The 72,089-nt window shown below is 38.1% G+C and overlaps 3 protein-coding genes and 1 long non-coding RNA gene across 6 annotated transcripts in view; 3 read left to right on the top strand and 1 right to left on the bottom strand.

Moving 5' to 3' along the window:
- LOC307163321 (uncharacterized protein) overlaps nt 1–12,557 on the top strand; it is a gene marked incomplete at its 3' end in the record, with an annotated part of 19,705 nt that extends 7,148 nt beyond the window's left edge. Inside the window, exons 3-8 of the mRNA XM_079879357.1 lie at nt 9,601–9,655; nt 9,753–9,877; nt 9,964–10,190; nt 11,814–11,973; nt 12,168–12,278; nt 12,445–12,557. Of these exons, the coding sequence (XP_079735483.1) occupies nt 9,601–9,655; nt 9,753–9,877; nt 9,964–10,190; nt 11,814–11,973; nt 12,168–12,278; nt 12,445–12,557 (791 nt within the window). The remainder of the gene's footprint in view (nt 1–9,600; nt 9,656–9,752; nt 9,878–9,963; nt 10,191–11,813; nt 11,974–12,167; nt 12,279–12,444) is intronic.
- Nucleotides 12,558–29,358: 16,801 nt separating this feature from the next.
- On the top strand, nt 29,359–36,392 carry LOC307163530 (uncharacterized protein). The gene is made up of 8 exons (XM_079879604.1): nt 29,359–29,462; nt 31,672–31,876; nt 31,970–32,024; nt 32,122–32,246; nt 32,343–32,569; nt 34,502–34,661; nt 35,568–35,678; nt 35,843–36,392. The coding sequence occupies exons 2-8, from the start codon at nt 31,675–31,677 to the stop codon at nt 35,923–35,925; spliced, it is 963 nt and encodes a 320-aa protein (XP_079735730.1). The 5' UTR covers nt 29,359–29,462; nt 31,672–31,674; the 3' UTR covers nt 35,926–36,392.
- Nucleotides 36,393–39,309: 2,917 nt separating this feature from the next.
- Nucleotides 39,310–54,938, top strand: LOC307163528 (uncharacterized protein). 3 transcript variants are annotated; one of them, XM_079879601.1, is made up of 11 exons: nt 39,310–40,320; nt 45,947–46,518; nt 47,765–47,817; nt 48,254–48,420; nt 51,641–51,849; nt 51,942–51,996; nt 52,094–52,218; nt 52,328–52,554; nt 52,886–53,045; nt 53,239–53,349; nt 53,516–54,938. In XM_079879601.1, exons 5-11 carry the CDS (start codon nt 51,648–51,650, stop codon nt 53,593–53,595), a joined length of 960 nt encoding a protein of 319 aa, XP_079735727.1. In that variant the 5' UTR covers nt 39,310–40,320; nt 45,947–46,518; nt 47,765–47,817; nt 48,254–48,420; nt 51,641–51,647; the 3' UTR covers nt 53,596–54,938. The 3 variants fall into 3 exon arrangements, with proteins under 3 accessions (XP_079735727.1, XP_079735726.1, XP_079735725.1); XM_079879600.1 differs by having other exon boundaries at nt 39,361–40,320; nt 47,765–48,420; XM_079879599.1 differs by lacking the exons at nt 39,310–40,320; nt 45,947–46,518; nt 47,765–47,817 and adding an exon at nt 49,768–51,378 and having other exon boundaries at nt 48,303–48,420.
- Nucleotides 54,939–70,250: 15,312 nt separating this feature from the next.
- LOC307163234 overlaps nt 70,251–72,089 on the bottom strand; it is a 2,424-nt gene continuing 585 nt past the window's right edge. The window contains exon 3 of the long non-coding RNA XR_013822042.1: nt 70,251–70,632. This is a non-coding gene — a long non-coding RNA (uncharacterized lncRNA). The remainder of the gene's footprint in view (nt 70,633–72,089) is intronic.

The following is a 72,089-nucleotide window of genomic DNA, read 5'->3' as shown; positions in this document are numbered from 1 at the left end:
TAGAGTTATAAAAAAGTCATGTTAGTGTTGTTGATCAACGCTTTTAACCACTGCCCTGCAAAATCCCTGTACCAAGTGGCAACATTCTTGAAGGTATAATGTCATATGCATTCGTAATGCCAATATGCAAACTTGAATTATTGCTCCCTCAAATCACTGGGCAGTGGGAACTTAGATTTATATGGGGGAAAATGTTTTCTATATATATATTGTACTTTCATGTGAAAAAGAAAGTACACCCTCTTTGAAATCTATGATTTTATCTGAACATGCTAAAAAAATCATGTGGTCCTCCTTAGCAGGTCTTAATATTAGGTAAATACAACCTCAGATGAACAACAACACATGCCATATTACACAAGTGTTATCATTTATTTAATAAAAAATTAAGCAAAATTGGAGAAGCCGTGTGTGACAAACTAAGTACACCCTATGATTCAATAGCTTGTAGAACCACCTTTAGCAGCAATAACTCGAAGTAATAATTTTCTATATGACTTTATCAGTATCTCACATTGTTCTGGAGGAATTTTGGCCCAGTATTATTTACAGCGTTGCTTCAATTCATTGAGGTTTGTGGGCATTTGTTTATGCACAGTACTCTTAAGGTCCTGTCGCAACATTTCAGTCAGGTTGAAGTCTGGACTTTGACTGGACCTTGATTCTTTTCTTTTTCAGCCATTCTTTTGTAGATTTAGTACATGGGATCATTGTTCTGTTGCATGACCCAATTTAAGCTAATATTAGCTGTCAGAAAGATGGCCTCACATTTGACTCCAGAGTTCATGGTCGATTCAAGTCGAAATAATCAACCTCCACCATCGTGCTTGACAGTTGGTATGAGGTGTTTGTGCTGAAATGCTGTTTGGTGTTCTCCATTGTGCATTTTGTCCAAACATCTCCACTTTGGTCTCGTCTGTCCAAAGGACATTGTTCCAGAAGTCTTGAGGTTTGTTGTTATTTTGTGTGTGTTTCTTTGCACTGCATTTACTTAAAACTTTTGTGCACATCCGTCCAAGTTACAGTTTTTGCCCGTTGCTTGAACACATTTTGCAAAACTTCGCTCATTGTGCCAAAACACTACACACAAGTAAACATGACACAACACTGGGAAATATACCATTCACATCTGTGTCAAATTGAAACTCTACTATCAAAACCTAACATTCATTTGTCAAAATGTAACTCTGATGACAAAATGACACATACTTGCATCATATGCATACACTTTCAGATCAGGGGGAACACACTAGTCTACTTTATATAAAACACTGCAGTCTTTGATTTTCACTGTTTATTCAGAAGGCATATTTTCAGGAGGCACATTTTCAAACAACCAAAAATTGTGCACATCCCGCGCTGCCCCGGGACGTGCACAATTGCCCTTTGGCCAATTACATTACGACCCCGTCGTCTTGTTTTGCTCAGGTCGAATCCAGCTTCATCAATGAAAATGAATTCATGAGGCTGTGCAGCTCCATCCATGGCCAAGATTCTCTGTAACAAAAAAAAACATATTACTGTACTACAGTACACATACAGAACCCTCACCCCATCACACAGGTACCCGTGTAGCTCTCCGAATGGATCCATGTGGTACTGATATGGTACATATTCAGCTGCTACTGGATTTCACCAATACTGTATTGTAAATGTAAAGGACAGTTACACTTGCCCGTACATATTCAGCTTGAAGTCCTTTGACCCTGACACTGTTCCTCTCAAATGGGACCCTGTAGAGCTGCTTCATGGTGATGTTGTGTTTTCCCAAGATGCGTCTGATGGTGGTGATGCTCACAGGGTTTATGTTGTTGAACACTTGCCTGTCTGCAAGTATTTTCTGTCGTATCTGGTGGAGATGGATGGCATTGTCTGCCCTCACTAGGTCCACAACGGCAAGTTCCTGCTGTTGTGTGAACAGGCGTTGGCTTCCTCCCCCAGAAGGTCTTCTAGTCATTCTAGAGAAATACAACCACAAATTGTCATCGGTTTGCTTCTTTTTCTTACAGTACTTTACTGTATATACTGTATCATCCACTGTACTGAAACATCTCAATATAAGTAATCATGGTATGTTTCACAAAAACTACCACTTTGGCTGCAAAAGGAGCATTAGCACCCTGCAATACCCTGTTTTTTTTACATGATGTGGTAATGTGATATACTGTAGTACAGTGCTGTAAATACCATCTGAGTAGAGTAGAAGGTAGAGAGGTAAAGACATACCTGTTTTCTAGTCTGAATGTTCTTATTACAGATGCCACTGTGAAGCGGCTTAGATGTGGATGGACTCTCTGCCCAGCTTCCCTCATAGTCAGGCCATGGTTGATGACATGGTCCACCAAAGTTGCTCTTATATCATCAGAAATAGGGGTCCGTGCATGGCCTCTTCGACCTTGACCTTGTCCTTCTCCTCCTCCTCCTCCTCCTCCCCCTCCTCATCTTCCTCTTCCTCTTCCTCTTCCTCTACCTCTGCCTCTTGCTCTCCCTCCATCCATGCTTGCAAAGTTTTTGAAATGGTTAAACTGAGGGCTTTTTGTAGCTGGCTGATTGGTGTTCAGTTTTGCAAGTAAGTGTCTTCTGGTGTGTATTTGAGTGGTTGCAATTACCCGATGTGTTTTGTATTTTGGATACATGTGTTTTCCAAATGGCACCCTGAGATTTCATTTTTGAACGAAGTGTCTTATGTATGAAATAGAGTGTAGTATGCAGGACCAAGTGTGTTGCATAAAGGAGTAAGTGTGTTGCAGAATTGCAACTAGAGTGCAAAGCAGCGCTTTTGTTTAAGGTATGGGTACATGTGTTTGAGGTATGGTAACAAAAGCTTCAAGTTGTGTTACTTTAGTCTAAGCATGGGTCTATAGTGTTCAAGCAGCAGGCAAAAACTGTAATTTGGGTCTGCTGCACATTCTTAGGAGCTGACACACTGCAAGGAAACGCCTTCCTTGCCCAGCCCCCCACCCCCCCTCCCCGTGTATTTGTGTGTTCTGAGTATAAAAACAATATTCTCAAATATTTTACAACACACGTAGTAAGTGTAACACTGAACAAAAAAAGGCCTAAGTCATTATGATGAATGGAGAAGAAGTGTTTTCCATTCATCATAGTGTTTTACATTGAGCACATCAGTGTTCAACTGGTTCTTATAAATGTCTATTCATATGATGGTTTGTGTGTGTGTCATTTGAAAACAAAATACCATTTTGAGAAGAAATAACATTGTTTTGAATGTAAAGTTTAATTTTGCAGGAGAATTGAGGGGTTTTGCCAATTGTGTGTGTTTTTTTGGATTTGTGTGTAGAGTTCTGAGAATATGAGGCATGCTTTCAGAAAATGTGTGTAAACAATCGAGAAAAACTGTAATATATGGAATTGTTCCAATTTATATGTTTCATATATGGCTGTTCGTGTATATATGTTTTGACTTTAAATGAGCATATAGTCCATATTGATATTTCATATATTACATTTGAGTATATGCGCTGTTCTGAGAGCTGTGTATGGAGGGAGGGGAGTGATGTGTTCGTCTCTGTATTTTTCTGAATGTCTGAATGTTTCTTCTTATATTTGCCCACATTGTTTTGAACCATGTTGTATAGCTGTGTGTTGCGATCAGGGCCGCTCCAAGCATGGTTCATTGTCAAACTCCAAAATTAGTTTATTTTTAATTCTTAAAAATTGGCATTATTTTATTTTAAAAAGTTAATTATATTGGCAAAATATTTTAGTTTGTCTTGTGTTAGGGGTTAACAGTTTAGGACCCATGGACCAGATGTTTGAAAGAAGACCCGGAGTCAGAATTATAAAAAATTGAAGAAAAGTTTTACTGAAGATAGTTTGCAGTTTCATCAGCAGAAGTCAGCTTCAAGACTCACACGGGAGTTCATAGGCCGCCCCGCTTACAGTTACAAAGATCACAGCAGTTATACCATTTCCAAGGTCTAAGCTACGTCATTACAGGTTGAATGATTCTGATTGGCTAAGAAATTGATAAACATAGTAATTTTCCACACATATACAGATAGACTGAAGCATATCTCCATAGATTATGCCGCTGACACTCTGACCCTGTAGTTAGGCACGTCCTGACCTTCCAGGTCGCAGATTTGGGTTGCTGGGTGCCAGCATGTCCCGAACAACAACTCAGTCAATCTCCAATAATGCCAGTGGTTCCTTAACCTGTAACCAAGAAGACTAACACACACACACACCGACACACAGCTTTTCCTAGGTTGCATTTGGCCAGGCTCTAACTATAAACAGGAGTCTTGTCTCAAAACATCAAGATAACAAGTTCTTTCTCTCAGGATAGGACACTTTAGTCTAAATGGAAAATATAGGCTTTAACAAAGAAATGGTCCCTTAAACTATTGGCTTCAATGACCCCTATATGTTTTAACACGTTGAAGACCTTTCTCAAACACAAAACATGTCCCTATTTCATTTCTGGAAGCCGGGATAAATAGGCAAGCACTGTTACTGCATTCAGATATCAAATACTGACATTAAAGAATACATGAAAATAACATTTCAGTAATCACACTGGTAACTTCTATAACAAAGTAAAATCTCCAGAGAAGTCATTCAACTCATTTGATATTTAGAAGCAAAAATATTGATTAATTCCTTGATTATAATCACTCATTATATATACATTGAAGCAGCAGTGGATTCCAATCCACCCCTTCACTTATATATATATATATTTTCATTAGATCAGATAACATTTTAAGCTGTCATATGGTCATGTTACAACATGCCCCTCAAATGTTAAAATGTGCCCAAGCTATGGGGCATGTTGTCACATTTTACTTCTATTTTTCAGGATAAAGAAAGAAAAAAGTAAACACTGTAATGATAATAATAATAAAAAAGCACATAATTCAATTAGACTTGTGAAATGAATTAATAAAATTAATACTCTAAACCCAATGTTGATTTACACAAACTGAGAAAGTCAAAAAGTGTTAGGTTGTGCTCGGCTGTTCCCTACATCATTTTGTTTGCTGTGGGACAATGACCATAAAATACACTAAAAATAAAACATACAATGATCATAAAAATGTATCATTTTATTTGTGTGCTGTAATCCACATCTTTCAAATTCATGCTCAAATGTTCATTGCGTCATCAACAATTGTAGAATAACACAGTAAGGAGCTCTGGAAACATGTAGACAATGTAAACTGACAACAACGTGATATGTCTTTTCTGCTGTTTTTTTTTTTTTTTTTTTTTTTTTTCAGAAATAGAAACTTATTTTCTCAGCACACTTATGTAGAAATGAAAGTAAAAGTGTGGCAGGTTCAGGAAATGTAGATATATGAGGAAACAGTTATCAAACAGTGCATAAGTCTTCTCAACTTGACAGCTGAATCGACGACAGTCTCCTGTTCCACACAGACTTTACCTATAAGGTAACTTCCTTCAAATTATTATGATGCTTAAAAAATGTAAAAAATAGTTTAACAATCCAAAGAAATACAACAACAATATTGTTGTTTAATTTATCCAACAAACATTTGACAAAGCAAGAAAGGCACTCATTAAAAATCCATTATTAAAAGGTCTATTAAAAAAAAAAAAAAAAAACTGAAGTGTTGTATTTTATTATTATTATTATTATTATTATTATTATTATTATTTAGAATCCCTATGTATTGTACATAAAGTGTGGTTCTACCACACATATTTACTTTATATTTGGACAGACACTTATTTAGTGACGTTTCGACAGACACTAAATGTATGATAATGACGTATTGACAACATATAGACAAAAATTTAACTTATGGATTATATATTGTTAAACAAAAATACACTTTCATGTTTAAAAATTAATAACATTTCTCTAATTGTTTAATGATTACATCATGTAATATTTATTGTGTTTGCTGTGGGAAAATGATAAATACACTAAAAACACAACATAAAATGATCATAAATATTGATGTTATTTGTGAGCTGTAATCTGAGGATGTGGTCTTGTAGCTGGCTTCTGCTTGCTTGTAGGATCTCTCTCTCTCTCTCCAAAAGATCTTCCACCCCTGAGAGCTCTAAAGACCCGCTTTTATAATCACTATTGAAACACATTATCTCTATTTACACACATGTTGCTTCTTCTTGGGTTAACATATTTCCTGCTTGCGTTAATTGTTACATTACTTGCGTCAATGCTCTATTTACTGGCATCAATACATTTCTTTGCGTTTCCGTCAATGGCATTAGCAATATACACAATCTTTACTGTACATTTTATCAGATTTCTCCTTTCTAGAGATTTCATTCCTAACTGTCTTCATATTTGGCAGTTACACACAACAATGCTCTTCTCCCCCAGAACCCATGTTCAACCACAATGCACCATCTTTACAGGGTGTGGTGTACACGTAAGTGCACAGTGTGTGCTTTTGTCACCTATGCAAACTTCATGGCCCCTAAAAAATCTCCAAGATCTTTGATTTTCAGTTTTTTTGTTATTTCTTTTCTTATAATTTATATATTATTCTAATTGTTGCATTTTATTTATTTATTTTTATTCTCTAAAAGTGGTTATGTGGTTATGATGCTTAGAATCATACGGCTTTCATATATTGGCCGTCATCAGGGGTGTGAAGTAACGAATTACAAATACTCACGTTACTGTAATTAAGTAGGTTTTTTCAGAAATTTTATTTTTTTGAGTACTTTAAAAATTGTGTAATTTTACTTTTATTTGAGTACATTTTAAGTGATGCATCGGTACTTTTACACCGCTATTTTCCTTCTGTTTGTGGTTGTTACTCGTTACATGCTTATTTTAATTTTATTTTTATCCATCAATGTGATTGGATCGAGTAATCGGTCTCGTGACTGTCATCAAATCAAATTAAGCATAAAAAACTTTAACCGCCTATCATGACTGCTGTGGAAGTGCATTCTTCAAGCATCAATTCAATCCAGGGCTGCGTTCAGCCCCGTCAAAATGTTGCGCACCGTTTTGAACTTGAACGTGCCCCTGATATCAGCATCTTGCTCTAATATGCTAAGGTACATTTCACATTTCTGCTTAATATGATATATAGGCTGGCCTGTCTACAGGGCCTAACATTTGGTGTGAGGTTGGGGGTATTGCGTGACGAGTTCATAATGCGGTGAATTCCCGTTCCCATTTACTTCACAATCACATTATAGAGAGACACCTTATAAACCATGGCGTTAACTTGAACTGCATTTCTGTCAGTGCGTGACTACAGCTCGTTAATAAACAACGTTTTTTGATTGATCCATTTCATAAAATCTGTCTTCATTTGGCAAGTGCACTTGCGCAAAAACATTTTTCATGTTCAACTTTTGTTTTTGTATGTGTGTGGAATGGATGCTGCTGATAAAACAGCTTCAGTGAGACTACAAAGAGACATGCATTTGTTTGTGTGCGTGTGTGTGTGTGTGTGTTTGTTTCTTATGTAAGTTTCCCGGATATAACTTCCCTATTTAATGCACAATTTTCCTTAAAAATTATATTATCAACATTACAATGTGAGTAAATGTAGTCGTGTAAAATGTAAGGAATGATGCCACCCTTCTAGATCAATGTGCATTTACGTTTAAATTGTAACATATTTAGGCCTAATGGCATTTTACAGTGTAATTAGTGTTAGCTCACTATCTTAGCCTTTTTCAGTGCAATAGGTGAGGTACCGGTTTGGAGAGAAATTGGGTATTTTTTTATCTCTCTATTTAACCCATTTCATGGTGTGTGATGCTGATCTATCATATGAGTTTCTAAAGATTTTTGAATTCTTTGCACATTTATGAACATTGATATTTTATGTTCAACAATAGCATGCTCAGGCTCAGTGGCCTTACGCCTATTTTAAATGCATTTTTTTTTTCAAACAATATGATTTAAATGGTGATGAGTGTACTGATTTGATGTATTTTAAAAAAGATGGATGATAGATATTCTTCAATCTTTCTCACAAAGAACAAAATATAATGTGAATTACAGTATGTACAATGTTTTTTTTTTTTTTTATGAATTGTAGTGCACAGTGTTTATTATAAGGGGGTAGAATCCGCACTTCTCACTACTCATGAGTACTTTTAAATTAGCTACTTTTTTACTCTTACTCAAGTAGTTTTTTGGACAGGTACTTTTTACTCTACTCACACTACATTTATTGGAATGTAATGGTACTTTTACTTGATATTTTCTCAGTACTCTTTCCACCACTGGCCGTCATTAGCAAGCACACGTGAACGGGTCAAAGATATCTTAACTGCTTAAAGATACGTTAACTGCTTCCTATTTAAAGTTTGGCACAGAGAGCTCGAAACTTTTGACTGTTCACGCTTGCCGGAGCCCTTTCAAAACAAAAACACATGCCTGCCCCCAAAACACTACAAACTACATCACATGATGTAATAAGCCCTTCTGTGTTACCCTGCATTGGAGACTTTTATACTGTTTTTTTTTTTGCAATTAAAGATAACTAATGCGTAAACTATTTATCTGTTCTATCATATCTATCATGCCTGTTGTCCTATTAAAAATAATAATTAATAATAAAATGACAATGGAAATGATTTGTTATTGTAGTTTTTAAATCAAGACATTATCAGATTTCACATTAAAAGGCCTACACTAACTGTCACAAATGGTAGAGCAAGAATGAGATAAGCAAGATCTTTATTCAGCAGTAACATTGTTAAATACAAAAAACTAAAAGAAACAATTTGCAGGAATAGCAAATTACAAACAGAACAACATATTGGTGACAGCAGACAACGAACAGAACAAACATAGGGTTTAAATACAAAAGTAAAGAAGTGAGACACAGGTGATACAACTTGGAAAAGCTGTGTTATCCTCATTATCTTTTGTATATAAGTTATGTGTGTTTCCATTTTAGTTTGTCTGGTCATGTTTACATATAATGAGTTTTGCTTCTGCCTTTTTGCCTGTTCTGTGGATTTTTATCATTAAAACTGTATCTTTATTCATGTCTTCCTGAAAACACCCCCTGACAAAAGGCCTGTTTGTCCTCCTGACAAAAGACTTCCATTTTCACCAAAAGGTGACAAGTATTATCGGTAATTTAGGAAAGCTGACCAATCAGATGATCTTAATTTCACAACAAATTTCAAGCAAAATAGAAATTAATTCTTTGATAACTTTAGATGATTTGATTGGTCAACTTTCAAATTTTGAGTATATATACCTGAGTATATCAGCTAAATATGCATGCTTGTTTTTTTTCTTTTCTTTTCTCTTCTTCTTCTTTTTTTTTTTTTTTTTTTTTTTTTTTTTTGGTAGGCAGATCATGTATGCAGTTGTCACCCTGCAAGACTCAGATGAGGTGATGGTGGCACCATCACACTGGTTGAGTTCAGACAAGAAACAAAGTTACTGGCCTCCATTCAGATCACCAGAGAAGTGCATGGAAGCTGTTCAGAAGAGACTTAAACCTGAAACAGGAGGGAAACCATGGGAGAAATTAAATATTAGCTTTCACACAGAATATGGTAATGGTCACTAATTTAAAATAATTGTTTAAATTTTGGATTTTTTTATTAAGTTCTCAAATAATATATAATAAAATAGTTCTCTTATTGCAGTCTCTTTTGATAAGGCTAAAGAGGGGCAAAAGGAAATTACAGAACAGAAAGAACGGTAAGTAATACAATTTGTTTAAAGTATTTTACCTATTAAAAGATCCATTAATTAATTTGTACTGATTTGTTAAAGTATTGTTTATTTTCGAATAAAGATCGTATCTATTAGCCACTGGATTTCCTCGAATACAAAAAAGACAAAGACCTGAAAGCACTCAAGACATGTCAAAAAACCCACTTCCTACACCATCTACATCTACATCCAGACTGTCAGCTGATGGTGAGTCAGTTTCTTTTGTCATAATCAGAAGTTTTGTCTTTTCTCTTTTTTTTTGTAATTACAGCAAAACTCATTTTACACAACAGACAAGGATGATCTCCTCCAAATGCTGAGAGACATCAAGAGCACAGTCCAGGAAAACTCTTCTATGTTAAAGAAACTACTGAAAGTCAATACGGTTTCTGAAGCCCCAAGCAGTAGCAGCTTGTCCACTGAAGATGTTAAAACAAGCCTAAATCTGCCTCTTAGAACCTTTGAAGATGTGGTCAGGACTGAAAATGAGCTCAGAAATGCAACGAAACGCCAAAAATATGTGAGTCAACACAGCATTTCAAGAAAGGGATAATGTACACTCTGACCTGTAACACCTGTAAGGGGTTTATTTTGCAATAATGACGGCACATTATCCTGCGTATTCCACGACTACTTAAATTATAATAATAAATGAATAAAATGGACATTAAATATAGGGCCCTATCTTACACCTGGCGCAATGCAGTGCTAAGCATGGCGCAAATGTTTTTTGCTAGTTTCAGTCTGACACAGTTATCATTTTCACGTCCTGCGCCACGTTGTTTAAATAGCAAATGCATTTGCGCCCATTTGTGCGCCCATGAGCGTGTTGGAAACGAAAACGAAATGTGTTCTGGCGCATTATTGGCACGTTGCTATTTTGAGGCAACAGAAATAGACTGTGCCATTGACCAAGTAAAACCTGGTCTAAAGTCAATGGCGCAATTTATTTATTTATTTAGGTTATTTAATGAGCGCATTAGTAATGTGCGCTAGGCGGGTCCACAACACGCATACACTCTGCTTATTACACACACAGGGACGCACAGCAGCACACAAACATGGCAAATATTTAAAATAAAAGGATTACAATGTAAAAGATTATTATTGTGTAGTCTACGGGACAAGTCGGATCCAATTTCCACCATATCTTTATGTAGGCTAGATGATCTGCTTGTGCACTTTTACCTCACGCACGAGCAGATACGTTTGCGCTCTGGAGACGCGTTCGGTTTTTCCACTATCAAATTCCTCATGTAAATAGCGAGCCTGCCATGGCGCAAACGCAAATGACATTTAAATGGAATGGGAGAGGAGACTCTGATTGGTTTAATGCACATAAATCACAAAACACACCCATTACTCATTAAGAGAATAGGGACAACCCTTTTAGACCATGCGCCGGGCTCACCGACCATATTTTTTCCGTCGTTAAACTAGCAAAAGTGGATTCGGACATGCCCTAAGTGAACTTGCGCCGTGCGCTTTAGACCATGTGCTTAGATCGTTAAAATAGGGCCCATAAATGCAGATTCATTATTTATCTGCATTATTGTTAATTTCTTTTGATCGATTAGCATAACACAGATAACTATTCCATGTTCTCTCTCACCCAGCTCTGGTTCTTTGTTCAACTTTAATTGGTGCAAGATGGTGCAAATGAGCTATATTCTACATACAGAGTTTTGTGGTCTTTACACAAAATATTTGACCACTAAATGCTGTGTTTGACCAATAAGAATGAAGTATTTCAAGACATGTAATTATAATAATAATAATAATAATAAACAACACTTAATAAAATATTTATAATAAATAAATTTCGGTAACACTTTATTTAGATTTTCCCTTTTGAACATTCTGTTAAGTATCTTTGCAACAACATGTCAACTAACTCTCATTAGAGTATTAGTAGACTCTGCTTAATGTCTGCTAACTCTTTAATTGTGATGGTCCAACAGACATGCTACTGACTATAAATAATTTTGCAAGAACATGTCAACTTATTTTAAACCTAACCCTACCAGCCTACTAATACTCTACTAACACTCTAATGATAGCTTGCTGACAGTGTAGGTGCAATGTTACTTATAGTCAATGGAAGGGACCATCAAAATAAATTGAAACCGCATTTTCTTTACAGGTAAAATATCTGTCAAAGATTGGAGGTTTTGGGCCCAAGGATGTGGTTAAGAATATTATGCAGCAAGTCCTAACAGATGATCTGGCGAAGGAGTTCAACTGGCAGGGCAGAGGAAATAAAAAGGCCTTCTCTAAGCTTATTTTAACAGATGTAATCCGAGGTAAACTCACTGCTGCATGAACACTTCCCACATACTAAGAAAGTTTATATTTACTTATGTTTTGTCTGTATTCAATCACTTGGTGAACTGTGATCTCTGCCAATTTGATCTTTAAAGTGTACAAGAGCGATTGTAAGTTTGAAGGACCACCATCCAACATATTTCCAATTCATTCTTCGGGTTTACTCTTTCAGATGCTGCATCAAAACACAGTGTAATGAGGGCAGACTGTGAAACTGAAATAAAAATGTATTTGTGGTGCACAACTGATCGAATTGGTCGGAAGAGACCAAGAGTTTGTGGAGGTGAGTGATAATGATATTATGAATAAGTGATATCATGTAATGCTTGTCATACGTTCTATAGGTCGATTCTATGATGGTTGAGTCAAGGCATCTATGTTAAGAAAATCACCTTCAGTTGTTTAAATGGTCATTGTATACTTTGTATAAATACCTCCTTCCCCTGCAGATGTGACTTCAGAAGTGACTTCTCCCACCAGTGATGGAGGACTCGACGAGTCCTGGACTCGGACTCGAGAACAACTGGAGTCCCTATTATCTGGACTCGAGTCCGACTCATGACTTGACTTAGACTCGCGGACTGATGACTCTTGGACTCAGACTCGAGGATAATAAAATCGAACTTGAGCATTCATCAAATGAATGATGTTGGATGAAGTTTATTACTAAAGAAAATAAAATTTAAAATTTGATATAAGATGTTACACTTTTCCTGTTTCGGGCACCAAGACCTCATCTTTTTTTTTCCTGAACGAGCAGAGAGAAAGCCCCAGCCCCGTGCGCACTCTCACATTCTTCAAACAACAGGAGTGCTGCCTTAATTGCTCCCTCTCCCTTGCGCATATTAATCAAAATCATTTGACATGATAGTAAAAGGTCGGAAGACCGAAGTTTCACGTGGAGCATTCAGATATTTTTTTCTCCTGAATTACAGCGGGGTGTGAATTGTGCTGAAAAAACAAACAAAAAACGTTTGCCTTCTCTGAAAAGCGTTCCGCACATTTAGCTGACATCAGACGCGGCGTCAGTTGATTTTGCCGGGGCTTCAGCCCCGTATGTTTTGAGTGTGGCCCCGAATGTATTTTGAAAAGTTGACTGACAAATATGAAACCAGACAATAGCCCATGCAAACCCCCAAAATCATAAGTTGCCTTATTTCATTGTGCTTTGGCTTTGTTGCTGTCTCTGACTGGTGATTGTTGAAATCTCTCACACAGAGACACACCACGTGAGTGATTTCAGCCTATCCTAGAATATCTCCAGGATTTGTGCGCAACAGCAAAGAATCTCACAGCAATATAAATAATAATAAATAACGCAGTCAGCACCGCTGCACAGTCCTCTGTCAGATGAGATGTTTTCAGGCTATATGCAGGGGCGTTTCTAGGTTTTAAAAACATCAGGGGCTGGGGTTATAAGATAACATGATTAATTCAGCCCTGGCACTGTAGCCACACCAGCCCACGAAGTTGGTTTCAGCAACTTTTTTCTTTCTTGAGTTAATCAATGGTTTTGGCACTAATCAAAGAAGAAAACCAACTTTTTCTAACTTCTAACTTTTAAAAAGAAAAAATTAGCTAAAACCAATCTTTTTTTGGCCTTCAAACACCTTAAAATGCACATATGTAGGTCAGAGAAATCCAAATTTTAGAACCCCCCCCCCCCCCCCCCCCAATACCTCACATTTCAATGCGCGTGTTTGTGTGGTAATGTGGGATGGTGTGGCTACAATGCTGCCAGGGCTGAATTTTCGAACCAGTCTGCCCCCTGCATACAGGCCTACAATATTATTCTCTGTATCAAATCATGTTATCTTATAACCCCAGCCCCTGACGTTTCGGGCTCAGCCCCTGATGTTTTTAAAACCTAGAAACACCCCTGGCTGACATTAACCATAATTTCAATGAACGAAAAAACCTATCTAGTGATGAAATGTTTTCTGTGTTGACACAAATCTTGTGCGATGTCCTGTCCTAAACTGCCGAGATAATCACACAACGCGTGCCGTAGGCTACACGTCCATTAATGACATGTCTGATTCGCGAACTAATGACTCCTTTGAACCGATTCACTTTAATGAATGGTTAAAACAACTGTCCATCGTCCAACAACGAACTCACGAGACGTCTGAAATCTAAATCGTTGTATAACAAATCGGTAACACTACAATAATGTTCCATTTATTAAACTAGCCTACATTAGTTAACATTTACTATTAATGCAGCAGATTAATGGCATATTTCAAGAGAATCGTTCAAATTGGTATAGAAGCATGAAATTTGGCACAGATACTCTCTAAGGGTCACTCTTTGGGAAAAAGGCGCTGGCCATCCAAAAATTCAACATGGCGGCCATTTTTTCAAGATGGCCGCTATTTCTGTCAAATGCTCATTATGTCAATCGTTCAAACAGTGATGTAGGCATAACATTTTGTGAAAATACTCTCTTCAGAATGTTTTTTTTGGAAAACGGTGCTTGTCCCTCAAAAATTCAAGATGGCAACCATTTTTCAAGATGGCCGCCATTTTTCAAGATGGCCGCCATTTTTCTTGAATCCTTAATTTTTTTTTTCAAATGGTGATGCTATCATGAAATTTGGTACAAATATTCTTAAAGGAACATTATCATGGAAAAAGATGTGTGCCACTCAAAAATTCAAGATGGCGACCATTTTCAAGATGGCCACCATTTCTGTCAGAGCTCAATTTAATGTTAAGGAAGGTTTTGTTTAATAGTGTGAACGTCATTACACAACCAGGGCACACTGGTGACTTCACTGCTGTGGAACTCAGCATGGGATTCAGTATCAGCTGATCTAGTTTTACTTTCACTGTAGTTCTTGACTAGTAGTAAAAGTATAGCTAAGTTTAGTGTCCCTAAACCGCACCCGAATTGACAGGTTGTGCCAGCGTGGGAGAGCCGAGCCAAGGGTAAGCGGGGCAATACATGACTTGTTCATGTATGCTTACCTGGAAGGTGTACAGATCACACGGGACTTAAATGGCACTGGATGAATGATCGGGCTAGGTGTAGGTGACCCGTACCTAGTTGTATCCCATACCTGAATGTGTACTATGTCTATGATTGAGGTGGTAAAAGGATAACCCCTCGGCCTTAATCAGACAACAAACCTCCAAAATGGCAAATGAAAATCCCATGTCAGCCAAGAGGCCAACTGATTGGATGAAATGTTGTCTTTGTCAGACAGACACAAAGGAACCCCTCCAATCACCACCTACCCATCATGTTTCTCAACATGATGGCTATAAAATGATTGCCACCAACATTCCACTCTTTCACAAGATGAACAAAATGCCAATGACCCTGGACCTGGAACGACTGGTGGTGGTATAGAAGCTACTTTGAGAAGGAACCAAGCAAAGTATCACTACAATTGTCGACTTCGGTTCAACAACACAAAGTTACTTCGTGCCCAGAAGCAACAATCCGATGCTCAATGTAGTGAGACAGATGAAGGCCAAACAAAGCATCGCAGAACCATGATGCAGAAAAGTCTAGATGATCAGGTTTGCTTTTTTTGTGATAACATATCTCCTGAATCTGACCTACGTCAGGTAATGACACTGCAACTGAATGACAGACTACATGAATGTGCACAAACACTGAATGATGCTAAATTATTGTCTCAACTAAGTGGTGCTGATGCCATTGCACAGGAGCTGAAATACCATCATTTGTGTCTCATTCATCTTTACAACAGAGAGAAACTCCACCTCAGAAGGCTTGAGAAAGAGTCACAGAGTGAAACGATTCAACCAGCCATCTTTCTTATGGCTCTTTCTGAACTGGTCACCTATATTGTTGAAACCAGTCTTAATTCTGATGGTCCTTCCGCCTTCCCTCTCGCAGATACAGTGGGGAGAACAAGTATTTGATACACTGCTGATTTTGCAGGTTTTCCCACTTACAAAGCATGTAGAAGTCTGTAATTTTTATCATAGGTACTCTTCAACTGTGAGTGACGGAATCTAAAACAAAAATCCAGAAAATCACATTGTATGATTTTTAAGTAATTAATTTGCATTTTATTGCAAGACATAAGTACTTGATACATCAGAAAAGCAGAACTTAATATTTGGTACAGAAACCTTTGTTTGCAATTACAGAGATCATACGTTTCCTGTAGTTCTTGACCAGGTTTGCACACACTGCAGGGATTCTGGCCCACTCCTCCATACAGACCTTCTCCAGATCCTTCAGGTGTCGGGGCTGTCGCTGGGCAATACGGACTTTCAGCTCCTCCAAAGATCTTCTATTGGGTTCAAGTCTGGAGACTGGCTAGGCCACTCCAGGACCTTGAGATGCTTCTTACGGAGCCACTCCTTAGTTGCCCTGGCTGTGTGTTTCGGGTCGTTGTCCTGCTGGAAGATCCAGCCACGACCCATCTTCAATGCTCTTACTAAGGGAAGGAGGTTGTTGGCCAAGATCTCGCAATACATGGCCCCATCCATCCTCCCCTCAATACGGTGCAGTCGGCCTGTCCCCTTTGCAGAAAAGCATCCCCAAAGAATGATGTTTCCACCTCCATGCTTCACGGTTGGGATGGTGTTCTTGGGGTTGTACTCATCCTTCTTCTTCCTCCAAACACGGCGAGTGGAGTTTAGACTAAAAAGCTCTATTTTTGTCTCATCAGACCACATGACCTTCTCCCATTCCTCCTCTGGATCATCCAGATGGTTATTGGCAAACTTCAGACGGGCCTGGACATGCTTCGGCTTGAGCAGGGGGACCTTGCGTGCACTGCAGGATTTGAATCCATGACGGCGTAGTGTGTTACTACTAATGGTTTTCTTTGAGACTGTCGTCCCTGCTCTCTTCAGGTCATTGACCAGGTTCTGCCGTGTAGTTCTGGGCTGATCCCTCACCTTCCTCATGATCATTGATGCCCCACGAGGTGAGATTTTGCATGGTGCCCCAGATGGAGGGAGATTGACCGTCATCTTGAACTTCTTCCATTTTCTAATAATTGCGCCAACAGTTGTTGCCTTCTCACCAAGCTGCTTGCCTATTGTCCTGTAGCCCATCCCAGCCTTGAGCAGGTCTACAATTTTATCCCTGATGTCCTTACAAAGCTCTCTGGTCTTGGCCATTGTGGAGAGGTTAGAGTCTGTTTGATTGAGTTTGTGTACAGGTATACAGGTAACGAGTTCAAACAGGTGCCGTTAATACAGGTAATGAGTGGAGAACCGGAGGGCTTCTTAAAGAAAAACTAACAGGTCTGAGAGAGTCGGAATTCTTACTGGTTGGTAGGTGATCAAATACTTATGTCATGCAATAAAATGCAAATTAATTATTTAAAAATCATACAATGTGATTTTCTGGATTTCCGTCTCTCACAGTTGAAGTGTACCTATAATAAAAATTACAGACCGCTACATGCTTTGTAAGTAGGAAAACCTTCAAAATCAGCAGTGTATCCAATACTTGTTCTCCCCACTGTATGTGCAACCTGTACCAGTAGCGTATCCTTTTTTCTAACAGTGGCCCTTCCTCTCTGTGGACTACACCTTGCCGTGGTGGAGAGGCTTGTGTATGAACTCCATTGAACCTGAGAGCTATGCCGGCGGGGATTTCATATCCCTGGCAAGTTTAACTAAGCTGGACAGGTCAAAGAAGAGGAGGCAGACAAAGCAGACATTATAACTATTTGACAGAAATGGTGGCCATCTTGAAAATGGTGGCCATCCTGAAATTTTGAGTGGCACATACCTTTTTCCAAAAGAGTGTTCCTTGAAGAGTATTTCTGCCTAATTGTATGCTTGCATCACCATTTTAACAATTTAAATAATTAAGGCGAGACACTACGGGTGAATAGGGTAAAAATTTTAAAACTAGCAGATATCACCATGAAACTTTCCCAGTTGATTACCTACATTAAGATGAGAAAAAAATGTATTAAAAGTTTTCTGTAATTTAATGTTTAAATGAGCAAATTAGGCAATATCTAATTAAATATGCGCTAATTTGTATATATTTTAAAAAACGAAATCTGAGTATTGGATAAAGCCAGATTAAAAATTATTTTTTCATTGTGTTCACATATTAGATGGGGAAAAAATACAGAGGCATTTATGGATATCTACTTTTGTTATCCTGTAAATCATAATATACTGTCAATAGCCTTAAAAAATGATTTTCGCCATGTTTTTTGGAATAAAATGTTATATAAATCAGGCTAGGAAAAATATATTTACAGATCCCTCTGTAAATGTCTTCATAATATGACTAGGTACAAGACTGGAAAGATTGGTGTATATAGGTGCTACTGAAGTGGAGATTTCAGACTTGGAGTATGAGAGAAAGGTCATTTTGAGAAAACAGGCTTTAAAGATTTATCATCAGCCAATGAGATTGCGCATTCAGCCCTTTTACTTTCGCGATTGGCTGCTGATAAAAAGGAAATGACCATATTTGGATCCGACAGCATTATGCAGTGAAGAGAGAGCTTTCCAGCGGTGCCTGTGAAGACAGAGAGCAGACAGAGATCGCGGATCGGCAGGAGGATTTACAACGACAACTTTTGTTGAATTTACGCAATATCTACAGGCGCAAACAGACAAAGTGTAGTAAAATAAAGATCTAAATGTGTTTTTTGGACTTTTTTTCACCACAGTCTGAAAGAAGACATGTTATTGAAGACAAATATCCAAAAATCTCAAAATTGACCAGTAAAAAAAAAAACAATGTTTTTGCCTGCCATGTCTCACCTTAATATTCGACAGGAACAGTGGCCATCTTTAAAAATGGCGACCATCTTGAATTTTTGAGGGACAAGCATCTTTTTCTATTAACATGTCCTTTAGAGAGTATATTTGTATCAAATGTTATGCTTGGATCACTGTTTGAATAATTGATATAATAAGCATTGAATAGCAATGGCGGCCATTTTGAAAAATGGCCGCCATATTGAATTTTTGAGTGGCCAACGCCTTTTTCCAAAATAGTGGCCCTTAGAGAGTATCTGTGCCAAATTTCATGCTTCTATACCAAAGTGAACGATTTTTTTACTAATCTGCTGCACTATATTAATAAACTGCACTTCTACAGCATTGTTAATGTTAATTGTAACATTTAGGCTACAAATAGCCTACATTATTGAAATCAAAAGTTGTATTTGTTAACACAGTGGTGTCATTTTTGTTTAATGTAGACCCTCTTTTATAATTATATCAGCTCTTTAAAGGTGCCATTGTAGAGAAATGTAGGCAGTCTTGAAATATAACACAGACTCATCCTTGATGACTCGATTCGGACTCGAACACTGGGGACTCGACAGTTGATGACTCGACTACAACACTGTCTCCCACACTCCTGGACAGTGCCTTCCAGTCAGAGACTGGAATGTCTTTTCTTGATGACTGAGTTTTAGAACATTTACTCATAGGTCATGTAAGTTTACCTGCTTACAGATTAAACATTCATTTTGTATAGAACTATAGGCTATGTGTACTAAACTAGCATGACATTTTGTGCTCCATATATTGGTTGGTGATAAAATGCTTAGAATGTTTCTTTTTTTTTTTCTTTTTTTTTTTTTTTTTTAAGCAAAATGTAATTTCTCTTTAGCTGGGAGAACTAATTGCATACTGGATAATGTGTTTGACTGTGGTATCACTGCATGCATGGACAGGTTTTCAGGTGTATGATAGTGGTTTTAGCATGTATGTTTATCAATAACAAATAAATCAAATGCATACAATTTGTTGTAAATAGTTTTTAATTTCTATCTTTCCAATGTTCCATCCAGTATAAACCATATGCATATGACATTTACCTTGCTTTTGCCTTTTTTAGACAGATGAAGTCTTACAATCATGAAATTAGACATCAAACAGGTGACTATTGGGTCACATTACAGAGAATTAACTTTTCTTAGAATTAGCAGGTTACAGTAGATTTAGGTATAGTACTGTAGCATGTTTTTGCAGGCTCTTGTTCATCTCAGTGATTATGGATGTTATACTGACAATCTCGAACATTACATCAGCTCTAAAAACAAAAATACAACACAATCTGTTTTACATGCTCCAATATTTCTAATTCATCTGAGAATATGTTGTGTGAGTGTAGTTTAGAAACTGTTTTGAGAAAATGGTTAATTGATTCAAGAGATGAGTGTCTTTGCAATTAAGGCAAACTTGCGATGATACTGTTGTAAACTTTTTCAGCAAAACTAGGAAACGTTTGGGATCACGTTCAAGAAGTTATTCTTTATTGAGGACGTTGCTGCAGTTCTTCCAAACAGTCTGACTAAGTGGACGTTCTCTTACAGTTTATATACATTTAGGGGCAGGAACCAAAACTTTGTGATGAGACAGGTTTAGGAACCTAGACTGAGAGTGCTGCCCATCCTAATCCACTCAGCATATCTATTCAAATGCTGAGACCCGAGTACAGGACTGGCAGGACTCTCTTGCTAAAACACAAGCTCCAAGAGCCATTAAGAGTTTCAGTAAAACAGGACTGACTGGAGTCTTTTGCTATAGAAAACTCTGATAATAATCATTTATACCTAACCTTAACATGCTAAATTCAATGTAAACCTAAATTAAACATTTTAATAAATTTGTAATCCAACAATACCAATGCTGAAAATATAATTTTAACATATTAACATTATACTGTAATATTTAAGTGTAAAAATCAAGTGTACTTCTTTGTCATTCATCCCTCAATATAGTTCAACACCTAATGAAGTCTTACAATCTCCAGATAGGAGATCTTGTAAGATCTCCTATCTGTTATAAAGAGTTTCAGTATACTTCAGCATTAATGAATTAGACAAGTATATATATATTTTTTTTCAGCATGCAACAGAAGTTGAATAGATGCTTACAAATGCCTGATCAGTTTTATATGCTGAATTAGTGAAATAATCTTTGAAAAAGAAAGTACACCCTCTTTGAATTATTTGGTTTTATCTGAACATGCTAAACAAAATCATGTGGTCCTTAGCAGGTCTTAATATTAGGTAAATACAACCTCAGATGAACAACAACACATGCCATATTACACAAGTGTTATCATTTATTTAATAAAATATTAAGCAAAATTGGAGAAGCCGTGTGTGACAAACAAAGTACACCCTATTATTCAATAGCTTGTAGAACCACCTTTAGCAGCAATAATTTGAAGTAATAATTTTCTATATGACTTTATCAGTATCTCACATTGTTCTGGAGGAATTTTGGCCCAGTATTATTTACAGTGTTGCTTCAGTTCATTGAGGTTTGTGGTCATTTGTTAATGCACAGTACTCTTAGGGTCCTGTCGCAACATTTCAGTCGGGTTGAAGTCAGGACTTTGACTGGGCCATTGCAACGGCTTGCTGCTTTTCTTTTTCAGCCATTCTTTTGTCGATTTTCTGGAGTACATGGGATCATTGTTCTGTTGCATGACCCAATTTAAGCTAATATTATGCCAGAAAGATGGCCTCACATTTGACTCTAGAATAGTTTGGTATGCAGAGGAGTTCATGGTCGATTCAAGCCGAAATCATCAACCTCCACCACCGTGCTTGACAGTTGGTTGTTTGTGCTGATATGCTGTTTGGTTTTCTCCATTGTGCATTTTGGCCAAACATCTCCACGTCTCATCTGTCTAAAGGACATTGTTCCAGAAGTCTTTATATATATATATATATATATATATATATATATATATATATTAGTGGTGGGCCGTTATTGGCGTTAACGTGCTGCGTTAACGTGAGACTCTTATCGGACGATAAAAAAAAAATATCGCCGTTAATCTATTCTCAAAGTTGGGTTGGGAGCTGGGTCTATACTACGCAAGCTATGATGACTTTGACCTTGATATTTTAGCGCGGATGTATACCTAGCCGAATTCGGTTCGGTGTTCGGTACGCATTTTCAAACCGAACGGTTCGTTGGACCATTTTTCCTCCCGACCAAAATTTCGTTATTTCAAATGTAGGCGGGTCGCGCGTGGCAAGCGCGCTCATAATGTAAGAGACGCTGGTGCGACCACAACATTGTCCGACATCAAATGGCAAATGTAATGTAAGCGGAACGAAACTGAGCTACTCGTTATTGTGTGGTTGACGGACCGTTGTTTATCAGTTCTTGATCAAGCGACACTGTTACTACACAGCGCTAAGAGATCCAGTAAATAAATCATTTGAATTCGCTACTTAAGTAATAACATTGCTGCGAGATCTAGTGAGAAACATTCACATTTCTCAGTTATTAACGGATCAAACAGTGCGTGGAAGCCAGGAAAAAACATTGTGCCATGAATGAACTATCCGGTGTCCACAGATCTGCAACTTTCACCATGGATTTACTAGTAACACTCACTGCAACCATGGAAGTTTGGCAGGAATAGGCTATAATGCTTTCAAGTAACATTACGTTGGTTTTATTTTGACATTATGAATAAAATCGCTGCCCTTAAATGATAATCTGAACTAAAAATAGACATTTGTTTATAACTACTACAATATTAGGCTACATTTCATTTTTTCCAAGGAGCTGTTTTGTTTTATATGCTCATAAGAAGAGTCTATTATAGCTCCATCATTGCTCAAAGTAAAAAATAAAAATAAAATCATACTTTATTATGTTAGTTTTAATAAATAAATAAAAAATCTCTGGCATTTCTTCACAAGTTACTTTGTATTTAAGAAACACGTGCCCTTTGGTCATTATTTGGGTTGCACGCATATTCTGAATGCCTTCGGCAGAATTCAAATGAGCCATTTTAATCTAGATTAATCTAGATTAATTCCAAGATTACAGTGAGATTAATCTAGATTAAAAAAAATGAATCTATGCCCACTGCTGATGGAAGAGCAACTTTGACTGAAATAACGACTCGTTACAACCGAGGTATGCAGCAAAGCATTTGTGAAGCCACAACATGCACAACCTTGAGGCGGATGGGCTACAAGAGCAGAAGACCCCACCGGGTACCACTCATCTCCACTACAAATAGGAAAAAGAGGCTACAATTTGCACGAGCTCACCAAAATTGGACAGTTGAAGACTGGAAAAATGTTGCCTGGTCTGATGAGTCTCGATTTCTGTTGAGACATTCAGATGGTAGAGTCAGAATTTGGCGTAAACAGAATGAGAACATGGATCCATCATGCCTTGTTACCACTGTGCAGGCTGGTGGTGGTGGTGTAATGGTGTGGGGGATGTTTTCTTGGCACACTTTAGGCCCCTTAGTGCCAATTGGGCATCGTTTAAATGCCACGGCCTACCTGAGCATTGTTTCTGACCATGTCCATCCCTTTATGACCACCATGTACCCATCCTCTGATGGCTACTTCCAGCAGGATAATGCACCATGTCACAAAGCTAGAATCATTTCAAATTGGTTTCTTGAACATGACAATGAGTTCACTGTACTAAAATGGCCCCCAAAGTCACCAGATCTCAACCCAATAGAGCATCTTTGGGATGTGGTGGAACGGGAGCTACGTGCCCTGGATGTGCATCCCACAAATCTCCATCAACTGCAAGATGCTATCAATATGGGCCAACATTTCTAAAGAATACCTTCAGGGTGAGCGTGATTTCACCAAGTACCACATGTTCCTGGATCAACATCTTTGTTGATCCTGGAACAACTTTCCAATCAACCAATCAGATTTGAGGGACAAGTTTACAGTTTATGTGAAGTTTAGGCTTAGAACCAGGGTGAGGTGCTTCAACATCAGTGTTATTCACCTATCATTTCCCTCTGATTTTAGGGAAAAGTTATGGGTAGGGTTAGGTTTAGGGGTAGGGATAGGGTAAGGACTAAATTTTGGGACAGGAATGTTATTCCAGGATCAACAAAATATGTTGATCCAGGAACACGTCTTACTTGGCAAAATCACGGTGACCGTATTAGTATGGTGTTCCTAATAATCCTTTAGGTGAGTGTATATATATATAAGTGTGCACTCCCATAGATTTATATGCCAAAGAAATAGCTTCCACATGCAAATGAGTGAAGCTTGCTTAGAAATGGGGTTCCCTGTGTATGAGAGGAAGAGCTGATTGCACTTGATCTTTGAACACAGAGAGTCCTGATCCTCCATGGAGGTGGGTGCAAAGCGTAAAGCTCAATCACCTTACATGTGAACACTGGGAAGCATTTAGGTTTAATGCCAGCTTGGGCCTGAGAAAAACCAGGCCAGGAAAACAAAAAATTATTTTTTAGCAAAGCTGTCTTGAAAGACAGGAGCTTAAGGAGAATATTTCCCGGCGGCTCAAATGGTTGAGACAATTCCTCCAGTACCATGGAGAAGTCCCATGGACTTCATGGTTCCCACTCTGGAAACGCTCTTCCAGTGACTGAAAGAGAACGGCATGCGCCCTTCATAAATCTAAGAATAAGTATAACCCACCATAGTGTCAAACCTAACATGACATGCAGCGATAGCCGCTAAATAAACTTTAATAATATAAAAAGATTTTCCAAAAATATAGAAAAAAAATCTGAAACTAAGCACTGATGTAATATCAACTGTTGCCCTTCACACCATTCCTTAAACACACACCACTTACAGTCATAAAGGCTGATGTAGAAGAGGCCATAGCATTCTGAATAGTGGCAACAACACATGAGAGCCCCAATTTGTTTAAGTTCACGCTCTTGCGGGCCAGGCTCAGAGGACAACACTGTCTGGATGACTATACAAATCACAACATGTATATTGGAAAATGTTGGCGTTATTTTGTCACTTATTGGGAGCAGTAGGCTAGATGGAGTCGTTTACCTCCAGTATTTGTGCTAAGCTAGGCTATGATGTGATAGACAACTCAAATACAGGACTAACAACCATATGCTGCGGCTGTATGAATGTGGCCTGTAATATAAACATTTATATGGGATAAATGTGTTAATATATGGAATTGTTCCAATTTATATGTTTCATATATGGCTGTTCGTGTACTATATGTTTTGACTTTATATGAGCATATAGTCCATATTGATATTTCATATATTACATGAGTATACTGTTCTGAGAGCTGTGTCTGGAGGGAGGGATGTGTTCATCTCTGTATTTTTCTGAATGTCTGAATGTTTCTTATATTTGTCCTGTGATGGATTTTAATTAATCAACTTAAATTAATCAACTAACATTTGTTTATCTTGCAGGAACAACATTCATATGCTTTTAATGTTTCCAAACTCTTTGGGGAAAAACTTGTGACTGACTGTATGTGTGTGTGGCAGCTTTGACTAGAGGTACACTAAAGATTTAAGAAAGTTACCGACTACGCCACCCGGGGGCCTCTTTCCGGGGAAATGCCCTTTAATTAAATAAGGCTCAGAGGTTCGTTGATCAGAGTCAGATATCAGACATGGAGTAGAAAAATATAGTACAAAACTTTATTTTCTCAATAAAAACATATCAAATTTTATTTAAGACAACACCAATAAATCAAAAATAATCTGAACACAAAATTACACGGACGCTCACTTCAGAATGGGGCGCTGGCTCTCTTTAGCAGAACGGATATAGCGATCATACGTGCACACTCACTGCGCACTCACTTCACACCTCACTGTGAACACAGCACTCAGGCAAAAGAACCCACCACCACAATCGGGAAGAGACGCTTATTTTCTGCTACTGGCTGCCCCAATTCTGAAGAGAGAAGAAAAAAAACGCGAAACACACACACAATATCAAAAACATTAACAGAGCAGCTGGCAATTTAAGACACAATGTTAAAAGAGTTCACCACATCAGTTTGGCTCATCAAATCGAGGTGCCGCGTCCGGTCACCCCTACAATGCTGGGTGGACAGAAATGGGCACAACAGCCAACAATGTAAAAATAGAGAAACACCTCTTTTGGGCTGCCCTCAAGGTATCCACACAAGAAACATACACATACATAAACTTGGTCACACACCAAATATGTCACACAGAATATATATATATATATATATATATATATATATATATATATATATATATATATATATATATATATATAATATATCCAGCAAACTCAAATCAATGGAAAAGAAAATATACATAAAGTTAATCCACAACACAATGAACTCAAGAAAATTATATAGGCTAATGTTTACAGAAAACAAAATGTAGAAGAGCTGGTGACAGTTAAGTGCTTGATCTGATACCTGGGCGCCACTGGAGGTTTATGACGGTTTATGACTCAATTTATTTACTCACAGCACAGTTGATGAGGTACCATGCCAACGGCCCACAGTCCTCGGACCAGCTGATGGAGCACGCGCTGGACGTAAACAATGGATGTGGCGAGGGGGTCGAGCAGCAGCGCGTTAACACGCGAACTAAAAGAGTCAATGAGGCTTGTTAGCCAGTTCCATAGAACAGACACTCGGGACAGCCCCGTCTCACTTTGAGCTAGAGTTGTAGTCACGGTAACGAGTCGGATAAAGTCGGAAAAGACAGCAAACACAATGCAGACAGCAAAAGGGAACATCCACGCAGCGGTTTAGCTGCTATAACGTTATGAACCCAGAGAAAGTCCACTGTAACGTCTTGCGCACGTTGGCCCACACCTGTAGTGCGATTCACACGGTACCCAAACAGCTTTGTATTAAGCACTCATTAAAATCACGACATCCCACAGAGTTCCTCTGTCCAACCGTACAAACATTCACGCGTCCCGCCGGAAACACGGTGTCTCGCTCAAATGACGCAGAGAGAGAACGCACTTCTTCTTCTTCTTCTTCTTCTTTCTTTTTTTATTGGCGGGTGGCAACCGACATTTAAGGTGCATAACCGCCACCTACTGTGCTGGAGTGTGGGCCAAAAATGCAAGCATCACAAGCGACAAAAAAAAAAAAAAAAAAAAAAAAAAAAAAAACTCACTTTACCTTCTACCTTTATAATAACTTCACCACTCAATTAAATCCTTTTCATTAAACCAGTTTCTTTCAAGAAGTTAAACAAAGCTCCCATTACCTGCTCTCCAATTTTAAAAAGATTTTTAAGGTTCAACACATTTTCCCCAAATTTCAGTAATTCCTCTTTTAATTTTATCCTTTGATTTCCATATTTAACACATTCACTAATCACATGTTCAGCTGATTCCTCTCCCCCTCCACAATCACACAAACCTGAAGGGTGCTTTTTCAATAAATACATAGTTTTATTTAATCCAGTATGTCCTAATTTCAACCTCGAAATAATGCTACTTTCTCTAGTACATCGATCTATAAATTTCCTTTTCCCTACTTCTTGCACAATATTGTACAAATGTCGCCCTTTCTTCCCTTCATCCCATTGTCTCTGCCATGTCTTCATAATATTTTCCTTTATTTTTACTTTAACTTCAGCTTTACTTAGTGCCACTTTTGTAATTCTGTCGAGTTTCAAAGCTTGCTTAGCCAACATATCTGCTGTCTCATTTCCCTCAATCCCCCTATGAGCTGGAATCCACAAAACTCTGACCGCTGCATTACTATGTTGCAGTCTATATACAGTCTCATAAATTTCGTACACAATATCAAGTCTACTATTAGATGAAAACGACTGAAGAGACATTAATGCTGATAAACTATCCGAGCAAATTAGCACCTTGGTAATTTTGTTTTCCTCTACCCACTGTAATACCCTTAAAATAGCTAACATTTCCACAGTAAATACTGTCAAATGATCAGAGGTTCTTTCCTTAACATTTATCTTTAATTCTGGAATAGTGAATGCAAAACCAGTAACACCACTCTTAGGATCTTTTGAACCATCCGTAAATGCAGCTATAAATGAATTATATATAGACCTTATTCTGTCCTCCACTTTTTCTACCCAGTTTCCTTTCCCATTAAGTCTTTTTATTTCTCCTTGAATATTGAAGTCTATAATTAGTGGCGAGAGAGAACGCACTCCCATAGCGACACCCCTTTATACGGAAGGAACGCAATTAAAGGGCACTCCCCCTTGATAAACCTGACAGAAATAAGCAGTACTGCTACATGTGCATAAATACAGAAAGGGGAAATGAAACAAGACAGTCTGTTAGAATCTTGTGATTAACAAATGAAGTCATCATCAAGATCAGAGTTTGCTTGTGCCAGTGACAGAGGAAAAGGGTTGGGGCTTTTGAACCAATTGAACCAATATTGAAGGTGACATGTTAGTCTTAGTGTATTTCGTTAGATATGTTAGATAACCTTAGTGTTTTCTCGAGTGTATGAAAAAAACTGTTACATATGTATTTTACGGTGGGATTCTCAATGAAATTTGTCTGAGATCCTCCGGCCTTGCTTCTTGGGAGAGATTCCCTGAGAACTGCTCGGGAAGATCTCCTGGCTGTGATTAAAGCATTTAAAGGACATCTGCAGGTCTGTTTGTCAATTTATTCCTGCGCAGGAAGCTAGTTTTAGGAAGTAAGTTAGTTTAGGGGAACAAGTTAGACTAGGTGAGATATCCAAGTGAGGACGTCGCCAGGAGACGAGACTCAGATATCAGGTGGGGACGTCGCCAGGAGACGAGACCCAGGTACAGAGTTGGGTGTCCATTTGAAGACACCCCAGATAGTTAGGTTTAGGAAAAATCTACCACAGTCCACATTGTTTTGAACCATGCTGTATGTGTGTTGCGATCAGGGCCGTCCCAAACATGGGGCTCTATTTGTAATGAGTTCATTGTCAAACTCCAAAATTAGTTCATTTTTAATTCTTAAAAAACGCTATTATTTTATTTTAAAAAGTTAATTATATTGGCAAAATATTTTAGTTTGTCTTGTATATATATATATATATATTTCCATTAGATCAGATAATATTTTAAGCTGTCATATGTTCATGTTACAACATGCCCCTCATATGTTAAAATGTGCCCCAGCTATGGGGCATGTTGTCACATTTTATATCTATTTTTCAGGGTAAATAAAGAAAAAAATAAACACTGTAATAAAAAAAGCACAAAAAAGCACATAATTCAATTAGACTAGTAAAAATGAATGAACAAAATTAATACTCTAAACTCAATGTGGATTTAAACAAACTAAGAAAGTCAAAAAGTGTTAGGTTGTGCTCTGCTGTTCCCTACATCATGTAATATTCATTTTGTTTGCTGTGGGACAATGACCATCAATACACTAAAAATAAAACATACAATGATCATAAAAATGTATCATTTTATTTGTGTGCTGTAATCCACATCTTTATAATTCATGCTCAAATGTTCATTGCTTCATCAACAATTGCTGAACAACATCATAAGGAACTCTGGAAACAGACAATGTAAACTGACAACAATGTGACATTTCCTTTCTGCTGTTTATTTTTTTTTTTTTTCTTTCAGAAATGTCTGATAGAAACTTATTTTCTCAGCACACTTATGTAGAAATGAAAGTAAAAGTGTGGCAGGTTCAGGAAATGTAGATATATGAGGAAACAGTTATCAAACAGTGCATAAGTCTTCTCAACTTGACAGCTGAATCGACGACAGTCTCCTGTTCCACACAGACTTTATACCTATAAGGTAACTTCCTTCAATTTATTATGATGCTTAAAAAATGTAAAAAATAGTTTAACAATCCAAAGAAATACAACAACAATATTGTTGTTTAATTTATCCAACAAACATTTGACAAAGCAAGAAAAGCACTCATTAAAAAGCCATTATTAAAAGGTCTATACCATTAAAAACACAACTGAAGTGTTGTATTTTATTATTATATTATCATTATTTAGAATCCCTATGTATTTTACATAAAGTGTGGTTCTACCACACATACATTTACTTTATATTTGGACAGACACTTATTTAGTGACGTTTCGACAGTAAATGTATGATAATGACGTATTGACAACATACACAATTTAACTATATAATGTTAAACAAAAACACACTTTCATGTCTAAAAATTAATAACATTTCTCTAATTGTTTAATGATTACATCATGTAATATTTATTTTGTTTGCTGTGGGACAATGACCATAAAATACACTAAAAACACAAAATAAAATGATCATAAATATTTGTTATTTGTGAGCTGTAATCTGAGGATGTGGTCTTGTAGCTGGCTTCTGCTTGCTTGTAGGATCTCTCTCTCTCTCTCTCTCTCTCTCTCTCTCTCTCTCTCTCTCTCTCTCTCTCTCTCTCTCTCTCTCTCTCTCCAAAAGATCTTTCACCCCTGAGAGCTCTAAAGACCCGCTTTTATAATCACTATTGAAACACATTATCTCTACATTTACACACGTTTCTTCTTCTTGGGTTAACATATTTCTTGCTTGCGTTAATTGCTACATTACTTGCGTCAATGCTCTATTTACTGGCATCAATACATTTCTTTGGGTTTCCGTCCATGGCATTAGCAATACACACATTCTTTACTGTACATGTTATCAGATTTCTCCTTGTCTTCATATTTGGCAGTTACACACAACAATGCTCTTCTCCCCCCAGAACCCATGTTCAACCACAATGCACCATCTTTACAGGGTGTGGTGTACACGTAAGTGCACAGTGTGTGCTTTTGTCACCCTATGCAAACTTCATGGCCCCTAAAAAATCTCCAAGATCTTTGATTTTCTGCTTTTTGTTATTTCTTTTCTTATCATTTAGATATTTTTCTAATTGTTGCATTTTATTTATTTCTTTTTATTCTCTATAAAAGTGGTTATGCTTATGCCAGATGCTTCTCTAGAATTATACGGCTTTTGTAGTCATGGCCATCATAAGCACACGTTAACGGGTCAAACATATCTTAGATTGCAAAAAAAAAAAAAAAAAAAAATTCTGACAGCTACGTTAACTCCTTCCTATTTAAAGAGAGCTCGAAACTTTTGACTGTTCACGCTGTCATCTTGCCGGAGCCCTTTCTAAACAAAAACACATGACTGCTATCAAAACAGTACAAACTACAGGATGTAATAAGCCCTTCTGTGTTACCCTGCATTGGAGACTTTTATACTGTTTTTTGCAATTAAAGATAATTAATGCGTAAACTATTTATTTGTTCTATCATATCTATCATGTCTGTTGTCCTATTAAAAATAATAATTAATAATAAAATGACAATGGAAATGATTTATTGTAGTTTTTAAATCAAGACATTATCAGATATCACATTAAAAGGCCTACACTAACTGTCACAAATGGTAGAGCAAGAATGAGATAAGCAAGATCTTTATTCAGCAGTAACATTGTTAAATACAAAAAACAAAACAAAAGAAACAATTTGCAGGAATAGCAAATTACAAACAGAACAACCAGTGTACATTGGTGACAGCAGACAACGAACAGAACAAACATAGGGTTTAAATACAAAAGTAAAGAAGTGAGACACAGGTGATACAACTTGGAAAAGCTGTGTTATCCTCATTATCTTTTGTGTATAAGTTATGTGTGTTTCCATTTTAGTTTGTCTGGTCACGTTTACTGTGTCTTTATTCATGTCTTCCTGAAAACACCCCCTGACAAAAGGCCTGTTTGTCAGAACCTCCATTTTCACCAAAAGGTGACAAGTATTATCGGTAATTTAGGAAAGCTGACCAATGATCATAAATATCGCTGGTAATGATCTTAATTTCACGACAAATTTCAAACAAAATAGAAATTAATTCTTTGATGACTTTAGATGATTTGATTGGTCAACTTTCAAATTTTGAGTATATATACATATCAGCTAAATATGCACGCTTGTTTTTTTCTTTTCTCTTCTCGTCTTTTTTTTTTTTTTGTCAGATCATGTATGCAGTTGTCACCCTGCAAGACTCAAATGAGGTGATGGTGGCACCATCACACTGGTTGAGCTCAGACAAGAAACAAAGTTACTGGCCTCCATTCAGATCACCAGAGAAGTGCATGGAAGCTGTTCAGAAGAGACTTAAACCTGAAACAGGAGGGAAACCATGGGAGAAATTAAATATTAGCTTTCACACAGAATATGGTAATGGTCACTAATTTAAAATAATTGTTTAAATTTTGGATTTTTTTATTAAGTTCTCAAATAATATATAATAAAATAGTTCTCTTATTGCAGTCTCTTTTGATAAGGCTAAAGAGGGGCAAAAGGTAATTACAGAACAGAAAGAACGGTAAGTAATACAATTTGTTTAAAGTATTTTACCTATTAAAAGATCCATTAATTAATTTGTACTGATTTGTTAAAGTATTGTTTATTTTCGAATAAAGATCGTATCTATTAGCCACTGGATTTCCTCGAATACAAAAAAGACAAAGACCTGAAAGCACTCAAGACATGTCAAAAAACCCACTTCCTACACCATCTACATCTACATCCAGACTGTCAGCTGATGGTGAGTCAGTTTCTTTTGTCATAATCAGAAGTTTTGTCTTTTCTCTCTCTTTTTTTTTTTTTTTGTAATTACAGCAAAACTCATTTTACACAACAGACCAGGATGATCTCCTCCAAATGCTGAGAGACATCAAGAGCACAGTCCAGGAAAACTCTTCTATGTTAAAGAAACTACTGAAAGTCAATACGGTTTCTGAAGCCCCCAGCAGTAGCAGCTTGTCCACTGAAGATGTTAAAACAAGCCTAAATCTGCCTCTTAGAACCTTTGAAGATGTGGTCAGGACTGAAAATGAGCTCAGAAATGCAACGAAACGCCAAACATATGTGAGTCAACACAGCATTTCAAGAAAGGGATAATGTACACTCTGACCTGTAACACCTGTAAGGGGTTTATTTTTTAATAATGACGGCACATATCCTGCTTTTTCCACGACTACTTAATAAATAAATAAATAAAATGGACATTAAATATAGTGCCCTATCTTACACCCGGCGCAATGCAGCACTAAGCGCGACGCAAATGTTTTTTGCTAGTTTCAGTCTGACGCAGTTATCATTTTCACGTCCTGCGCCACGTTGTTTAAACATAGACAAGTAAAACCTGGTCTAAAGTCAATGGCGCAATTTTTTTTTTTTTGGTTATTTAATGAGCGCATTAGTAATGTGCGCTAGGCGGGTCCACAACACGCATACACTCTGCTTATTAAACACACAGGGACGCACAGCAGCACACAAACATGACAAATATTTAAAATAAAAGGATTACAATGTAAAAGATTATTATTATGTAGTCTACGGGACAAGTCGGATCCAATTTCCACCATATCTTTATGTAGGCTAGATGGTCTGCTAGCACACATGTACCTCACGCACGAGCAGATACATTTGCGCTCTGGAGACGCGTTTGGTTTTTCCACTATCAAATTCCTCATGTAAATAGCAAGTCTGCCATGGAGCAAACGCAAATGACATTTAAATGGAATGGGAGAGGAGACTCTGATTGGTTTAACGCACGTAAATCCCCAAATACACCCATTACTCATTAAGAGAATAGGGACAACCCTTTTAGATTATGCGCCGGGCTCACCAACCATATACACTCACCTAAAGGATTATTAGGAACACCTGTTCAATTTCTCATTAATGCAATTATCTAATCAACCAATCGCATGGCAGTTGCTTCAATGCATTTAGGGGTGTGGTCCTGGTCAAGACAATCTCCTGAACTCCAAACTGAATGTCAGAATGGGAAAGAAAGGTGATTTAAGATATTTTGAGCGTGGCATGGTTGTTGGTGCCAGACGGGCTGGTCTGAGTATTTCACAATCTGCTCAGTTACTGGGATTTTCATGCACAACCATTTCTAGGGTTTACAAAGAATGGTGTGAAAAGGGAAAAACATCCAGTATGCGGCAGTCCTGTGGGCGAAAATGCCTTGTTGATGCTAGAGGTCAGAGGAGAATGGGCCGACTGATTCAAGCTGATAGAAGAGCAACTTTTACTGAAATAACCACTAGTTACAACCGAGGTATGCAGCAAAGCATTTGTGAAGCCACAACACGCACAACCTTGAGGCGGATGGGCTACAACAGCAGAAGACCCCACCGGGTACCACTCATCTCCACTACAAATAGGAAAAAGAGGCTTCAATTTGCACGAGCTCACCAAAATTGGACAGTTGAAGACTGGAAAAATGTTGCCTGGTCTGATGAGTCTCGATTTCTGTTGAGACATTCAGATGGTAGAGTCAGAATTTGGCGTAAACAGAATGAGAACATGGATCCATCATGCCTTGTTACCACTGTGCAGGCTGGTGGTGGTGGTGTAATGGTGTGGGGGATGTTTTCTTGGCACACTTTAGGCCCCTTAGTGCCAATTGGGCATCGTTTAAATGCCACGGCCTACCTGAGCATTGTTTCTGACCATGTCCATCCCTTTATGACCACCATGTACCCATCCTCTAATGGCTACTTCCAGCAGGATAATGCACCATGTCACAAAGCTAGAATCATTTCAAATTGGTTTCTTGAACATGACTAGCACTTTAATTGTGATGGTCCAACAGACATGCTACTGACTATAAATATTTTTGCAAGAACATGTCAACTTATTTTAAACCTAACCCAACCAGTCTACTAATACTCTACTAACACTCTAATGATAGTTTGTTGACAATGTAGGTGCAATGTTACTTATAGTTAATGGAACGTGTTAAAGGGACCATCAAAATAAAGTGAAACTGCATTTTCTTTACAGGTAAAATATCTGTCAAGGCTTGGAGGTTTTGGGCCCAAGGATGTGGTTAAGAATATTATGCAGCAAGTCCTAACAGATGATCTGGCGAAGGAGTTCAACTGGCAGGGCAGAGGAGATAAAAAGCCCTTCTCTAAGCTTATTTTAACAGATGTAATCCGAGGTAAACTCACTGCTGCATGAACACTTCCCACATACCAAGAAAGTTTGTATTTACTTATGTTTTGTCTGTATTCAATCAATTGGTGAACTATTGAAGACTTAAAAATCATGGTTTCCCCCATTATGGTTGAATCACGGATGCTACACCAGTTACTTTTGCCAAGAGATCTCTATTTATTATGTATCATGTCAGACAGAGAGAAACAGGCATATAAGAATATAAGCCTACATGAGAGGTCTTCCAGATTTCTCTGTTCCCCATTTCTCTATCTTATCACCCCATCATGCTAGCTGTAAATGGTTTCTCTGGGTTTCTCCTTCCTTACCCCGTCATCTCTATGTTTCCTTCCTCTCATGCCCTCATGCCTTTATGTTTCTCTGAGGCGGTACAGTAAGTTTGAGCTTATATACATTACAGAGAGACTTACAGCTTCCTTTTAAGGTATCAAAAACATATAGCTTATGTTTAAAAATGGAATTTACCCAATGCTTTCACATGGTACAATCCACTATCCCTCTGTGTATACATTAATACATGAGTGGTATACATGCATACATGGTACATTTGCATCAGTTGAAACATTAATTTTTTTCGCAAAGAGCATACCAACTGTACACATTTGAAGCATCATCATCATTGGAACTCTCTGGAAAGTGAACATTGCATACCTCTAAGCAAAATATAACTCAACCAGCTCTCTGGTCAGCAAATAAGTACAAGTCTGACTTCACATTATGAAATTATTAAAAAAAATAATAAAGAAAAATAAAATAAAAAAATAACAAATTTTTAGTCTTCATTGTGATCTCTGCCAATATGATCTTTAAAGTGTACAAGAGCGCTTGTGAGTTTGAAGGACCACCATCCGACATATTTCCAATTCATTCTTCGGGTTTACTCTTTCAGATGCTGCATCAAAACACAGTGTACTGAGGGCAGACTGTGAAACTGAAATAAAAACGCATTTGTGGTACACAACTGATCGAATTGATCGGAAGAGACCAAGAGTTTGTGGAGGTGAGTGATATTGATATTATGAACAAGTGATATTATGTAATGTTGTCATACGTTCTATAGGTCGATTCTATGATGGTTGAGTCAAGGCATCTATGTTAAGAAGATCATCTTCAGTTGTTTAATGGTCATTGTATACTTTGTATAAATACCTCCTTCCCCTGCAGATGTGACTTCAGAAGTGACTTCTCCCACCAGTGATGGAGGACTCGAGTCCTGGTCTCGGACCTCGGGGTGTGAATTGTGCTGAAAAAAAAACAAACGTTTGCCTTATCTTCTCTCAAAAGCGTTCCGCACATTCAGCTGACATTTACTACAATTTCAATGAACGAAAAAAACTAGTGATGAAATGTTTTCTGTGTTGACACAAATCTTGTGCGATGTCCTGTCCTAAACTGCCGAGATAATCACACAACACGTGCCGTAGGCTACACGTCCATTAATGACACGTCCGATTCACTAACTAATGACTCCTTTGAACCAATTCACTTTAATGAATGGTTAAAACAACTGTCCATCTGTCCAACAACGAACTCACGAGACATCTGAATCGGTGTATAACAAATCGGTAACACTTTACAATAATGTTCCATTTATTAAAGGGTCATGAAACCCTAAACCAAAATTTCTGTGATTTTAAAAGAGGTATGTGTGTTGAACACCATTGAAGACAATGTTAGCATCTGTTAGATTTAATAGTAGGGGGAAAATTGTTAAGTTTTATTTTTTTTCCACTATTTTCATCTGCCTGGTGTCCACGTCACAGCAGAGCACTATAGAGACAGAGCGCAACGCGTCATAATCTAAAGACCACGCCCACCGGGGGGGAAAACAATCCAACGGTCTCCATTGACTTTGCATTGCGAGAGGCTGCCTCCTTGTCATTTATGACTTATAACAAAAGACAGAAAAATGCCTAAAAGCTGCTGTGTGACAAACAAACTAAAAAAAAACAGAAATAAGTTTTTATAATCTGTCGACTCCAAAAAAACGAGCGTTTAAGGACACAAAAGTGGGTACAGGCTGGAACGAATGGGTAAATTAGGATCCTGACACTCAGTAGGCCTATGCACTAAAATTGCAGTAAACATTTTGTCACTGGTAAGTCAAATATCCAAATGTCAGTTTTATATATTATATTTCTGTAAGCTAAGCTATACTGTCACCGATTACGTTCCCTGCTCCAGTAGTATATGAAACCGTTTCAATTGCCTGCCCACTTTTGTGTCCTTAAATGCTTTTGGGGTCCACAGATTATAAAAACTTATTTCTGGGTTTTTTAGCTTGTTTGCTGTACACCTTGTCACATAGCAGCTTTTCAACATTGTTTTGTTTTTTGTTATAAGTCAGAAATGACAAGGAGGCTGCCTCTCGCAATGCAAAGTCAATGGAGACGGTTGGATTGTCCCCATGTGAAAGCAGCCATGTGACTTCCCACAGAGGAAAAACAAGATAGCAAATGTGCTCTGAGATTCCCCACTCCAACCAAATTTGGGAGAAGATAATTTAAAAGTCACTTGCTCCACTCTCCCACAAGTGTTGAGTTGGATTTATTTGTTTCTATTAGCCTAAATTAGCAAAATGTGAATCTAACATAAAATCAATCCTAAATCTAGATAAAATGTTATAAGATAAAAAAAATAAATAACAAAAGTATATCCCAAGAACACAACACTTTTTTTCCCACACAACATTTTTGGTATAATAAGATAAAATAATAAATTTTATGAATATATTTCAAGAACACACTTCACATAACATTGTAATATTTTACAAAACTCAATCAATATTTATTTTCATAGTACCCCCCACTGGTAGATTCAAGTTCAAGTTGATTTTATTTATACAGCACATTTTATATCAACCACTGACTGACCTAAGTGCTTTACAGAACTACAAAATTAAAAGAGAATAATACTTGCATAACAGCACAACACAGATAAGTGCAGCAAAGCTAAGAGCAGCCTTAAACAGGAGTAGCAAAAACATTATCGGACTTAAACAGAAATGGCAAAAAAGTATCAGACTTATCAATAATAAAACAGAAATGGCAGTGTCAGACTCTGGTAAAAAGGAAGGTTTCAGATCGTACATTCTGTCAATGCGAGTTGTACGTCATTAAAAAATTGTCTTTTTATAACTGTTCGCGGTACAGATAAGGCCTAGCACTATAGCTATAACAAATGAAACAACTCTTGTTGACTAACAGCTGTTAGAGCTGCTAGAGTATTCATTTTGTTCATTTGTGTTAAATAAAAAGCGATTTGGCGCTGAAATATGTTACTTTTGAAATCATGCTGAGTGTTCGTAGTCGCTGCTGCTGTCAATTTAGTGACAAGCAGTTTCTCTAAATAACGCTGCCTAGCATATTTATTTAGTCTCTCCCGATAGAGCCCGTTACGCTTCCTCCTAATCCATATCTTCCCAAGAAACTGTGGCGTATCGCTAAAATGCAAACGCATATCAAGCTGCTCTTTCTCTCTCTTTTGCTATTTCTCTCGGCCTCACTGTAGAAGTAACCATGGCAACGGATAGCATTACCACATAAAATGGTGGTGCCTTCCCGGAATGCAAACTGCGTGAAAAGATCGTTCGTGACGTGACGTTGTGGTGAATAATCCGGTCACTTTGGTGTGATGAGTCCGGGCTTAGGAACATTAGTGCCTGGTTACAAATCATACAAAATCATTTTATTATAGAAGGCGTTTGTACTACGTTATAACGAGTCATTAATGTATTTAATGTATTTTAAATTATACGTTTCATATATTTAAACGAAGCTATAGATTGTGAAATTAAACATTAGTTTTTAGTTAGCTTAGATAATAGCATAGCATACAGCTAATGTTATCCGATTTTAGCTAACTAAAAAACACACTAACAACGAGAAACAAACATCTTCTATAATAAAATGATTTTGTATGATTTGTAACCAGGCACTAAAGCGATTACCCATAAAACGTGCTTTGAACCAATCGGATTGCTTGGGTCCTAAGCGCCAAGCGGCCATTGTCCGGAATTTACGTTTAAAAATTCCCATTTCAAAGCAGTTATTTAACAAAAGGTAATATATTTAATGATTTGTGATAACATAATAATCATTTCATGAATACTATTAATAGTACTGTGAGAAGCATTAATCCAATTGAAATGTACATTTTCACCGCTGTAATTGTCTCCCCACCTAAAGCTAATATCTGGGCTGCAGCTTGCCTACCCTTCATTAGCAGGCGCAGTGGGCGCACCTAGCAAACTTACTGAAATCTCTCTGGAACAAACGGCGGGGGATTCTCTTTCTTGGTCAGGGATAAAAGAGGGAGAAATAATGATAACACACATAGTTTATGTATAACCTGTTAGTATTTATTCAGCAATCGGTGGGAAAAGGTCATCTGTACGGAACATCGTTGTGTACGGAACATGGTTAGTCTACGTTATGCATTTATAGTGTGTATATAAACAAATATATATATATTTTATAATTACATAATTATACACATACATGTACATTTATATGTTTTAAATACAATTATAATTACTGTAGGCTAATATATGTAGCAGGGCATTTTGAAAGGACAAAAATAAGGTGTCAGTGTATTTCACTAGACTTTAACTTTGCCAGCTATAAAAAAATCTAGCATTTCCTATGTTTTACCATTGATTTTTAGTGACAGTCGATATGCATGGGCCACTGGCGATGACAGAATAATTTTAACATTTAGGCTACAAATAGCCTACATTATTGAAATCAAAAGTTGTATTTGTTAACGCAGTGGTGCCATTTTTGTTTAATGTAGACCCTCTTTTATATTTATATGAGCTCTTTAAAGGTGCCATAGTAGAGAAATGTAGGCAGTCTTGAAATATAACACAGACTCAACCTTGATGACTCGACTCGGACTTGAACACTGGGGACTCGAGACTCGACTCGGACTCAAACTCAGGTAATGGTGACACGACTCGGACTTGACTCAGACTCTTCTTTGGTGACTCGGACTTGAACTCGAATGCTGGGGACTCGAGACTCGACAGTTGGTTACTCGACTACAACACTGTCTCCCACACTCCTGGACAGTGCCTTCCAGTCAGAGACTGGAATGTCTTTTCTTGATGACTGAGTTTTAGAACATTTACTCATAGGTCATGTAAGTTTACCTGCTTACAGATTAAACATTCATTTTGTATAGAACTATAGGCTATGTGTACTAAACTAGCATGACATTTTGTGCTCATATATTGGTTCTGGTGATAAAATGCTTACAATGTTTCTATTTTATTTTATTTTATTTTTTAAATTTAAGCAAAATGTAATTTCTCTTTAGCTGGGAGAACTAATTGCATACTGGAGAATGTGTTTGACTGTGGTGTCACTGCATGCATGGACAGGTTTTCAGGTGTATGATAGTGGTTTTAGCATGTAACAATAACAAATAAATCAAACGCATACAGTTTGTTGTAAATAGTTTTTAATTTATGTCTTTCCAATGTTCCATCCAGTATAAACCATATGCATTACCTTGCTTTTGCCTTTTTTTTAGACAGATGAAGTCTTACAATCGTGAAATTAGATGTCAAACAGATGACTATTGGGTCACATTACAGAGAATTAACTCTTCTTAGAATTAGCAGGTTACAGTAGATTCAGGTAAGTAGCATGTTTTGCAGGCTCTTGTTCGTCTCAGTTGTTATGGATGTTATACTGACAATCTCGAACATTACATTAGCTCTAAAAACAAAAATACAACACAATTAATCTGTTTTACATGCTCCAATATTTCTTTTTCTGTCAAATTCATCTGAGAATGTTGTGTGAGTGTAGTTTAGAAACTGTTTTGAGAAAATGGTTAATTGATTCAAGAGATGAGTGTCTTTGCAATTGAGGCAAACTATACTTGCGATGATACTGAAAATATAATTTTAACATATTAACATTATACTGCATATTTAAGTGTAAAAATCAAGTGTACTCTTTGTCATTCATCCCTCATTATAGTTATTATTATAGTAAACGGTAAACAGTATTGTAGTAAAGAGTTTCAGTATACTTCAGCATTAATGAAATAGATAGTGTCACGATACGCACACGAAAAGGTGAATTCCAATTGCAGCTTTATTTAGGGTAATCCGTAATCATATCCACAAACAGGTAAAGGGTCATAATCCAAGTAAATCAGTCCAAAACAAGAAACGAACAAACAAACCAAGACAGACTCTGAGATGCCAGTGACACAATTAGTGATGTTACGTCTGACACCGACGCTCCGAAGCTTGTTTCAAACTCGAACGGTCCTTGCAATGAACCACTGCTTCGGAGCTTATCATTATGTCACTAGTCACGTGAAAATGACTTCTGAAGCAAACCAGAGCCCGTCTACGGAAAGCCTTGGCACTTCCTATTAGCCCCATTGTATCGATCTTGGTTGCAGTTCCATTAGAATTCCACTGGAGGTGATCGCGGGCGAGTGCAGACTGAATGGGAGTCTATGGGGCTAGACGGCTAAATGTGTCTCTTTCACCCGATTGCCGTTGAGAAATCTCAGATTTTATTGTAGGTTTTGCAAGTTCAACATGGGTTATAGGTCGAAAATTGAATAACTATAAAATATAATAAAATTGAAAATTGAGTATTTATGTCCTTTCGATTTCTAACAGGTTGAGTTGTTGTTGCCCATAACACGCTAGCATTCTGCTAATGAACGCTGATTGGTCAGTGAAGGACTGATTACGACCAGAGATACAGCTTGATGGCATCGTGGGATCCGAAGCGGGACCAGAAACAAACAAAACAAAAACTCTTCTAGCACGTGTATTTACCTGTGTCAGCTGTGTTGTCGATGCCTCGAGAGAAAAGAAAGTGCAGAGCGCGAAAGCACCAGAGTGACTGAAGGATTGCCGTAAAGCAGTATCTCTGGTCGTACGATGTGTATGACGTCATTGACACTTTAAAAGACTTTTTAAAGCAAATAAGTGACTCAAAAAAATCTAACACCCAGCAATGTGTAATTTCATTGCATCTCCTTTCGAATATAACATTCAATTTACTAGACAAAAAATTATATCCTGAGAAAAGTGGATTTTGAGGAGTATAGCGCCATAGACCTCCATTCATTCTGCACTCGCCTGCGAGTGCCCCTGCATGGACAGAGACGTGTTACTGCAGCCAGTCCAGAAACCGGAAGTAACCAGAGAGTGCCAATTCTCTTCCTATTAGACATTCTCTGAGCAAACACACTAGAACCACCTGACTGCTTTGACAGCCCAATCCAGTGTTGACAGGTTTGAAACCTGGCGGCTGTATTTCTTATAAAAGTGAAGGTAAAAAAATATATAGAAACCATTACAGAAATTCTATTGGATTTAAAGGTTTTCATGGGAATTGTATTGGTTGTAATTGGAATTATAGTGGTCTCTGTGGGTCTACTGATATGTGTTGGGTTGTATTGGTGGGGGCATTAAATCCTAATGGAATATGTCCCAAACACACTACAAAAAAGAATTATGTAGTGGTTTAAATGGTAAAAGCCAATGGTTCCTATTTTAATATAAACCATTAGAATTTCTGTGATGGTTTCCAACTTTTTTTTAAGCTGGTCTGATCTTCTGTCCTTGTCCCTCTTTCACCGACGGCCCGATGCCGATTCAACATGTCGAATCGGCCGAAAAAAAGCCGACGAGGACCAACTTCAGCCGACGGTGCGGAACACACTGAGAAGATTTAGTTGGCCGACGCACGGAAACTGCCCGACGGCCGACCGTCGGCTTGGTGTGTTCCAGGCTTAATGAACCATTTTCGACACAATTGTATCAGAAAGCAATAACGCTTCGAAACGCTTCATTTGGCCATCACTAGACACAATACAAGGACTCCACACCAGTGACTAAAACAGACAGGGTATAAATAGACAGACACTTAACAAGGTGATTGGGAACAGCTGAGTGCAATAATCAAAGATGAGTCCGACAAGGGTGATGGAGATTGTAGTTCATGAGTGAATGACACCGTGGGGGAAAAGGACCTCTAGTGGCTACCCAGGGAACATAAACCAGACACTGTTACAACTAGTATATATTTTTCAGCATGCAACAGAAGTTGAATATATGCTGACAAATGCCTGATCACTTTTATATGCTGAATTAGTGAAATGAACATGCCCTTATCTTTTGATGGTGTGTCTTTAGCTAAATTTTGTGCATATGTGTCTTTTTTTAAAGTAAAATATGCTGAGTATTAAAAACAAATCTAAATTACGAACAATGTAGTATGTGTTAACATTATGCATTCCTCAATTTACTCTTAAGATCGGTTTCAGAAATTGTTAAACTGTTGTGTAAATGTAGGAGTAAACTCAAAACAAAATGTTACATTTCTAAAACAAAAAATTGAGTGACTCCAAACAGAATTTGGACAAAAAGAGCCAAATATCATTGCATTAGGAACAAAATAATGAGTAAACCTTTATGGTAAGACTTTATTTTACAAGGAGAGTGGACGCCCATGACATGCGGAGTCCCTCAAGGCTCAATTCTTGCGCCACTCCTGTTCAACCTGTACATGCTCCCAATGAGCCAAATAATGAGAAAGAACCAAATCTCTTACCACAGCTATGCAGACGACACACAGATCTACTTAGCCCTATCGCCTAATGATTACAGCCCCATTGACTCTCTGCTTCAATGCATTGATGAAGTCAACAGCTGGATGTGCCAAAACTTTCTACAGTTAAACAAAGACAAAACTGAAATCATTGTGTTTGGAAACAAAGATGAAGTTCTCAAGGTGAACGCATACCTTCACTCTAAAGGTCAAACAACTAAAAATCAGGTCAAGAATCTTGGTGTGTCTTTAGAGTCAGACCTTAGTTTCAATAGTCATGTCAAAGCAATAACTAAATCAGCATACTATCATCTGAAAAATATTGCAAGAATTAGATGCTTTGTTTCCAGTCAAGACTTAGAAAAACTAGTGCATGCTTTCATCACCAGCAGGGTGGATTATTGTAATGGACTCCTCACTGGCCTTCCCAAAAAGACCATAAAACATTTGCAGCTCATACAGAACGCTGCAGCTAGGATTCTTAGCAGAACCAGAAAATATGATCATATCACACCAGTACTCAGGTCATTACACTGGCTGCCAGTTACTTATAGGATTGATTTTAAAGTATTATTACTAGTATATAAATCATTTAATGGCCTAGGACCTCAATACATTGCAGATATGCTCACGGAATACAAACCCAACAGATTACTCAGATCATTAGGATCACATCAGCTAGAAGTTCCAAGAGTTCACTCTAAGCAAGGAGAGTCTGCTTTTAGCTATTATGCCAGCCGCAGCTGGAACCAGCTTCCAGAGGAGATCAGATGTGCTCCTACATTAGTCACATTCAAATCCAGACTCAAAACACATCTGTTTAACTTTGCATTTAATGAATGAGCACTGTGTCACTGTTTGTCCGACTGTTTATACTGTGTCTTATTTTAGTCTTTATTCTAAACTGTTTTAATTATTTTTAGTTCTTTCTCGTTTCTTTATTTTAAACTGTTCTTTATTCTAAACTGTTTTAATTATTTTTAGTTCTTTCTTGTTTCTTTATTTTAAACTGTTTTGTATATTCTTATTTCTTCTGATTATTTTTAATAGTATGTAAAGCACTTTGAATTACCATTGTGTATGAAATGTGCTATATAAATAAACTTGCCTTGCCTTGCCTTGCCTTACAGTGTCTTTCTTACACTTGAGTTTTCTTACATTACTGTAGTAATTACTATAAATTGTGCTTAGTTACATGCAACTAACCCAAAACCAACCCCTGATCCTCACCCTAACCCTATGATAAGTAGCTAAATGTAGTTAATTAATATCACTCAATTCTTAAATGTATAATTACACTGTAAAGGCCCTTTCACACCGGATGCGTAACGAAAAAGCGAATAGTTCGTGTGCGAATAGTTCGCGTCAAAACCCATCACATGAGCCGCGTAAGCACGGTCTCTATCTCTATCTTTGACGATTAGCTTTCTATCCCAAATGTAGTTTAGCCTGCTAGCCTACACAGCACAGGACTATACAACAACTAAAACTATCACACAACATACTCACAGTCGTGATAACCGAGTTGGTTGGCAATGCTACGCCACACAATCATTGTCCTTGCAGTATATGATTGGCTGAAGTCTTTTCTGTCGCCGCAAAAGAAAAAAAAAATCGACATCGAAACGAAAAAAAATAAGTCGTTTTTTCGCCGCAGCACATTCACGTTCGGTGTGAAAGCACTCATTACACAAACAGCTGATCAAAAAATAAAACCATCGCGCGAATTATTCGTGCGTAAAAATCGCGTCCAGTGTGATAGGGCCTTAACACAGACACCTTAAAATAAAGTGTACCCAATTTATTTTAAGGTGACATAGTTACACGTTACTACATGTACTTAAAATAGTAATAGCTGTAAACAGTGTGTGTGTGTGTGTGTGTGTGTGTGTGTATTACTCACTGTTCATAATGTGTGTGCTCTAACTTGGATGGGTTAAATGCAGAGGACAAATTCCAAGTATGGGTTACCATGTCACTTTCACTTTAAAAATGCCTTAACAGCAAATGTAAAGCGCCATCTCACTTACTGTACTGTATACTATTCCCACTCAAGAATGTGACGTTTTGAATGTCAAGCTGAATGGTTGCTGTGGTTACCAGTTACAAATGTAGACAAATGCATTTCGACTTTATGAGCGATATTTTTTTTTTAGAGTTATAAAAAAGTCATGTTAGTGTTGTTGATCAACGCTTTTAAACCACTGCCCTGCAAAATCCCTGTACCAAGTGGCAACATTCTTGAAGGTATAATTGTCACAGTGTCTGGTTTGTGTTTCCCCGGGTGTCCACTAGAGGTCTCTCTCCCTTACTGTCACCATTCATTCTGGAACTGCATTTCCCACGATCCTTTGTCTGTTCTCATCACTCATCATTGCACGCAGCTGTTTCCCATTACATTGTTTCTTGTTTCTGTGTATAAATACCCTGTCTGTTTCAGTCCATGTCATGGAGTTGTTGTTTGATGTCACTTACACTTCCAAAGTGTGTTCTCGCCTGTTTTGCTTTGTTTCTTGGTTCTTGGTTCTTGGTTCTTGGTTCTTGTTTCTTGTTTCTTGGTTTATTGGACTGCTAATATGGATTTTGAACCCTGCATGGATGACAACGAATTGGATTGCCCTAACAATAAATATACTGCTTATGGATCTACCTGTTTTTCCGTGTGTTCCTGTGACAGAACGACTCCGTCCAAACATAGATCCAGCGGTATGGATGTTCGTGGCTATTCCCCAACCACGAAGACAGAGAGGAGGCAGCAGAGGGGGAATTCGCCAGTGGAAGAGGTCCCTCCCCGTATGAACATCTTTCAATGCCTTGCATTATGGGCCCGCCAGACTGAGGAGGCCATGGTGGTCAATTCCCCTGAGCACCCTTCCACCGATGACAGAGTCTTTTAGGGGAACCCGTCTGGCCAGGTTTTCGGGGGCTCGTGGAGGTCGCAGGGGAGGAGGTGCTAGAGGTGAGCCTCGGACCCACTCTCCACTTCGGTCTTTCTTCGACCATGGGCCGGTGATGCTCAGCCCAAAGCTCCCTTCACCACTGGTCCTGTCCAGCCCGGAGCCTGCACCTCGCCATAAGAAATGGCGGAGGAGGAGGAAGACTTTCCTTCTCCCTAATGTCCCAGAGATCGTCTCCGTGCAACCTGCTGTCGTTCCCGTGCAGCCTGCTGTCGTCCCGGAGGTCGTCCCCGTGCAGCCCGCTGTCATCCCGGAGGTCGTCCCCATGCAGCCCGCTGTCATCCCGGTATATGTACGTATATATATATATATATGTATATATACTGTACAGTCATGTGAAAAAGAAAGTACACCCTCTTTGAATTCTTTGGTTTTATCTGAACATGTTAAACAAAATCATGTGGTCCTTAGCAGTTCTTAATATTAGGTAAATACAACCTCAGATGAACAACAACAGATGCCATATTACACTGTGTTATCATTTATTTAATAAAATTAATTAAAAATAAATAAAAATTGGAGAAGCCGTGTGACAAACTAAGTACACCCTATGATTCAATAGCTTGTAGAACCACCTTTAGCAGCAATAACTTGAAGTAATAACTTTCTATATGACTTTATCAGTATCTCACATTGTTCTGGAGGAATTTTGGCCCAGTATTATTTACAGTGTTGCTTCAATTCATTGAGGTTTGTGGTCATTTGTTAATGCACAGTACTCTTAGGGTCCTGTCGCAACATTTCAGTTGGGTTGAAGTCAGGACTTTGACTGGGCCATTGCAACAGATTGCTGCTTTTCTTTTTCAGCCATTCTTTTGTAGATTGTACATGGGATCATTGTTCTGTTGCATGACCCAATTTAAGCTAATATTAGCTGTCAGAAAGATGGCCTCACATTTGAATCTAGAATAATTTGGTATGCAGAGGAGTTCATGGTCGATTCAAGCCGAAATCATCAACCTCCACCACCGAGCTTGACAGTTGGTTGTTTGTGCTGATCAGCTGTACAGTTAAATCATAAACATAGTCAAAAGTGACACTTAAATTTGGAGTCAGATTAAATTATTCATGGAGAATGAAGTGAGTAATGCCAGTCATATTTATACCCGTATGTATTGATAGGTGTGCTCCCAGGCGAGACCCCAATACATCACTATTTATTTTAATTCTTAAAAAACGCCATTCTTTTATTTGAAAAGGTTCATTATTTTATTGACAAAATATTTAAGTTTTTCTTGTGTATATATATATATATATATATATATATATATATAATTTTTTTTTATTTTTTTTTTCCCATTAGATCAGATAACATTTTAAACGGTCATATATGGTCATGTTTCAACGTGCCCCTCATTTGTTAAAATGTGCCCCACCTATGGGGCATGTGTCAGTTTTAGTGAAGAATCAGGCAGGTGAGTAAGATCAATGATTTATTGAGAACAGAAGCACGGAACCAGCAGATGTTATGGTGAGGTAATGCGTTACTGAGATGATGAATGAACTTAGCTGAATGAGTAATATGAATGTCTTTGCAGGTGGAGATGAAACCAGAGCGGAGAACGGATGATGATGGTGATCAGCGGAGATGGTAGGCGGGAATAGAAGACTGAAGAAGACGGTCTATGTTGAGACTAGACCAGACCAGACAGTGAACTACTACTACTCTTCTTCTTCTTCTTCTTCTTCTTCATGGCGGTTGGGAACTAACTTTAATAGTGCCAGACAGTGAACTGAAGGTGTAGTGGGTTTATAAAGGGAATTAATACTCTAAACCCCATGTGGACTGAGAGAGACAAATTTATTTTGTTTGCTGTGGAACAATGACCCATAAAATACACTAAAACACAATGATCATAAAAATGGATCTTTTTCTTTGTGCGCTGTTATCCAAATATTCAGAAATCATGCTCTGAATGTTCATTTGTTTCATCACCAATTGCAGAACAACATCGTAAAGAGCTCTGGAAACATGTAGACAATGTAAACTGACAACAACATGACATTTCCTTTCTGCTTTTTTTCAGATTTTTTTTTTCAGCACACAGAAATGAAAGTAAAGGTGTGGCAGGAAATGTCGCTATATAAGGAAATAATTATCAAACAGTGCACAAGTGCATCTAGACTTCTCAACTTGACAGCTGAATCGACGACAGTCTCCAGTTTTTTCTCTGACTTTATCTGTAGATATAAGGTAACTTTTCTTCAAATTATTATGATGCTTAAAGTTGATTAAAATTATATATATATATATATATATATAGTTTAAGAATCCAAAGAAATACAAAATAGCATTGTTTAATTAAAGGCAATCATTAAAAAGCCATTAAGGACTATACCATTAAAAACACATCTGAAGTGCTGCATTTTTTTATTAATAATAATATTTAGAATCCCTATATATTTTACATAAAGTGTGGTTCTACCACATAAAATTACTTTTATATTTGGACAGACACTTATTTGGTGATGTTTCGACAGACACTTAACGTATGATAATTACGTATTGACAACATATACCGTAACATTTTATTTAAACACACTTTAATGTCCAAAAATAAATAACGTTTCTTTAATTGTTTAACCATTACTTCATGTAATATTAATTGTTTGCTGTGGGACAATGATCATATAAATACACTAAAAACACAACATAAAATGATCATAAATATTCATCATTTCATTTGTGAGCTGTAATCTGAGGATGTGGTCTTGTATTGCTGGCTTCCGCTTGCTGCTGCTTGCTTGTTTCTCTCTCTCCAAAAGATCTTCCACCCCTGAGAGCTCTAAAGACCCGCTTTTATAATCACTATTGAAACACATTATCTCTACATTTTCGCACATGTTGCTTCTTTTTGCGTTAACATATTTCCTGCGTTAATTGTTACAATACTTGTGTCAATGCACCATCTTTACAGGATGTGGTGTACACGTAAGTGCACAGTGTGTGCTTTTGTCACCCTATGTAAACTTCATGGCCCCTAAAGAATAACCAAGATCGTTGATTTTCTGCTTTTTATTATTTCTTTCCTTATAATTTAGATATTTTTCTAATTGTTTGGAAAAGAACATTCTAATTGTCTACTGTAACTAAATTGGTCATTGTACATTTTTGTGCCATTGCGTTTTATTTATTTTATTCTCTATAAAAGTGTCTAGGCATAAAGATAGGGTTAATGGTCTATAATAAATCATTGAAGAAAAAAAATATACTGATATATATTATATTATTACAATTATACGTGTAGCTGTTTATGTTTACGTGTTTGATGTTGTCTATACATCCATATTGTACATACAAAACAATGTTCTCTCCCTGTAAATATTGCGTACAAATACCTATAAGTTTAAGTAATGAGACCAGGCTGGGTTCAGTAAGAATCTTAACACCTGGTTAAACCGAAAGTGGCAGTTGTGGGAGAAACAATAGGAAAGCAATATCTTTGGACACCAGAATGTTTAAAAACGCAGTCTCAGTAATTCTCTTAATAAAAAAAAAAAATAAAAAAATCCTACCTTTCATAACTCTTTGTTTTGACAGGGACCTTTGGTCTGTGAGAGCAGATCTGTCGATGGCTACACAGACAATACATTTTGTCACGTGGAATGTTAATGGACTTAAACGAAACAAAGATAAGAAATTTCAAAAACTACAAAATGCGGACGTGGTTTTCTTTCAAGAGACACACGTTGGAGAACGAGATGAACATATTATTGAAGGTCTAAAAAATGAGTGGCATGTTTTCTACACAAAGTTTACCTCCCAAAAGGGAACAGCCATACTAGTCAGGAAAAGACTAGATTTTGAATGTATAAGTGATGAAAAAGATAACTGTGGAGCTTATGTTGTGTTGAAATGTAAACTGGAAGGTCAGCTGTACACTCTGGTTAGTGTTTATAACCATGAAACAGACACAAAAACCCTTGAACAACTTTCACGTTACCTGCAGTCAATGACCACAGGGCTGCTGGTGATTGGTGGAGATTTCAACACGGTTTTCAATCCATTTATCGACAAAGACAATTCAAAAGGGGTGATAGACGGCTCAAACCACAGAAAGCTGCGCAGTTGTGTGAATAAGTTCATGAAATCTCTTCAGCTAGTTGATGTCTGGAGAAGAACGAACCCTGTAAAGCAGGAGTATACATTCCACAGTCAAGTTGCGTCCAGGCTGGATTACTTTTTTATTCCAGAAGAATGTATGTGGCGAATCAGAAGTTGTGAAATCAGAGATTCCGAGAAGCGCGACCATCGTCCTGTGTACTTGGAGATCAACAATGTTTCCACAACCCTTTTTCAGAGAGATGCCCAGATACAATCAATCGTCCAATGGCTGAATCTAAAAAAGGATCTTTTGACAGATGAGACAAGTTCATCGCTGGCTGAAGAAAGCTCACATGCAGTCAGTGAGGTGGACATTGTGTCAGCTGTACAATCTCTTCAAGTGTCAGACACACCGAGACCAGACGGCATCCCAGTTTCCTTCTATAAAGACAACATTCAGGATCTAATTCCATACATTAAGATGCTCTATGACAGAATCCACAGAGGTGCATTTAACTGCTCTGAGACACACTTTAATAAAACTGTGAAATGTCCACATGATGATAGTCAACACTTTTTTAATGTTGACTACCTCATCATTGCAAATATTCTGACAAAACGTCTAGATGATTTCTTGGAGTCTCAGTCAATGGGTCTTGGACCAAAAAATTCAGCTACTGTCATGATCACTCCCAAAACCTTCTGCGCTGAGATGAGATTGTCTTGTATTAAGGGTAAAATAGAAGAGCAAAAACGGTCAAACCCAACTCTGTATCAAGATTTCCTCATTGTGAAAAACCTTCTCAGAGATGCACCAGAAACTGAATCTGTAGAAGCTTCAATTGAGAGAGACAAACTGCTGGATCAGGGCTGCCCTTTGACCCCAGTTCTCATTACACTGGCTCTGAAATGCTTTGCTTCCGCATTAGCTGGGCATTTAAAACAGAATTGTATTCTCGTTTTTAAACAAAGTGTGATTCTTCGTATCCAACCCGAGAAACGTAAAGTAATTACAGCTGTGAAGAGCAGAGATAATGAAGTGTATTACATTAAGGAATTATCCAAAGGTAAACAATTAAAGTGCCATGGAAATGAGTCTGATGGAAGGTGAGGATCTTGAAGATGACCAAGATCTCATTTGTTATTAATAATATACATATGTTTTGCATTCAGTATATAAATTTAGCTTGTGCCATAATTTGTGCAACTAAGGAAGTACAACCAATGTGGAAATAATTCTTGTGAATTGGTTATTTCTGTGTATTTTGTCAGAATTTCATCAATCCCATGACTTTTTCAATTACTATAAAATTAAGCATATATTTATTTTTCAATCAGAGCTAAACATAATTCTGTCCCACTTCACTAGACTGACCATGTATGCAGTTGTTACCTTGCAAGACTCAAATGAGGTGATGGTGGCACCATCACACTGGTTGACCCCAGACAAGAAACAAAGTTACTGGCCTCCATTCAGATCACCAGAGAAGTGCATGGAAGCTGTTCAGAACAAACTTAAACCTGAAACAGGAGGAAAAACATGGGAGAAATTAAATATTAGCTTTCATGCAGAATATGGTAATGGTCACTAATTTAAAATAATTGTTTAAATTTTGGATTTTTTATTAAGTTCTCAAATAATATATAATAAAATAGTTCTCTTATTGCAGTCTCTTTTGATAAGGCTAAAGAGGGGCAAAAGGAAATTGCAGAACAGAAAGAACGGTAAGTAACAAAATTTGTTTAAAGTATTTTACCTATTAAAAGATCAAATAATTAATTTGTACTGTTTTGTTAAAGTATTGTTTATTTTCAAATAAAGATCATTTCTATTAGCCACTGGATTTCCTGGAATACAAAAAAGACAAAGACCTGAAAGCACTCAAGACATGTCAAAAAACCCATTTCCTACACCATCTACATCTACATCAAGACTGTCAACTGATGGTGAGTCAGTTTCTTTTGCCATAATCAGAAGTTTTGTCTTTTCTCTTTTTTTTTTTTTTTTTTTTTTCTTTTTTTTTGTAATTACAGCAAAACTCATTTTACACAACAGACAATGATGATATCTTCCAAATGCTGAGAGACATCAAGAGCACAGTCCAGGAAAACTCTTCTATGTTAAAGAAACTACTGCAAGACAATACGGTTTCTGAAGCCCCCAGCAGTAGCAGCTTGTCCACTGAAGATGTTAAAACAAGCCTAAATCTGCCTCTTAGAACCTTTGGAGATGTGGCCAGGACTGAAAATGAGCTCAGAAATGCAACGAAACGCCAAAAATATGTGAGTCAACACAGCATTAAATAAATAAATAAATGAATACAGTGTTATAATATTAATGCAGATTTATTATTAATCTACATTATTATTAATCTCTTTCTATTGATTAGCATAACACAGATAACTATTTCAAGTTCTCTCTCACCCAGCTCTGGTTCCTTGTTCAACTTTAATTGGTGCAAGATGGTGCAAATGAGCTATTCAGTTTTGTGGTCATAACACAACATATTTGACCACTCAATGCCATGCTTGACCAATAAGAATCAAGTATTTCAAGACATGTAATATTAATAAACAAAACTTAATAAAATATTTAAAAGTATTTTCTTTATAGGTAAAATATCTGTCAAGAATTGGAGGTTTTGGGCCCAAGGATGTGGTTAAGAATATTATGCAGCAAGTCCTAACAGATGATCTGGCGAAGGAGTTCAACTGGCAGGGCAGAGGAGATAAAAAGCCCTTCTCTAAGCTTATTTTAACAGATGTAATCCGAGGTAAACTCACTGCTGCATGAACACTTCACACATACTAAGAAAGTTTGTATTTACCTATGTTTTGTCTCTATTCAATCACTAGTGAGCTGTGATCTCTGCCAATATGATCTTTAAAGTGTACAAGAGCGCTTGTGAGTTTGAAGGACCACCATCCGACATATTTCCAATTCATTCTTCAGGTTTACTCTTTCAGATGCTGCATCAAAACACAGTGTAATGAGGGCAGACTGTGAAGCTGAAATAAAAACGTATTTGTGGTACACAATTGATCGAATTGGTCGGAAGAGACCAAGAGATTGTGGAGGTGAGTTATAATGACATGAACAAGCGATATCAATATAATATGTTGTCATACCTTCTATAGGTTGATCTTCTATGATGGGTGGGTCAAGGCATCTATGTTAAGAAAATCACCTTCAGTTGTTTAATGGTCATTGTATACTTTGTATAAATACCTCCTTCCCCTGCAGGTGTGACTTCAGAAACTTCTCCCACACTGCTGGACAGTGCCTTCCAGTCAGAGATTGGAATGTCTTTTCTTGATTTCTGAGTTTTGCAACATTTACTCATAGGTCATGTAAGTTTAACTGCTTAGATTAAACATTCAATTTGTATATAACTATTAGGCTATGTGTACTAAACTAGTATGACATTGTGTGCTCCAAATATTGATTCTTGTGATGAAATGCTTAAATTGTTTTTTTTATTTGTTTTAAAGCTAAATCTAATTTCTCTTCAGATAACTGGATGAAATAATTACATACTGGAGAATGTGTTTGACTGTGGTATCACTGCTTGCATGGACAGGTTTTCAGGTGTATAGTGGTTTTAGCATGCATGTTCATCCATAACAAATAACTCAAATGCATGCAATTTGTTGTAAATAGTTTTTAATCCTTTTCAATGTTCTATCAATAAGATATAATGATTTTTTTCCTAGAATAAACCATAATTACACATGCCATTTACCTTGCTTTTGCCCTTTTTTTAAAAAAAACATTTTTTACAGAAGATGAAGTCTTACAATAGTGAAATTAGATTAGTTGTTAACAGGGATGGGCATAAATACATGGAAATGTATTTAAAATACAAATACAAAATACTGTGTGAAAAAAATTATTTAAATACAAATACAGTATTTTGTATTTTGAAAATACACAAAATACATGTGAAATTGGCCATCCAGTGCAGGGATAGGTCACAGTGAATGAAGAAACTACACAGGCCTACTGACTTTACATTCCTAACCACATCTTTCTTTCTTTCTTTCTTTCTTGTTATTACAAATAAACATGCAAAATAGCAGACATTTATATACTTATTTCTGGTTACAATGTAGTCTATTACTTGTGGTGAACACTAATAAAAAATCATACTGTATGTAAAACTGTGGGAACCTTTTCTGCTATCTAGCAAAGAATATGGATGGGCGATATGACCAAAATCTCACTTCACAGTAAAAATATCATGGTTTCACAATTCTCAATATCAGGTTTGATTGTGAAAACACAAATTTTACCTGGTCAAAAACAACTCTGTTTAAGCCGTTTAAGTGCATGGGTCTTTACGCCCTATTTAAAGCACATTCAGTTTGCTCATACATGCTTGCTGCTCGCTTCTGCTGCCCGCCACCTCCCCAGCTCCTCCTTATGCATAACGTGGCAATTGCTTTATGTCATGTTGCCTGCTCTGTTCACAGGGGGATATTTTAGCTCTCACAGTCCTAAACTATGTGAGCATTCCCTAATGCTGCTGCTGCTGTCCTCTGACTCTCTGCTATTTCATGGTGCTCATGAAAGGTCAGAGGACTCCCTGAACAGAGCCATACCGCCAAATTTCAATTCAGGAACATCAACTTGTTTGCAATCTATTCAATAAAAATTCTTAAATTATTTTTATTGTCTGTGTGTTCTTGACTTAACGGACCTGACAGAAATATAAATTATAAACGTTAATAAAACTTTACACTCACTTCAGTTATTCTGAAGGTGCAGCAGGAACACGAATAGTTGGTACCGATCCTTTTTTCAGGAGCAGCTTCTTAGCAAAAGCAGCTTTATAACGTTACTGACCCTCGTTTATTAAGCAGTCTGGTGTGTGAAATGATTCGCGCAAACATGAAAGCATTGACGTTGATCGTGGGGAATATTCCCTTTGAAAACAAACTCAGCCACTGCTTTTTCAGCGGTTCTGTTTTAGGAACATCAAAATGATGCTGTGTTCCTTATTACACCCAAGAACAGAACACCACAATCGCTTAGACGCCATTCTGCTCATAGACAGTGCTCTCCAGCGTATCAACAATGACCGCGCTGGTGACTGACAGCTCGCTCATGAGCGAGGGCGGGTCTGTGTTAAAACGCTGCTGTCAATCAACAATCGTGGGAGGGGCGTCCGACAGTGTGACGTCACAAAATCGAACGGCTTGATTTGAGAGGGGGGAAAACATATAAGATTTAAAAAAACACTGGATGGATTTTTATCATTTTATGATGGTTGTGTACAGGAACTGACAACACACATTTCATTACAATCAACTTGTAAAAGTGCATGTACCATTATAAACACATTTGACAAGCTACTTGATAAAAATCAACAACCGGTCAAGACTGATTGGCTTACGCAATTTTCCCACTTGTCTGTGCTCTTTTATTCTTTCAAGTGAATAATGCACTATTTTAACTTTAATCAACAAGTAGAATTGAGCATGACATTCTCACCTTATAAAAGAAAAAAAAAAAAGAAAAAAAAAAAAAAATCGCTGATCCAATGCTGAGTTAGTGAATGTCTGAACTAGTTGATGCACAAAATCAGTACCCTGATAAAGAGGTTGACTGGCAAAAAGTATTTTATGTATTTTGAAAATACAAAAATACTCATCTTAAATGTATTTAAATACAAATTACATTTGATTTTTTCCAAAGGCTTTAAAATACAAAATACAAAATAGTATTTTGTATTTAAAATACGTATTTTAAATACATGTATCTGAAATACTGCCCATCCCTGGTTGTTAACTTAGGGGGCGCTAACACAACACCGTTTGAACAGAAAACTCTCAAGTTCTTTCTGTGCAAACTTCTAAAATGCGAACCCGTGAGAACGCTGATGGCGTGCACATGCATATTACGAGTTCAATCGTATGCATGTTTGACACAGTGCAGGCGTGTAGTCCTTCCCTTCAAACCAACCCTCAACAAACTACTTGTATGGCCTTAAAATTTATAATACAGAATTATCGCTTCCGCGTAGCCACGCGAACCGGAATTATCCCGACAATGCTTTATCTGTAGAGAGGTAAAGGGAGGGGAGGGAGGTCTTCACAGGGGAGAGACTAGTTGACACTTCAGGACTGCGTTGTCATCACGTTCAGGCGAAGGTCCTTCATCAGATCTGGATACACCCTGGATCCGGTGGACTGCGGTAAACCTCTGGATAAACAGAGAGACTAATATTAGCGTAGACGCCATTCTTCTTATGATGTAACGAGTACATCAGGATTTATGTACTCCAACACTTCAAAATAATTATATTTGAAACTAGACTTCTTAGTAATTCTGAAAATATTACTATAAATTACAGCAACACCTCCCCCTTGGCCTTTCAGACGAGGTTCATGTTTATTACAGTAATCTTGCGGGGTGGTCTCATTTAAAGTAATGTAATTGTAACCCCCACAAACTCTCTCTGCTCAGGACTTACAGGTTCTCTACTGGACTAAATACTTTCAGTGGGTCAGTAACCAAGAAAACACTCAAATACCCAAAACTCAAATAATAATTGTATTAGTTTACAATCATAATATTAAAACCCAGGGGGCAGCAGGTTAATGCAGTCATGACAGGTTCAATTTAATTAAGATGCAATGAATGATTTCAGCAATATGTTAACTTCAAGAATAATAAGGCAACAACAAACAGGATATGCTCAGCACAAGATTTCAGTAGTTATTCAATACATGCATTAAATAAATTCATGTGATCACCTCTCATGCATAAGTTCATTACACTGCAAACCTAAAAGTCATAAATACCACACCAATAAATACATACCAAATATTAAATCAACACAGACCATCAATAATACTCATGCTAAATACATAGCCGTCGTCAACAGTATAGGAGGCATATGGAAAAGGATAACCTGCCCACCCCCTTACACACGCGCTCACTCTACACACAAATAGCGCCGGGGGACCAATGGGTTCACACATACATCAGGGCCTCCCCGGCAAACACAGCAAAGACATACATTAATACCCAATACAATAATAAAAGGAAAAGGTACTGCTGGCTTTCTTACCCGCTACCGGACGTGGGTTCCGCGTTCAGGGAACTCAACGGCGGCCGCCAAACTTAAACGGGGAAAACCCCAGCAAAATATCCCTCCCGATCGATTCGCACGGTTCGCACAACAATCTTAAACCCACGTCCCGGCACGGCAGCTTTGGCAAGGAATTCAGCAGCAACAACCAGCAAAAAAAAAAAAAAAAAACAATACATCATACATTTATAATGTTTCCCTCTAATTACTAATGCCACACAGGTGTTTCTTTTCCCCAGCGCGTCATGAGGAAACACGGTGGACGCTCTCAGTATTGCCACTCCCCTTATTTGAGGATGAGCAGCTTACATCCGCCCCCCCTACTGTAAATGTGTCCGCACATTCCTACTCGAATATCTCACATTCTATAACGTTGAGGCAACAGGCCCCTCGTGGCCCGAGTGGACCGTCTGGATTCGGAACATTTGACCGGTAAAGTGTTCAAACAAGAGAGGCTTTCCTCCTGTGGGGTCTGTAATGTTGCTTCCTCAATGTCCACATTACAAACAGTCTCTCCATCCTTCTGTGTGGGTCCCGGCCGACCTGTAAGACAGCCCCCCACCCAAGGATACACACACCAATTACTGTTCATGGGATTGACACCAGAATTAGAATGTAAAACCTCTTTTTCTCTCTCCTCTAAAGGCAAGGACATTTCAAACTTACATGGGCTTAACATATTGCGGTGCAACACTCTCTCGCCACCATCACCCCTCTCCCTCTTAACCACATAAACGGGAATATCAAGATTAGGTTGTGATGTAACTATATATACATTCCGTTCCCATTTATCGTCCAATTTACCCTGCCCCCTGGCCCTCTTATTTAATACCATGACTCTCTGACCTGCCAACAACGGTTCCCCCTTGACCCTACGGTCAAACCCCCTCTTTTGATGAACTTCTGAACTTGCTTTCTGGCTTGATTATAGGCAGTCACTAGTTTTTCATGGTGGTGGTGCACCCAGCTGCCAGCGGTGCCTGAGAATTCATTTCCCCGGCCCAGCATCACATCAATGGGCAATTTCGCATGTCGGCCAAACATTAAGAAATAAGGGGTATATCCGATAGAGGGATGGGGTGAATTATTGTACGCCTGTACCAACTCCGCCACATGCTGATCCCAGTTCTCCTTCTGGTCATCCCTTAATGTCCCCAACATACTCAGCAATGTCCGATTAAAACGCTCACATTGTCCATTTCCTGCTGGGTGATAGGGAGTAGTATGCGACTTATGGATGTTGTACAATGAACATAATTCTTTGATGACTTTTGATTCAAAATTGGGGCCTTGGTCGGAGTGCAGTTGATCAAACCCCCCAAAGGGCTGTATAAAGTGTCCCCACAACACTCTGGCGGTTGTCACTGCTGTTTGGTCCAGAGTTGGCACTGCGACTGCATAGCGAGTGAAGTGATCCATCATTACGAAAATATTGCACATTCCACTGCGTGCAGGCTCCAATGACAGAAAGTCCACAGAAACAATCTGGAGAGGGTATTCTGATTGTATAGCAACAAGGGGGGCACTTACTTTATTGGCTGTAGTCTTACGGAGATTACAGCGGACACATTGGCGGCACCACTCCTCCACTCCTCGCGCCAGACCTGGCCAGAAGAAACGTCGACGGGCCAAGCCCAGAGTCTTTTCCACGCCCAGGTGTCCTGCACAGTCATGCACCCATCCCAGAACTTGATTCTGCAGACACTGAGGTACAATTACTTGTTTCCATTTGTCAAATGTCTTTGGGTCACATACCTCCCTGCACAGCAGTCCTTGATCCACGCAGAGACGGGCCCACTGTCGTAGCAGCACTTGGGTAGGCTGGTCTTCAGCTGCTCGCTCTTTTGGAACGGGCCCTCTTCCTCTGTCCATATAGACCCACAGTCGTGACACCACTGGACAACCCCGCTGTGCACTCACCCACTCAGCCAGCAGGCTGGGGCCAACTCGATCTTCATTTATTTCTGCCCCTGCATCCATCTTTTGACCCTCCTCCAGTATGACCTCTTCAACCACTGGAACAAAAGCGTAGACACAGGCATGGACCACTGCAGATGCTACATAGCCACCCTCACCACATGGGGCAATCCCATCCTCTATAGTCCTGGCAGAGGTCTCATTCACAGGCCACCTGGAGAGGGCGTCAGCATTTCCATTTGTCCACCCCGGTCTGTATCGCACCTCAAACTGAAATCCTGCAAGCTGGGCCGCCCATCGCTGTTCCACTGCACCCAGATTTGCCGTATTCAGGTGAGCTAGTGGATTGTTATCTGTGAAAACAGTAAAGGGAGACACAGCAAGATATTCCCGAAACTTTTCCACTATAGCCCATTTCAACGCCAACAGTTCTAGTTTGAAGGAGCTGTAGTTTTTATCATTTCTTTCTGCTGGACGAAGGCTTCTGCTTGCATAGGAGATCACCCTCTCCTTTCCCTCTTGCACCTGTGCCAGCACTGCCCCCAAGCCTGTCTGACTGGCATCAGTGTACAACAGAAATGGCAACTGAAAGTCTGCATAAGCCAGTATGGGTGCTTGTAGGAGATTCTCCTTTAAGTTTTTAAATGCCATGTCCTGTGCCTCTCCCCATACCCAGCAGTCTTGTTTACCTCTGGCCGGTCGGGTGCGTCGTTTTGATGTCCCCCACATCATAGAGTTCAGGGGTGCTGCAATTTGGGCAAAGTTATTAACAAAACGTCTATAATAACCTGCTAAGCCCAGGAAAGCACGCAGCTGGGTGATATTCTGAGGAGTTGACCAGGTCTCCACTGCTCGCAACTTCTCTGGGTCTGGTGACACCCCTCCTTCTGCAATCACATGGCCTAGATAATGGACTTCATTCTGGAAGAGAAAGCACTTAGTAGGTTTCACTTTCAAGCCAAAGTTCTCAAAGCGACTGAAAACCAAGTCCAGGTGGGCAATGTGGGCCTCAAAAGAAGGGGAGAAGACAATTATATCATCCAAATAGAGCAACAATGTTTAAAAATTTTGGTCACCTAAGCAACTTTCAACCAGTCTCTGAAATGTTCCTGGAGCATTGCACAGCCCCATCGGCATCCGATTAAATTCATATAGCCCCATGGGGGTCACAAAGGCGGTCTTCTCCTTGTCAGCTGGATGCACCCCCACCTGCCAGTACCCATGAGCTAGATCTAATGTTGAAAAAACTCTAGATTTCTTCAATGAAGCCAATGATTCTTCAATTCTGGGGAGGGGGTAAGAATCTTTATGGGTAACACCATTCAATCTCCTGTAGTCTACACAGAAACGAAGGGTGCCGTCCTTCTTTCTGACAAGCACTACAGGCGCTGCCCAGGGGCTATAGCTCTCTCTAATAATATCATTTTCAAGCATATTACTCAAAAGCCCCCTCATTTCCTGATACAATTTTGGTGGAATTCTATTATACCGTTCTCTAATTGGGGCTGCATCGCTTGTTGGTATCACATGCAACACCCTATCAGTGTACCCATAATCCTCATCATGTTCTGAGAAGACCTTTTGATGCTTGGATAATAATTTAGCAATCATCTCTTGTTGTTCAGTACTAAATTGTAGTGGGTCTAAAGGAACAGTCACCGGCTGAAACACCTGTTCTTGTTCTACATCCTGCACCGTATTCTGCCTCACCCCCACTTCCACAGTCTCATCATCCAATGGTCTTAACACTACATCTCCTTGCTGACTTGGACACAACTCAACATCAAAAATCTGCCCTATTCGACAGCGCTGAACAAGAGTCACTGGAACTGGAGAAAGATTTAGAATTCGGACCATAACTCTTCCCTTTGAAACTGTGCTCAGTGATCTAGCTACCAACAACTGGCCCGGCAATACATCTTTACAAGGTTCTACTAAGCCCACATAATCCTTCCTGTCAGGTCGTAAACGTGCACATGCTTCTATCACCACCTCTGACTGTGCTGGAATTGTCTTTCGTCTTCCCTGCGGCCAGTAAATTGAACTTATCTGTCCTGACTCATCACCAAACTTTAACAGGTCTTCACAAACCGAAAACATCTGATGCCACACCTTAACCTGCACTTCACCTTCTCCTACACAACTATCCCCAGTCTGTGTCATCAGGAAGTCTCTACACTCCTTAATCACATTCATGCCGATTAGTCCTGGGTACAAAGATCCATTTGAGTCTTTAACAATCAACACTCCCCTTTTTGGTATAACTTTCCCACATATATTCAAGTCCACCTCAATATATCCTATATATGGAATCATTAACCCATTAGCAGCTACCAAATTGAACTTTTGTATTGGTGGGTACACTGTTGGTCCTCTAGTCACAAAATATTTTTTAAAATAGCTTTCGGTTAATGTGGTTACTTGTGAACTCGTATCAATCAAACAAGGTGTTTTAACCCCCTGTATCACCACCTCCACAACTGGGCATTGTCCTATTAAATTATCTTTCTTTTCTGATTGGCCACTACCCAATGTACCCACTGATCGGGCCTGTACAGTGGGTTCTAAAAGTTTAAAGGCCCCTGTCCTCCCTCTACAGCCCCACAACGTCTTTCAATATGCCCAGCTTGTTTGCACCGTCTGCAAATAGGTCTTCCCTGCTGGTCAAATTGATCTGAGCTTCTTCGACCCCTCCTTAACTCATACCTAGGTCTTGCATTATCACTACTAGGCAATAAGTGCTGTACTCCTTCACGAACTTCTTTAATCATTCCAGCAACCATTTCCTTTATTTCTCCTTTTAACTGCAAAAAGACTTCTTGTTTAATCTCCTCAACCAATTTTGTTGTATCTGGGGCTGGCTTCAACTGTACTGTTGCAGCTACTGCTTGCCTTACCTCCCCAAACTCCTCTGCTCGTAGAATTGCTTCTTTTTTAACTTCTACAAAAGAGCTATCAGGGGCTCCTCTAACCATACCCCGAAGTTCCCTACGCAATCCTGCATCACAAAGTCCCAAAATAAATTGGTCACGTAAAACATTACCCATAATTGTACCATCACCCCTATTATCCAACCGATTACTCAATTCTTGAAGTGCCAAGGCAAACTGCCTGACATTTTCATCTGTCCTTTGTTTACGGGTAAAGAATTGGGCACGAAGGGTTGCAAGGGGGACTATATCTCCATAAATGCTTTTCAAAAATGACAATATCTGTTCAGCTGTCATGCGCTGTGCTGCTGGCAAAGCTAACACTTCCCTCTTTGCTTCCCCGTCAAGATTACTTATTACAGCAGATACTTTTTGCACTTCCGAAAAAGGGTAAATATTGAACGTTGATGTCTGCATATTATACCAATCCTGAAAATTATTTCCCTGCGGCATTTGGTCTCCATTAAATTTTTGACACCAAGGTGACCCCATCATTAATGGAAACATAACCATATTTGCATTTGTTGCTTGATTCTGAGCCATATCAGGTACACCATCTACTCTCTGCTGCGCCCCACTAGATGTAGAAGGTAGCTCTACTGCTGGTTGTGTAGTTGACATTCTCCTGGTTATTGCCCACAGTCCAGTCTGCCAAAACTACGCCAAGTTGTAACCCCCACAAACTCTCTCTACTCAGGACTTACAGGTTCTCTACTGGACTAAATACTTTCAGTGGGTCAGTAACCAAGAAAACACTCAAATACCCAAAACTCATCAAATAATAATTTTATTAGTTTACAATCATAATATTAAAACCCAGGGGGCAGCAGGTTAATGCAGTCATGACAGGTTCAATTTAATTAAGATGCAATGAATGATTTCAGCAATATGTTAACTTCAAGAATAATAAGGCTTTAAATAAATTCATGTGATCACCTCTCATGCATAAGTTCATTACACTGCAAACCTAAAAGTCATAAATACCACACCAATAAATACATACCAAATATTAATCAACACAGACCATCAATAATACTCATGCTAAATACATAGCCGTCGTCAAAAGTATAGGAGGCATATGGAAAAGGATAACCTGCCCACCCCCTTACACACGCGCTCACTCTACACACAAATAGCGCCGGGGGACCATTGGGTTCACACATACATCAGGGCCACCCCGGCAAACACAGCAAAGACATACATTAATACCCAATACAATAATAAAAGGAAAAGGTACTGCTGGCTTTCTTACCCGCTCCCGGACGTGGGTTCCGCGTTCAGGGAACTCAACGGCGGCCGCCAAACTTAAACGGGGAAAACCCCAGCAAAATATCCCTCCCGATCGATTCGCACGGTTCGCACAACAATCTTAAACCCACGTCCCGGCATGGCAGCTTTGGCAAGGAACTCAGCAGCAACAACCAGCAAAAAAACCCCAAACAACCAATACATCATACATTTATAATGTTTCCCATAATTACTAATGCCACACAGTGTTTCTTTTCCCCAGCGCGTCATGAGGAAACATGGTGGACGCTCTCAGTATTGCCACTCCCCTTATTTGAGGATGAGCAGCTTACATAATCGTTTGGTTTTAGCCAGGTTTCTGTCAAACTTAATACATCTAGAATAGTCGTTCTCAACGGGGGCGTTCAGAGAACAACAGGGGGTGTTGGAAGCAAGATTTTTGAAAGGGGGGCGTTCAGGTCTTGATGGGGGGCGTGTACGAGTTTAAATATGTAACCCAAACTTTTGTTCATTCTTAAGCATTTAGTAATTTAGATGTAATAAACACTTTAAGTGGGCTATTTAAAAAGTGTTAGGACTATGTTTTTGTTAAATTATGTTGTAAAACATATGCGCAGAGTGTGATATCATATTGTGTGTGCACGCGCATCTATGGTGCGCGTCAAAGAATAGCCTACCTCAGCAGCGCTAAAAAAAAACTAAAAAAAAACCTTCGTCCGCACCCGCTCTACTCTGACCGCAAGTCCACCGTCAGTGTTGTAGGTAGGCACTAGGCAGGTTTTTTCGTGTTAATTTCTATTGCATTACGATTGAAAGCAGTATCAAGAATAATGTCAAAAATATCATGTGCAGTCAAGTTCAGGTATGTGTAGGCTATATGCTGTGAGTGTTCTCACTGCGCGCGCTTGATTGTGATTCGCGGAGTTTTGACGAGTTGTATTTTGACGACTTGATATTATTTCTTATTCAAAAGTTTAGAATGCCTAACATTCTAAAATCTTCCAGTTTAATGCGACATGTAGCCTATCGTTACTTTTGCAACGACTCTAGTCTCTATTATTTTTCCAGTCAAAGTCCAGCGCTCAAGCACTGACTAGAATCCAGCGCTGACAAGACAACGTGATCTCATGAGAATACGTGTGTATTTTTACGTAAAGTGTAGTTCTACCATACGTACATTTATTTACGTTTTATACACACAGAAACGTATAATACTGACGCATTTACAGCACTAAAACGTATAAAATGCACGTAATTGATAGCACAAAAACGTAATTTATTTACGTATTAAACAACTTTACAGACGTACAAATTTGTACGTATTACTATTTAACTTATGCATATTCAAATCGTGGCATTAATTTTTTTACTCTATTGCATTCAATTGTCTAATCAATTCAATTTTCAGTCGCATTTATTAGTTTAACGTTACTCATATAATAACTTTAGGCTACTCATTAATAATAACATTTCGCTCTGTTCGTGCCTTCTGCTGCAAACTCGTTTTGGAGGATTAGCCTACATCAGTGGTTCTCAATTCCAGTCCTCGTGACCCACTGCTCTGCACATTTTGTATGTCTCTCTTATTTGACACACACATATCAGTTCATGGAGTCTCTCCTAATGAGCTGATGATCTGGTTCAGGTGTGTTAAATAAGGGAGACATACAAAATGTGCAGAGCAGTGGGTCACGAGGACTGGAATTGAGAACAACTGGCCTACATGGTGTTAAACAAGAATAACGTTACACTTTAAAACCTTAAAAATACCTTCTTTAATCGTTTAACCATTTTGTAATATTTGGTTTATTTACCGAGACACAAGGCGTTTTCTCCTATAGACCCATAATACACTAAAACAACATAAATTCACAAAAGACATCAATTTTATTAGCTTGATGTAATCCAAATCTTTAGAATCCATACATTGTTTGCAAGAAACAGATCCAAATTCAGCCCTTTATCCAGCGATCTTCATCTCCATTCTCAGCAAAGACCGTAAAAGTCAAATCCCGCGCTCGTAGTGAATTCAAATTCAAAAATTGTGCCCGAAGCGTTACGACATGTTTTACGGCAGTGAAATCAAACGCTCATTGGCTCTCGCATGCTTCGTCACAGATTGCGACATGCTGTGTTTAAGTTGGTGTGCTACATTTGAAATGGAGAAGCGCGCGCGCCTTCACAGAGCGAACAGCGAACCGAAACCGGATTAACATTTTCATGGATTAATAACTTAAAGGTAGGGTAGGTAATCCTGTTCAGAAACCTTTTTTTTTATACTGGGTGAAATGGTCCTTCCATTCTGATAGTAGTCAATACATTATGTGTTCAGAAAAAGGAATGAAAAAAATCTGACCTCTGTAGCAGCTGCAGGACAGTAAAAACTCTGACCAATCACTGCCATTCGGTGCGAATGTAAAGAACCAATCAGATGCCTTCATGTCTCGTGCCCGAGCACCACTGCGTGCACAGCCCTGCGTGCACTCATCACATGTCACCGTTCCCGGAAATATTCAGCTCACTACACCGAGTAAGCAGGAGTTTGCGGCACAATGGCTGAGAAAATGCAGCAAAAAGTACCAATGCCAGCTTTGCTACTTTGCTAAACTACTTCCTCGGACCCTGCCCGCACTCTTGAACGACCTCCTCTGCTTCGCCCTCGACCCCGGAGTGGACCTGTCCTCGAACCGACGATGCGGTACTTGTCACCGGAGTGTAACGTTAGTCCTCATCAGAGTCAACAATGTTTTCATCATGGAAACTCTTACATGCAAAACACCGTATATGTTATGACTCTTACACGAAATTCACCTTCATCACAGTTTAACTGATGGTAATGGAAAAACGTGTATCAATGCAACCTAGCTTTGCCTTATAAATATAGCTCGTTACCTATAGCCTAAATATAGCTCGTTACCGAATCAAACAAAATATATTTTAAACTTTACCAGTATCGATATGCTAGCTTGATAGTGAGTAGCCTACTAAAAGCCATCATATTTGTTTATATTCATAGTGATAAAGTTAGGTATTTAATTACATGTGATTCTGACATGATGTCACTGCATGCACTGCGCTCCTTCCTCTCCACTCGTCTCAGGTAAATAAATGCGTTTAAAAAAAGCTGAGCCTGAGCGTTTGGCGTCGCGCGTTCATGTGTTTTGGGGGCGTGGCTTTAGAAGGAGCCCAGAAGGGAGGGGGTGGAGTGAATGGAAATAATGAGCTGTGTTTACAACAGTCGTGAGAGGTCTACAGACACTCGATTTTTATACTTTCTTTTTCAGAGTACTTACATTTTAATTATGTATTGGTATATAAAGACAGTTTAAACAAATTTGGAATGTTTTTTTTTTTTGAAAAATCCTACCTACCCTAGCTTTAAATTCTGCTCTGTAACGTTACCTCATACAAAACTACTGCCAGAGAGGACTGCGACACATCGTCATGTGAACGACTTTTGGTACTGGTTTTGACATTTTCTCAATAAATAAATTATTGTGATTATACGTGTCTGTCTGTTTTTCTTTATAATTGTAGCCTACGTAGTTTTAAGAAATTGTTAGGTTTAGGGGTAGGGGTAGGATTAGTGGCTCAAACTATTTTTGAATGCTATAGGCTATTGTTAATAAAACTGTCATTTCCCTACACATATATGTCCATTACGTATCCTTTTAATATTGTCAATAAAATGGGTATGTTTAGGTGTGGGAGTAGGGTTAAGGGATCTTACATTTATAATCTATAAAATGGTAAAAAGGAAATTATACAGATATCTTTATGATATGAAATATTCATAAATAGTTTACGTTTTTTAGCTGTAAAAACGTAATAATACGTACGTTTAAACGTTGCAGATACGTCCATATTATACGTTTCAGCATCTATCCAAACGTACAAAAAAGTTTCTATCTGAAAATTACGTATTAATACCTGTATTAACAATGAGACCAGGCTGGACAAGAATCAGCATTCACGAGCTCAAATATGTGTTTCGCGCTGACAACAATCCGGTGGTGCCTAGAATCATGCAGCGGAGGAATGGAAAGTTGACAAGCCATTAATAAGTATTGACTTAAGAAACACTTATATTTTTTCAAATATTTTCAATAAATCATGTTCCCATTCACTCTGGCGACAAATTTTAAAATTAATTAAACTATATTATTTATAAGGTAACACTTTTATATTTTTAGGCATTAACTAGGCTAATTAAAATCCCTAATTGCCATAATGTTTTCTTTGTTCACCAAGTAATTTATTGGTCATGCATTATTGTTAACTCGCAAGACAGTAAGGAGAAAATGACAATTTGATGGATAATTTAAATATATTCTGCAATCACATTTTGGTAATGTAATTCCACCGTCACATCTGAGCGCGAAACGCTGCTTGGGTAGTTTCAAGATATACAAATAATTAATAATACAATAATAATTTAATTGTTCATATGTGTTTAATCTTGTTAGAAGATTTTTTTTTTTACTGATTATGAACACAAATTAATCAGACAAACCAAATTAATTGTAATTGTATTAATTATACCATTGATGAAAACAAGCTGATACCAAGGTATTTTAGGCCTACAATTCTAACATATTTTTTCATGAAAAATCATGATTGTATTTATTTATTTTTCGAAGGTTAATGTAAGCAGCTTCTTGCAATACTCTCCTAAATGCGTAATAAAACCTAAGTGCAAACATTACCGCTTTAATGACCATCCTTTATTTTTCAGTGCATTTGTTTTACAATATATGGCTATTAAGTCAAGTCAAGTCAAGTCAAGTCAAGTATATTTGTATAGCGCTTTTCACAATACAGATTGGATCAAAGCAGCTTCACAGTATTAAATTAAAATAATACAACAAGGTTTGTTTCTAGTGAAATTTATTGATTGATAAAATTAAATGAAATATTCCCAAAATATCCCCAACTGAGTAAGCCAAAGGCAACAGTATTACTGTCATGGGATTAATATTATAACTATTATTATGTAGTAGTGTAATGTAGACAGACACAACTAAAAGAGGTTTGAATTTTTCTTTGTTTAATTTGCACACTGAATATGGGTTGGCACTTTTAATTTTGAACTCTCAAAGTGCACTAGATTAATGAATTTAACATTAAAATGCACAAAATTTTCTTACGGGGGGGGGGGGTTTGGGCATGCCCCCGATCCCCCCTAGAAGGCCCGAGGTCCACTCAACACAGATTTACCAAAATCCTGTGAGAAACACTGGTATTGCTATGTGAAAACTGCGTATCATATGCGCGTAAAAACTCATTTTCACGTATAAATTGCACGATAAACACAATGTGTGCTATAGAGACGCATTTTCATGAGATCAGTTTATAACTTGTTTTTTGGATGAATCACTGTGGAGTACAGTTCAATTGTATTAATAAAAGACAATTTTGCATTTATTTCATCTATTAACTCTCACTCGTTCCTGGTCGCTCATTAGTTTGGGGGTGGGGGGCGTTCAGGGATTTGGATATTGGATAGGGGGCGCTGGCCCAAAAAAGGTTGAGAACCACTGATCTAGATTATAGTCTGTAATCATATCATTAACAATAAGTGCTTTTGAAGGGATCTAATATTCAGCAACCCAAGCTTTTATCATTTGCTCATTTGTATTATATCTGTTTTTTATTTGTTGAACATCAATTACATTTTTAACCTTAGATGGGTTTGGAAGTTTTTTTGTATGTCCTAATTCGGGGTACAGACACAGTCTCTATATGATGATATCTAGGTGAAAGAGGCTCTATGTGATGGGATTTATCTGACCTTGTGTCGTGACGCTGGCAGATGGTCGGTTTAGCCAGTCTGTCTGCTTCCTGACCTGAGCCCCAATTCATGTTTGAGCTCTAAGACTATGTGCCCATATTACCATAGAGAAGAGCAGCACCATTCCAGGAGGGATGAATACCATCTCTTTTTAACAGGTCAGGTCTGCCCCAAAAACTTTTCCAATTGTCTATGAATTCTATATTATTTTGCGGACACCACTTAGACAACCAGCCATTGAGTGAAGACAATCTACTAAGTATCTCAGCACTCCTGCGAACAGGAAGGGGGCCAGAGCAAATTACAGTGCCTGACATCGTACTTGCGAGTTCACACACCTCTTTAACGTTAATTTTAGTGATCTCCGACTGGCGGAGTCGAACATCATTAGTGCCGACGTGAATAATAATCTTAGAGAATTTACGATTAGTATTAGCCAGCACTTTTAAATTTGCTTTGATGTCAGGCGCTCTGGCTCCCGGCAAACATGTGACTTTGGTGGCTGGTGTCTCTATATTCACGTTCCGTGTAATAGAATCGCCAATAACTAGGGCACATTCAACAGGATTCTCAGTGGGTGTTTCACTGAGTGGGGAGAATCTATTTGAAGTTGTAAACGGAACGGAAGAGCAGTGTTTTGTCCCGCGACTACAGCGCCTCACCGTCACCCAATTGACCTGCTGCACGGTTCTACTTCAGACGAAACCGAACAATGTACACACTGTAAAGAGGTTGCTGTAAATTTTACAGTAACTTACTGGCAGCTGGATGCCAGTAAGTTGCTGTAAAATGTTTTACAGTAATATTACTGTATTTTCACTTACAGTATACTGTACCATTTACTGTAATTGCATTTACAGTATTATTACCGTATTTTCATTTACAGTATTAGTATTGAGTTTTTTTTTTTTTTTTTCATCATTTAAATTTTCTTTTTTTAATTTATGTTTACCCCACCCCCCAAAAAATCATAATAACTCACAAACATTTGTCCTTATAATATTCTTTTTAATCGTTGAACATTTTGTTTTAGAAGTACAAATTACAAATCTTGACCTTTAGGAGCCACTAGCTGAAGAAAAAAAAAGGCAACATCTCCAAAGTCCATAGAATTAATCTCCTGGTGACCATTTGTATCTGTAGCATGGCAAAAACGTACACACACTGAAAAGCAAAACAGGCCTTAAAACAATAAAATACAGTCAAAGTCAGTGTTGTGTTGTTACATTTCAGTAATTTTGCCAGTCAAAGTTGACAAGCTCTCTGATGAGAAACACTGAGGGTTTCAGGCTGATGCTTTTCTTTGGACCTTTCCAGATTTCCATCTGATCTGTGCCTTTGGTGTTTGGTGCCATCAGGGTTGACTCTCAGAATGAACCTGCAAACACAAGCAGGGAAAAATATATAATTTTTTCAGACCGGTGTTGGCAGAATTTTCCCTAACCCTCAAACTTGATGCTGCATGTACTTTGGCGTTAATAAAAGCACTATATCTGATTCTGAATCCACTTACAGTAGTGGTGGGGGGAAAATCGATTCTGTTCAGTGTCGCGATATTTTGCGCACGCAATTATATTGATACAGTAGCGCAAAGTATTCCAATATAGGTTATAAGGCTGTGACGGTGGCAGTTTTTTTACCACTGCGGTGGTAATGGACCAACTACCTGCAGTGGTTGGGGGGTAATTATGAAAATTGAAATAAAAAAATGTAGTTTATTCGAGCAAAAAAGTCTTTATTTGAGCAATTCCGTCAAAGAAGCAACACAAAGCCTGTAAAGCATTCAAATACATATCAGTAAATATTAGAAACTTACATAATAGAAAAGTTAAATCTATATTAAAAAAAAAAAAAAACTTTCGTTTAATACTTCCACACAAAGACACGTGATTCCACATGAAGCCATACCGCTCTGTGCTTTGAGAGGGATGACACGAGGAGGAAAGAGACCATCGATCTATTTTCTGATATCTTCATGTTTTCTACTTGTTGTAAAAGGTATGAAAAGTGAATTTAATCTTCCACAAGGGCAAGACATTTAAGCTATGTTTGAAATTGCGCTGCCAAAGAGAGCGAAACTAAAAATCAAATAAACTTGACGTGCCGTACATGTCTAATAACAAGCAAAAACTGTGTTGAAATGAATCTGACGTGCAAGTAAAAATGTAGGCTATCTGTCCTACAACGTTTTTCTACTTTACCACAGTAAAGAATGTGAATGTAATAGGCCTAAATAAAAGCGAACCAAGGAAGAAACGTTTATAATCCCCTTCGAAAATCGAGACGTAAGTGAAGATTTTGGGAAAAAAACAAGGTATTACATGCAGGGATGAGTCACAATTTTTGGATATTCGATTAGTTTATTTAATTATAGAATTATAGTATATCGAATAGGTTGTGTAATTATTCTCTAAAATAAAATCTCCATGTTTTTGGTGCTAATGCGGTGGTGACGCGTTCATATAATTACGTTCTGTAATAAGGTCCTGTGTCCTGAATGTTCAAGGACAAAGTTTTTGCACTACCCTCCAGTAAATGTGTAGAAGATGTTCACAGATTTAATGTGACATTTGAAGTGAGTTGAGCAGTCTTATTTTTTGTAATGTCTTTGAATAATATGGGGGACATGAATCGCAATTTATCGCAGAATCGAATCGCAATACTTGCTGTATCGCAATGTTAGGAAGCGCAATAATATTGAATTGTGGCCCAAATATCGCAATACTATCGAATCATCAAATTTTTGCCAATTTCCACCCCTAACCTACAGGGATGGTATTACCCCATAATAAATTACATTTAAATCATTAAATCTTCATTCTTTTTCAATACATT

This window comes from Squalius cephalus (genome assembly GCF_949319135.1).
Source record: "Squalius cephalus genome assembly, chromosome: 8".
Classification (NCBI taxonomy): Eukaryota; Metazoa; Chordata; class Actinopteri; order Cypriniformes; family Leuciscidae; genus Squalius; species Squalius cephalus.
The sequence above is the reverse complement of the archived record's forward strand: the minus strand, read 5'-3'. Positions and strand labels throughout refer to the sequence as shown.

What these genes read in the sequence shown, in the direction of transcription:
- LOC307163530 (XM_079879604.1), top strand. Translation starts at nt 31,675, where the DNA reads ATGTATGCAGTTGTCACCCTGCAAGACTCAAATGAGGTGATGGTGGCA. An exon ending in TAGCTTTCACACAGAATATG is followed by an intron (nt 31,877 to 31,969) that starts GTAATGGTCACT and finishes CTCTTATTGCAG; the next exon opens with TCTCTTTTGATAAGGCTAAA. An exon ending in CAACGAAACGCCAAACATAT is followed by an intron (nt 32,570 to 34,501) that starts GTGAGTCAACAC and finishes TTTTCTTTACAG; the next exon opens with GTAAAATATCTGTCAAGGCT.
- LOC307163528 (XM_079879599.1), top strand. Translation starts at nt 49,799, where the DNA reads ATGGCTACACAGACAATACATTTTGTCACGTGGAATGTTAATGGACTT. An exon ending in ATCAAGACTGTCAACTGATG is followed by an intron (nt 52,219 to 52,327) that starts GTGAGTCAGTTT and finishes TTTACACAACAG; the next exon opens with ACAATGATGATATCTTCCAA. An exon ending in GAGACCAAGAGATTGTGGAG is followed by an intron (nt 53,350 to 53,515) that starts GTGAGTTATAAT and finishes CTTCCCCTGCAG; the next exon opens with GTGTGACTTCAGAAACTTCT.